At 41.9% G+C, this 72,089-nt stretch overlaps 1 protein-coding gene across 1 annotated transcript; it reads left to right on the top strand.

Annotated features, from left to right (window-relative positions):
- The first annotated feature begins 43,070 nt into the window (after window positions 1–43,070).
- Window positions 43,071–61,622, top strand: tars1 (threonyl-tRNA synthetase 1). The gene is made up of 19 exons (XM_079161932.1): window positions 43,071–43,214; window positions 44,051–44,128; window positions 46,313–46,503; window positions 47,440–47,563; window positions 48,654–48,778; window positions 49,518–49,635; window positions 49,747–49,811; window positions 50,383–50,461; window positions 51,466–51,612; window positions 52,350–52,448; window positions 53,394–53,560; window positions 54,991–55,153; window positions 56,443–56,580; window positions 59,030–59,107; window positions 59,188–59,288; window positions 59,662–59,766; window positions 59,882–59,954; window positions 60,815–60,929; window positions 61,067–61,622. The coding sequence occupies exons 1-19, from the start codon at window positions 43,155–43,157 to the stop codon at window positions 61,213–61,215; spliced, it is 2,175 nt and encodes a 724-aa protein (XP_079018058.1). The 5' UTR covers window positions 43,071–43,154; the 3' UTR covers window positions 61,216–61,622.
- Window positions 61,623–72,089: the final 10,467 nt, after the last annotated feature.

Here is a 72,089-nt window from a genome sequence, read left to right as displayed (position 1 = left end):
TTTGATATGCCTACAGAACCACATTGTTGCTATAGAACTGTTATTTCATCAATTATAACCCGAGAGACGTCACTGTAACCAGAAATGTTTTTTTTTTTTTTTTGTAAAGTCTTTCAAAACACTAAACATTTTGTATGGAGTTTATTCAGGATTTATGGTGATACGAGTCGACAGTAATCCAAATCAGGCACTTGTATTCATGAAATCCTTCAAATGTGTATAATTAAGTGTGATTCTCAACACATTCGTAAAATGTCAAATTGCCTGTTACAGTTACAGTTTTCAGCATATTCATAAATATTAAGGCTCACCTTACAGGTGTGCCAGCTGTCAGTGATACAAGTGCCTATAAACTATATCTTTCTTTTTTAATTAACCATCTTTTTTAATTAACCCTGCGAAAAGGTGGGAAACAGATGTGTGCTGTCAAAAACAAGCTTCATAATGATGATGTTCTGAAGTACAGCGAGACAGTAGACAAAATGCAGCACATACCATGTGGGGAAAAAAATAACTTAAATCAACTAGAGCATAATTGCAAAGCTGCCAGACAGACAAGTCATATTCATTTGAATACTAATTTGTGGCTTTACAAGAGTTGATACAAGGTGAGTTTAAAATCAAAATGAAAAGCAAAGCCAGGCCCACCGCATTGACTTCACTGACTTTTTTTGTTGACGACGCCCAATAATACGGAGCGTTCTTTTGTTTGCTGCATCTTTAAAACGAATTCTCCAGGCCTGCTGTTTTGTTTTCAGATCACATAGCTCCGAGTATACAGCAAAAGTCACCACAATAAATGATGATGGCATCGTTCCTGCAAAAACACGAGGCGCATAGAGCGCAAGAACGCAGGGTGCTCAGCAACGCAAAAGCAGCATGCAGAACAATTTACTTTAATTGAAAACAACAGCAAAAAGCCAGCCTAGGCCCTGATCAAAGAGAACGCACTGCGCTGCCTTTTTGTTGCTCTAACAGAAAGAGCGTTTTTTTTTTTCCAATTCGCTACTTCTTTTTAAATTGTTTTGCAAGGTACCACCAAATGAGAGCTAATGTTAGCTTAACACAAACCATGAACTGTCGGCCAACTACAGTTTAAGTAATGAAAAAAACGTACCCGGAATGTCGTGTTTTATTCTATGAGAAAGTCTATGAGACTGGAGTGATGCAAATTCGCGATGGTGCGAAGCGTTTGACACAAATTTGCGCGATTCTCAACGCTGATAGGCAGACACCCGAGTTAATAAATTTCAATGAATGAATTATCTTTATTCACATTGTGCTTTTTTACAGCAGAACCATCTCTCAGACGCATTGCAAACAAACTAAAACAGGCAACATTGAAAAAGGACAAAAATGTCGGTTCCTGCTTTGTGTGTAACAAAGTAAATCCTCATTTGCTTAACGTTTGGTGAGTAAATGTTCAGTAAATGATCATACCTGACATTTTTCTCTTGGTAGGCCAACCCCAGAAGTTTGCGTCGCTCTCGTTCCCCCAACAAAAAGCCAATGGGATTTTTCTGTCGGATTTTGGATAATTCCATCTGTAAGTTTCACAATGACAGAATGTATGTTTTGGTCGTTCACTTTCTGTAACAAAACATATTTTTTGCACAGCAAGAGGCATACAACAGAAAAGCAGTATGTGCTCCAAGGTCAAGAGACAGAGATACATAATGTGGTTTAGGGAGCAGAAACACTGAAGGGCTTATTGATGATGAGTCATCTTTAAGCCTCTTTTCACCCAGAAGGGTCTGAATTTGAAGAAAGCCAAAAGGATGCATTTAACCTACACCGTCTGTTGCTCGCCATGAGACATGTTGGTCGATCTGTAATGGTTTGGGCATCCATCCAGTGAGAGTCATCGAGTCCAATGTTTGTTCTGCACAATTGCATAGCAACCAGGAAATATGAGGCCATTTTATTGGACCAGATGCACTCTAGGGTGCAAACAGTGGTCCGTAATGATGATATGTTAGTTTAGGTTGAGTTCATTTATTTCATCCGGGATGGGCCAATTTTATGACATAGTTGTTTATTACTAATTTTTCATCAAAACATTGGCTTTTTCTTCATCTCCACCCTGCTATCACTCACTTAAACTGAGCTTGAAACACGAACTTGCTTCATTTACCTCAGGAGTGAGATATTCTGCATAAAATTGTGATTTTAATATAAATGAGAGATTAGCGGATGTCCATGGGGGAGATTAGAAGTAAGGAAAGAGAGCATAACTAATGAAGTTGTTACAGCTATTGCAGCTCTATCTGTTGGAGGAGGCAGAGAGGCTCTTCTTTAGCTGCAGCAGCAAACAGTTTGGAGACTGAGGGGAAAGTGGAGACTCTCGAGTTTTATCTCAGCTACTGAACTCGGGGCTGCAGGTTAAATACGGTTGGCTACTGGGGAACAAGCCCAGCAACGAACGTAGCAGTTAACAGGAGGAGCAGAAGGTCTATTGAGTTTCAAACCTGGAATATCATTTGCCAATGGGCAGATGCACGCTAGTACTGCTTTTCATTTAGCAGAACATTTTTTAACTGGACACTGTCCTGTCTAGTTATACCTAATGGTGATCAGTTACACTGTTCAGCCACTGTGGTCACACAGGCGCTCTCAGTGTGCAGCCAATCAATATCCCATATAGAACTCCCTTGGCCAAATCCTATACTGTTGTCTCTCAGGACTTATTGCTGATGTATTACATTCTAGTTTGTTATGTACTTACTACAGTGATCCACCACTTTGTTTCAGATTAAAATATCTCAATAGCGATTGGATGGATTGCCATTCAATTTGGTTCAGACATTCATGGTACCCAGAGGATGAATCCTACTGACTTTTCCTGAAAAGCCACCATGGAGTTGACGTTTGTAGTTTTGAGTCAAATGTTTCGACAACTATAGGGTACAGAGATTCATGTGCCTCATCAGGATGAATTACATTCAGTTTGACGATCCTCTGACTCGTCATCGAGTGTCATCATCAGTTCAAAATGTGCTATTCATAAACCGATACTTTGGTTGCCTGCAAAACTAACGACATTCCCATCAGCCTTAGAGTTATCTTGTATTTAGTGATTTAGTGCTGATTAGAAGATGTTAGTTTGCTAACCCCTAACATGCTAAACTAAGATGGTAAACATGGTTACCATTATATCTAATTTACATTCGCATTTAACGCAAACCACCGTTCAGGTCCTAAGCACAGCGTCGCAGAGCTGCTAGCATGTCTGTAGCCTTTTAGTCTCGTTTGTAGACCCTATATATGTGGAGATGAAAATTAATTTCAAAATGTAACTTTTGTGGTGTATTTTCCGCCTACACATTAAACAGCATAAGTGTTTGAACTCATGTCCTTTGCATGGAACAGAGATAGGGAGTGTAGGAGGCATGTCCTCTAATTTATGCGCCCGGTGACATGTCCAGATGTTCCTTGTCCTTATTAGGGGCCCATGGCCGAGACATGTTTATCGGGAGTCTTGGAGCGGCCAACATGCTACGCTCCTTGTGAGGTATCGTCTCTAACCTCTGGGGATGGGCATCAGCGGGATATAAGAAGACTGAGAATTCCCCGCACTTTAGAACCTTTTTGATTTGACTGAGGATTCTCCGGCCGTGTTAACCGGCCGTATGACATGTGTTGCTTGCTGTAATAAACTTCATTATACTATCAAGAACAGTGTCCGCGGAGCTTCCTTCGATCATCACTTCAACATCACTGCAGCATGAAATATACTACAAACTTGGCGTCACGAGCAGCTCGGATGTGACCTGCGATTCCTCCATCAACTTCATATACGGTGAGCTCCCTCGATCTGATCAGTCATTGGGGCTGTTGTATGTTGATTGCTTGGTCATACCGTAAAATAAGAACCTCTTTAGGGACATGTGCTGTTGGTTTGATGTTTGAAGTGAAACTCCGTGCTAAATTTGATTTTATTTGCGTAAGGGAATACGCAAATGGGGGGAATGAATATAGAGAAGATAAGAAGTGAAGAAAAGAAGTATGAGAAATAAGGAATGAATTAGAATAGCTTCATTGTAACGATAAGGGTGCTAAATAGTATCGTGCTAGATTAATGAGAGTGGGCCCACACAGTCTTAATGGTACGACATGCATATTAGCCACTGTGTAACGATGGCTTTGACATAGTCAGGAATTAAGTTAGAAAGACAAAATTGGGGAAACCTGGATCCAGGTAATTTGAATAACTAAATGTAAAAAGGGATAAGAGACAGAGTAATGAGAGAGGGATAAGCTTAAAGGAAATGATCATATAGAATTGCCGCAAATCAGACAGGATAGAAGCCCTCAGGGAAGGAGCTGTAGTACGGGCCGACAAAAACCTGGAACAACACCTTATGGTCAGTTTGATAACTGGAGAATGTAGAATAAAAATTCGATTGACTGTTACCACTCTGGCATTGGTTGACGAATGGTGTCTGATGCAGCACATAAGATGGATGCGTCAAGAGTTTCACAAGGGAATAGAGCAGCTGATGAAGCTGCAAAAGCAGTCACGGGAGCAAATAAAGTGGGCAAAGTTCTTCTCGTCACGCATGAAGTGAATTTGGAAGACAAAATTACGCTCAGAGATGTGATTTTAATGCAGGAGGCTGCTCCTGAAATGGACAAACAGTTGTGGCTAGACCGAGGTGCCACCCGAGATTCTACTGGACTTTGGAGAAATCATGAGGGGCTGATACTTTCGCCTCCAGATTTGTTGGGTCTGATGATTCAGGAGGCGCATGGTTTAGCTCACGTGGCAAGGGGGGAAGTTAAGAGAAAGATTGCAAAGGAGTATGGTTTTTGGGCACCATGTTTGCTTGAACAGATTGATTATATCATAGGCAGGTGTACTATCTGTCTGAAAAACAATGTTCGGAGGGGAGTGACGGTTCCTCCTGGTTACATCCCAACTCCAAGGGGTCCGATGCGTGAACTCGTTGTGGACTATGTTGACATGATAAAACCGATTGAAGGAAAAAGATATATGCTGGTCGTTGTGGACAGATTTTCACGATGGCCTGAGGCTTGTCCAACAAAACGAAAAGATGCTCAATCGGTTGCCAAGTTCTTATGCAGAGAGGTCATAAGCAGATGGGGACTTCCAGATCGAATATCCTCAGACAATGGAAAAGAGTTTGTGGATAAGACGGTGAAATTGATTTTGCAAAAATTAGGAATTAAACAGCGTCTTGGTGCAGTCTATCATCCGCAAAGTCAAGGGATGTGCGAAAGAATGAATGGTGTTCTGAAAAATCGTATTGTCAAAATATGCCAGCACACGGGGTTAAATTGGGTTGCAGCGCTTCCATTGGCGTTAATGGTATGTCGCTCGAGTGAGCTCCGCGATTTACATATGACACCTCATGAGTTGGTTACAGGAAGACTGATGCCAACGCCTTGTCTGCGGACAGGTGGAAAGGGCCCAAGCCTGGCCCTTTTAGAAGATGAAATGCAAACGTATGTCACATACATGGCTAATCTACATAAAAGAATATCCAAATATGTGTCTGACAGGCAAACTAAGGAGGAGGTGCAGGAGAAGCTCGATGAGCAAAAAAGGAACACAGTGCAACCTGGAGACAAGGTATTCGTGAAGGTGTTTCGAAGGAAGTGGTATAACGAACGCCGTGAAGGACCATTTGAAGTAGTTCGCAGTACTGGGACCGCGGTCCAGGTTAAAGGGTCTCCAACGTGGTATCATTTATCACATTGTGTCAAAGCGCCAAGTGAAGAGGCGCCACCTGCACAGATCCGAGATGTTGAAGGCTCAAGAGAGCCCGCAGACAATGTGGAAGAACATACACCAGATAGGGAGATGCGTGAAAATCCCCAGGGTCAGAACTCAGAAGAAGAGATTGTCCAGGGTATGGACAATGATGATGTTTCTGTACACATTCCTGATGATGCCAGGAATGACTCTGCAGTTGATGGACAGGAAAGAAGATTTAGAGACATTGTCTTTCAACATGTCCCAGACCCAGCAGGACCGAGTTCAGTGGCCTGCAGAGCGCCAGAGATATCAGAGGGCGGTGACTCCGCTGCAGGACAACTCAGGGATCCAGTTAGACGAAGGAGCCCGAGACCAGTTAGGAGAAGAGTTAAACCAGACCGTTACGAGAACCAGGGTTGAAGCAACCTTGGGGAAGTCAGTTCAGCTTCCATGTCAGTGTACAGAAGGAAATAGTGGTAAAGGGAAACTAAGAGTTCAGTGGGAAGATAGCCATGGTAAGATTCTAGATCTGTCAGAGACATTACCTTTAGGGAAATATGCATTACTTAATGACAAAAGGAGACTGAAGGTCGAGGGAGATTGTAGTCTCTATGTACATAAGCCTCAACATGAAGATCAAGGTGATTTCAGGTGTTCTTTTTACGATCCACGTATTGTGAGTGAGCGGTCCGAGTTAGGATTTAGGGTTCACATAGTGTCTCTAGTGATACTAGGGGGGAATAGGAGTATAGATCTCCAAGATGTTGGGGAAATGAGAGAATTGACAAAGATGACATCAACCGTCCAGACGAAAGCTGAGAAAATGAAAGAGAAATCTACTCTTTCAATGGCAAAGGCTATTGAAGGTATAAATGTATCGCAGGTAACTACAAAGGCGCCTCAGGTGGTTTCTACAATGTCACCTTCTTTGATTACTGTGATCAGAGCTAGGTTAGGAGAAACAGCTTACCTTCCTTGTCAATGTGGGAGGTGGAACGGAGGTGGTATCATGGCTGCGCAATGGGAAAATAGTCGTGGTGAAGATTTGAGGTTGACAGGACCTCGAGATGACATTGCACCCCTTGACCAAAGGAAGTATGTTTGGTCTAATGAGATGAGGTGGGGGAAACTTGGAGATGATTGTTCACTCGCCTTGCGTAACGTTACTTGGGAAGACCAAGGGGAATACAGGTGTACTTATTTAGAACCGAAGTTTAAATTTGTTCCAGTTAGTAATTATTGGATCGGAGGTCGTGTAACTCGTAGAGTGACACTCATGATAAGAGATTTAAGGCCTATTGGAGTTTCCACGGTTACTACAGGGGTTCAGGAACAAGTTACCACAGCAACCACTCTAAGGGTGATTAGTACACAGATGAAGCTTGTTACGTTAGTTCCAGAAACAACTAAGAATGTTCATACAACAACTCAGGCTACTACTCTAGCTAGGACTTCGAAGGGGATTGATACTACAACAGTGACGACATCTTTGGCATCTACGACAGGTGTAAATGTAACACAGACATCTAGTGTGACATCCTGGACATTTAGGGATGTAATTAATGCAACCCAGAAGCTAATGTTAAAAATAGAGCCTAGCGGGAACCGTGGTAATGAGAATGTGGAAGTTAGAGAACAGATGATAGAAGAGAATTATGTAAATTCATCTATGACAGCTCAGAGGATTATTTCAGACGTAGATAATAACTTTGTTGACTCTGATCAGACACCAGAGTACATGACGGATCAATATCATACAGTACGAAAGAGAGACACTAAATGGAGGGCATATGGATTTGATCCTTCAGTGCTACAAATCGCAGACCCTTGGGCAAGGAGGAACTTATGGTTCCAGCAATTAACTCATTCCGTAAGATCGGTTGTGAAAACGGAGGGTCCATGTTTGGTGAAAGTCCTAGCGCCAAGCTCATGGCCTTCAATTTTAGAGACTATACCAGAACCACTAACCACTGTATGCCAAAGTTATGCATTATCCTGGCTCTCGTATCAGCAGCAGTCAGTAGGAGATGCAATGATGTCTTTGTCAGTGTATCTGTTTAGGCCTAAATTTACTTGTTCTTGGTTGACGAAATTACCATATGTAAATTTACTTGATCGGCATGAAGATATCAGAACGGCGGTCCCTGACATAATGGATGTGACATCAGTGGGAGCTACCAGCTGTTTTTGTTCAAATATAACCCATGGTGGGCCAGGAATGTTTATGGGGATGTCAGATTGTGAGAAATATATGATGGATTTGGGTAACATGGAACATAGGAATAGTAATGATTCGTATGAAGCATCTTTTCAGGTACCACAGGACAAAAAGAAGAAAATTTTAAGGGTACATCACCAAAAATTGCCGGGGAATGTGACTATAGGGAATTTTAAGGATATTTGGTGGGTTTGTGGTGATAAGGCATACATATTTCTACCATATGGGTGGACAGGATGCTGTTATATGGCAAAGTTGAAACTTCCATATGAGGTTCTTACTGTCCAGAAGGGAGTGGGGCCAGAGGGGGTCCAATCTGACGTTGAGTCAAGTAGTAGGAAGAAACGTGCGTTGGCACAGTTTCACAATTTGGAATCTTACCATTGGAGAATAAGTATAGGAGAAAAGTGGCTTATAGCACTATTTCCATCGTATGGGGTGACGTTCTTGGCAGATCACATCGACAACATTACCTACACCTTGCAGGGTTTTGCGAACGAAACCATAAAAGGTTTTGAATATTTGTCAAACACTCAGAGAAGCCACAGACTAACGTTGCTAAAACATGACATGGCTCTTGACTATATTTTGGCCCAACAAGGGGGCCTTTGTATGGCGTTGAACTTAACAGGGACGGCTTGCTATACGTTGATTCCTGATAGTACTGATAATATGACTAGTGTCATAGGTGCATTGAAGATCATAAGAGATGCGTTTGGCCGGTCAGAGGATGCAGGATGGTCGTTAAATGCGTGGTTGCGGGATCAATTTGGGGCACTAGGAGCAATGATAGTTCAGGGGATAATAGCGCTCGTTCTGGCATTGTGTGTGATGTTTTGTTTTTGTACGGTGATGTTGACCTTTGCAAAGGCTATGATACTGAGATGGGTTGGAGTGGTGATGCCCAGCGATCAGACTCTGATGCCATTATTACATGGAGCTGACACGGACGTTGACGAGGACGACGCGATAAAAAGCGAATTGGTGGAGGAATATCCATTTTGAATATCTGACACTATTATAATCCTATTATTTACCTCCGGTATATTTCGGGTAGTTTGTAGTGTTGATTTTGTTTTACTCTTTCGAGACTTTGTTTAGTCTCGAGGGGGGGTATAGAAACAAATGAACAATATGATAAAGGGACAATATGATTTATAATTTCACAATTTCATATTTTAATTTCACATTTTACTTATAGAAGTGTTCTTATTCTGTATGGATGTTTTGATTTGCATCTGTTCTGTATGCAAAAGATACTGTTCTCCTTTTCTTTCATTCTAGTACATATGGGGAGAAGACCACTGTAAGGGTGGTGGATGGTCAGGGACTCCGAGGGGCTGAATGGATTCAGACACTTCAAACATGAACATACGAATGGTCTGAAGGACTCTGAACGTGGACTGACGATACAACATCCAGATTCAAGGCGTCATCGATACTACAACTGAGAGTCAAGGCTGCTGAGAAACTGCAGTGTTATACATTCTTATGTCTTATCTTATATGTTACATTAGTCAAATAAAAAATGAATTTTCTTCTTTATGTATTAAATACTTGGGAAATGATTTTTTTCTAAATGTAATGGGACCTCGGATGTTTTCTTTGTTTTCTTCGATGTTTAGGGACAGGGGGATAGGCAGGAAAAGGTCCATCGAAAGGTGCGATGGGTCGACCAGCCTGACTTTGGACATTGTTTTGATTTGCTGAGAGTTCCATATGTATTTGTTTAAGTCATTTCCTTACACAATTCGTTTAAATTCGTCATTTCAGTGATATGGAGTACTATGTATGGTTGCCTTGGCAGAGGGACCGTGAGGGAATTTTCCTGTCTACATTGTTCAAGAAAATTAGCTGCCTGACAGGTTTTTCACTCTCACTTTTATACTCCTTACAGTTGCTTTAATGTAAAAATATGCTGTATGACGGGTTGCTTGTTTGTCATGATTATGCACCTGTATGTTCTCTTCTTTGATTTTTTCGAGACTTTGTGTAAGTCTCGAAGGGGGGATTATGTGGTGTATTTTCCGCCTACACATTAAACAGCATAAGTGTTTGAACTCATGTCCTTTGCATGGAACAGAGATAGGGAGTGTAGGAGGCATGTCCTCTAATTTATGCGCCCGGTGACATGTCCAGATGTTCCTTGTCCTTATTAGGGGCCCATGGCCGAGACATGTTTATCGGGAGTCTTGGAGCGGCCAACATGCTACGCTCCTTGTGAGGTATCGTCTCTAACCTCTGGGGATGGGCATCAGCGGGATATAAGAAGACTGAGAATTCCCCGCACTTTAGAACCTTTTTGATTTGACTGAGGATTCTCCGGCCGTGTTAACCGGCCGTATGACATGTGTTGCTTGCTGTAATAAACTTCATTATACTATCAAGAACAGTGTCCGCGGAGCTTCCTTCGATCATCACTTCAACATCACTGCAGCATGAAATATACTACACTTTTAACACGAAAATATGTTTGAATCTTGATCATAAAAAAACTATAAAGGGCAACCAAAACGTATCAACCACCTAGTTGTGTTGAAGTTGCACTACTTTGTGACTAATGCAAAGGGAACAATGATTTTCTGTACTGTCAGTCTCTTTCAGCTGAAATTGTTTACCAAATTACATCCGCTGATATTAATAATTCAGATGTATTGGGGATTTCCGTTTATTAGAACTGGGAGCAGACTGACTCCACATATAAGACCAGGTCACAATTATTAAAAACATAATTACGTTAGGTTGCACAGGAAATTACACTATGTGTTGAGAAAGTGTGGCACAAATTCTTTTTATGACCTGTATTTATTAGTTTTCTCTCAATATAATCCATGATTAGGTTGGTACACAGGACTTGTAATTAGCCTGTGAGCTATCAACCTCAACTATTAAAAACTGAAATTAGATAAATTGAATACACATCAGAGTCTGCGCACTCATCCATTTTATTTACTCATAAAAAAGGAAGCAGGAATGTTGATTATCCAAATTCCTTGTCTAATGAGCACTTTTATCCTGTTATCCTCAGATAGAAATGAATTGTGTTATCAAAACATTATTGCTGGCAACTGAAAGAACAGTATCTGACTAGTCTGAATCTTTTAAATTCAGCCCACAAACCCCCAAAAACTGTGATTGTGAACCATGACTCATGTGGGTGGTGCTGCACCAAATCAGCCCTGACCTTTTAATTCAAGATGAATGCCTTAGAATATAGAAGGTTAATCAGTAAAACCATTTAGTGGGGTTCTAGACTAAACCTCTTGGAATACTTTGCAATATAAAAGGGTTCTCGTAGAATCCCATGGATGGGTTTCAGATGAAACCCTTGGAATATAAAAAGGCTCACGGTAGAACTCCAAGGACAGGCTCTGGATGAAATCTTTTTGAATAAAGAGTTCTCCGTAGTACCCCTTGTCTGGGTTGCTGTTAGCACCCTGAGATGGTGGGAAGGTTCTGAATAGAACCTCCGTTAAGGATTTTGGGTAGAACCATTATACAACAAAAGTGTTGTCTGTAGAACCTCCCATAGGGGTTCTGGATGATACCTTTCACAGATGGTTCTAGGTAGAACCCTCCTGAAAGAGTTGGTGGAACAAAAAGGGTTCTGCTATGGTGACAAGCTGAAGAACCTTTTATGGTTCTAGTTAGCACCTTCATTTCCAGGAGTATCCCGACAGTCACATTGAATTCAAGCTAAGGCAGGTTTTCAATAAATACCAAATAGAGAGGTATGGAAGGTTGAACAAACTGTCAAAACAAAGCCAATCTGAACAAGTATAGCTTCACTCATCTGATTTGGCTGCACTCTGCTCCTCTTCTGATTCCTGTCAGCACATACTGGACCCAAACACATCAAGCAGACAGCCTGGCAGTCTGATGGGACCAAAAAGGTCATGCTACATTTCAGATGCTGTGTAGAGAGGAACCGGACGAATGTTGGAGCTTGGAGAGTCAATAAAGTCTGTTGTGGGTATATACCATGTGTATCCCCACACAGACATCTGTCATAAAGGAGTAAATGATGGCTGGCTTTTGAAAGTGTGGAAAGCCTCTGGGTTTTGTAGAGTGCTAATGATGCTCGCAGTTCAAGATGCAATAATGTTGCAGCTTCAAAAATAAAAGGGCCCTCGTCCTTCGTTCACTCTCAGATTTGACTGCTACTGGTCAGAGGGAAGGGGGCTTTAATTATCGCTCCTCAATGTCAACACTCTGTTATGAGTGTTTGACGCCAAATCTTTCAGTGTGTTTTAAAGTTTGTCACAGTTTCAAGCAAGTTAACGATTAAGAATGCAACAATAGCCTTCATAAAAATGGTACACAGGAATGGTTTGGGTAAAAAATCTTGTAAAACTGATACAAATGTGAAAGGGGTCGCTCATAGTGATGAACTCAGAGAGAATTATCCCGTGAATCTATAGCTTCCCATCAGCTGTATGGAGCTTTATGTCGAGCTTCAGCTCGTTTAGCTGTCCTGGGGTCTGTACTGCGAAGGATTTGGGGTTAGGAGGTAACTTCGGGGTTAACCGTGCAGGTTTTCAGTTCCACGGCGGAGGTTCACTTTCACCGTCATTTGCACTAAGCCACAAGCTCACAACATGTTGAGAGCTGTTGAGAGGCAATCGAATTGTCCCAATCTCGAATCTTGCACCTTTACATAAATGTACTGAGCAAACACAGGCAATATGCCAATGAATGTGTCCCGCGTTTGCATGACCCAGCACCTGCTCTTAATGCGGGGACTAAAATATTTTGCAAATGTCGCCTTTGGACTTCACAGAATCCTCCATGCCGTGGAGAATTACAGGTTAACTTTGCAAGACTATTACTACTACATATTTGAAGATTTATTTGAAATCTTCTGATCACATTTTTGGAAAAGACATAAAATAGAAAATAAAGTCTCTATAGTAATTGAAGTAATATAATTCTTACATATCTAGACCAGAAGTACAAAGCTCATGAGGTGCTCTAAAGCTACAAAACTGAGTGGATCTCTGAGCTTCTTTCAAAGAATGAACTTTAATGCCAAATGTCTAAAGCAGCTCCCACCTGTGCTGCTCTTTTGCAGTAAGATAATAATGTACCCCACTGATTTCATTTCTATTTTTAAAAGCCTTTTGCTGTTTCCCAAAGGTTCTCCCACTTTATAAATTGCAGGATAGCTAAAAGCACTTTCCCCCTCGTCTGTGGTAGTTATTTATCATGAGACATCTGGTCCCCCTGTTGCCTTCAGGGACTTATGCATTATGCTAAATAGTCAAACGTATAAGCACCACATGTGGGCTCATGCCAGCTGCTGAGTGTTATGAAATTATGAAAATCACTTTAAATTATATGATTCATTTTAACAAACTTTGTACCTGCTGAGGTTGTCGTTCATTAGTAATCAGTGTGCATCTCACATAGTCAGTGAAGTGTGCAGATAATATTAACCCCTTCATGTAAAAGTGTGCCGTTTTTGTAAGAAAACTGTGATCATATCATGTATTATTATTACTTTTTCAATCTTTTAGAGCGGTTGAATTTTCCCATCTGACTATCTATTCTTCTACAGTATATTCAAATCCTGTGAAGTTATTGTGTAGCCGCCATTGTTTTATTATTTTGGCCTGGTGGATGCTGTGACGGTTACAGGAGTAAACAGGCACCTCTGAAGATTAAAGTTAATATGACAATAATGTGTTAATATCATAATATTTTTCTCGTGCTTGTCATCCACAGCCTTCTTTTGGACAGCGAGGTGTGATGTGACCGGTGCCAGAGGTCTGACATTGCCTGCCATACCAGATCAAAACAATGTGGTTAAGCCAAGAAGTTGCGCTGATTCGTTTCTTTGATTTACGAGAAGAAACTGGACAATTTATGGAGCAAAAAGGAAAACCAGTGGCCAATACAGAATGGCTTAAGGACCTTGCATTTATGGTGGATATTACAAACCACTGAGCAAAATGATGCAAGGCCAAAACAAAGTTGTCACACAAGTATTATAAAAGCATATGCGCTTTCCAGATGAGGGAGACACAGCTGTGAAATGGTAACCCTGCTCATTTTCCCCATCTAAGACAAGATTTCTACGGGAGTTTCAGCAATTGTTTCAGGTCTTTGCTGAACTTGAGACAGAATTCACAGTTTTTCGCACGCCATTCACAGTCAAGGCTTCTGATCTGCCCGTTGACATCCAACCGCAGATAATTTTGCAACGTGATTCCGATTTAAAAGAGAAATTAGCCTCTCGGACTTGGACACCATTTTTTTTATCAGTAGCTTTTACCAAGGGTAGCCGAACTCGACAGCCCGAGCCGCAAAATAATTGTACCATTTACCTTTGAGAACAAGATTTTTCTGTAATGAGCATCAATAACACAAAGCTGCGTTCCAGGCACACACACACAACACTCAAATGACATTATGAAATTGGCAACTGCTCAGGATTTGACACCTAATATTGATGCAATTGTGAAGGCTATGAGGTGCCAGGTTTCAGGAGCACGTTAAACAATGAGTAGCCTACTTCATGTGAAATGTTGCTTCAGAGGCTTTTCCACCCTGACCAGAATACAGTTCTCTGAAATAATAATTGATACATATTGTGGTCATATTTAAAAGATACTGAACGTTGTGTAACATTTTGTCTATCAGCAGCTTCAGTTCAAAATAATCTCTATCTGACTTCAGTTCCAAAATACATGTGACTGACGTTTTGATGGATTGTCATAAAATTTGGTACAGTCATTCATGTTGCCCCCAGGATGAAGTAATCCCTTTGGTGGTCTTCTGACTTTTATCTTTAGCCATTAACAAGTCTTCTTTTCGTCAAATACTTTGTTTTATGACCAAAAACCTGCAAAACGAATGACAAAATGCTAATTCCATCAGTCTCAGCTATACTTTGAGTTTAGTCATAATTTGCCAGGCCGCAACTTCTGGTTCGAAAAAGTGAAGCCAATGCGGAAGTGCCTTAAACCTGCACTCTTTCTAATGGCCATCAGGGGGCGACTCCTCTGGTTGTATAAAGGTCTATGAGAAAATGACCCTACTCACTTTATTTATTACCTCAGTAAACATTGTAAACATGAGTTTATGGTCTAAATCGCTAGTTTGAAATCTTCATTACAGCATAATGTTCATTTAGTAAATGATGGTCCAATTTAGAGTAAAATAGACCATAAAGCAGGGTATCTGGGTCTGGGAGTGGACCCTTTCACAGTGTGTTTTCAGTTCGTGAAAGTCAATTGTAACTATTTTAGTCACCTAAAAATGACTTGTTCAGTATTCAGTTGTGCTTCACAATCTCTTGTCATTCCTGGTTTCAAAAACCAAGATGGCATCGGCCAAAATTCAGAACTGGAGACTTCAAAACGGCAGTGCACAAGCCGATGGGTGACGTCACGGTGAAAAGGTCCACCTCTTATGTACAGTTTATGTAATTATTAAATGTGAGCATGCTAACAAAAGCTAAAATAAGATGGTGAACATTATACCTGCTTATTATCAATGTGCGTTGTTGTGAGCATGTTCGGGTGCTGATGTTAGTTTTGAACTCATAGCACTGTTGTGTATCCCATCAGAGTCGCTAGCACGGCCATGAAGTCAGTCTTGCTGGTTTGTTTTCCCAGTTCAGGGTGTATCTTAAACCGTATCCACTAGCAACACAAACTGATGGTGGTGGTAAAATAACAACAGAAGACGTCTCATGCCAATTTGATTGGCATCTGAAGGCACAATTTGATTAATTGTGCCGTTAGATGTACTTTCTTTCCTTCGTTGCTCTCTCATTGTCATTCTGTCAGCCTGAGAATTGGTTCTACTTGGCCAAATACCATTGATTTGAAAGGTTTGGGAGGCAGTGTGATTAACTGCTGGATGTTTGACTATTATGTGATGTACTTTCCTCAAATCTAACACATCAAATTTCTACTTGGTGCTTTTTGTAATGGTGGAGAGACAGGTGGTGATTGGAGTAACTTTACTGTGTGTCTGGTGTGTGCCTGTGTGCTGCTGCTCCCATGATGCTACAAATAACTATGCCTTAACAAGCTCCACAGCCAGCATGCAGTTCCACTCCCGTGGAGAGGGAGACATCCTGATTGGCTCATGCTTGCTATAAGCCCACAGTCTTCCCAATTAGGGGCTTGGAGTATTGAGGTGGGGGACATGGAGCCCGGCAAGTTGGGTCAGTCACTGGATCGAGTCTGGCCAGCTTTCAACAGCTTGTTGGGTTTTTTCATGGAGAAGATGGTGCGTCGTTGTTACACTGGAAATATAGTGTTTTGTAAGGCAAATTCCCTCTTAGTTTTTGACAGTTAGGGATGTAATGTCATCCCGGAAATCCCGGAGCAGATAAACAGTTGAAAGTTGAGAAAAGTGGAAATTTGCCAATGCTGAGCCAGTAGCAACATTTGCTTATGCTGCAATATGGAGCTTTTTGGCATTCAAATCGCAATATACAAAAAAAATTGGGTGGATTCCACATTATCAACCCATGCAGGTCTTGATCTCCTTGTTCACCTGGAATTGGCTCACAGTGATGTTCAGGATGTTTTGTGGCAGAGACATTTGCTGAGGTGGAGACATCTGGTGATGATGAGCAAGTGGAAATGATCTCGGGAAGGCAGCCAGAAAAGAAGGGAAGTTAAGTGGGTGGCAAAGACATAAAAAAATTGAAAACAAAACAAGTTCATTAACAAGCTCATCGAGATGATGCAGCCACTCACTTGACACTATTCATAAGAGGCAGGTGGCAGACGTTGTGTGAACATTTTTACAGGTCTGGGAAGCCAGCCTGCACGCTCCGCTTCTGTTTTTGTTCCAAACCTGCCATTTGCTCATGTGGATACCCAAAACTCGTCTCTTTTGGAGTACATTTATTGTGAGCCAAAGGTTCTCAACCCTCAATTCTAAGTACTTACAGAGACCCCCACTTCACACGAACAAGTCTGGGCAGCTCAAGAGTGACCTGCCCTGCATAGAGCGACCTATTTCTGTTCTGAAGATGACAGGAATCCCAACAAGTCCTCCTTTTGTAACTCCGCTCCTGAATGGCAAAGAAAATGTTATGATCTGGAGTCTCTGTCGTAAGGAGGAGATTTGTCAGTGTCTTCAAAACTGTGAGAGAAAAAAATTCCCTTTTGAAAAGTCGATGTTGAAAAATGGTTTGTTTGGGTTTAGGCTCGAACACAACATGGTAAAATCATATTTGGGGTTAAAATTATGATCATATTAAAGTACGGGAACCTTTGTCACCATGGTTACAATAACAACTACTCGGTTATGTGATTCTGGGAAGAATCAGGTGAAACGATAGGCTAAATCTAACTGTAGAGAAACTGTCATTGTGTAAAGAACACACCAAAATATACATAAAATCGGAGTAAAAGTATTTTTTATGCAATCAGAACAGTTGGATCTGCATTTGTCGTCTTCACAGGGTATGGTGTGAAGGGGCTCCTTTGTATCACCGTATTATGGAGGCTTTCATTCCATGCAACACTTACAGGGTCAGCAGTCCTTTTAAAAAATGGCTTTGATAAATTGAAACAGGCCAGAGACATCGATGTTTTTGTACAGGTCAGCCGACTCTGATTTTGGAAGCAGCATTTTGATCGTTAATGGAGAACATAGCTCATAGAAAAATAGGTGAAATTGTGGTAGTACTTTTAGTATATTGCAGTACTTTTGTGTATATATATATGTTTTTGAGTGATTAAAATAGGTTACATGGTCCATTTTATCAGAATTTCTTCGTTACGTGGGTATATGATATGTCATAAAAAACACTTTTATGCGTTCTCAGAAGTACTTTGTACTACATGTGTACACTCTATCGCCCCCCTCTAGGACCAAATTGGGTCCCATTCGGGGTTAGAGGGTTTTAAATCATTTTTGCCTTTTTTTATCGAGAAAGAGTTCATGTGCTAAATGGATTATGGAAACACCTTCATTTAACTTACATGACTGATCAGCTGTTTCTGCTTTCCCCGTCTTCTTGCCATAGCGTGTGAATGCTTGTCTTCGTCTCCTGACAACATAAAACATGGATAATAGCTGACATGAAAAAACTATTAAAACTTGCAAAATGAAAACTAATTCCACTCTCCATTTTTCTATCATAGATAGGTAAGACGGCCGAGCCAACGTGTTATGTTTCCAGTTAGCATGCAAAGCTTATAGCGGCCAACTTCTGACAAAACTATTCTGTTAGTTTCGCAAATTTGCCTAATTAGCATTACATTTTGCAGCATTTCTAAAGTTCTCCCAAAAGTCTTTTGACAATTGACTGAAACATGGCTACTGCCTGACATGAATCATTGCGTGTAAACTATTAATTCATTTTTGAGAATCAATGCAGTGTCAGAAAAACATATCTCGATACTCAAGTGCATGAATATTTGTTCACACCTCTACTTGGTTGGATCGCGGTCATGGTTGAAAGAAACCAACGTTGACCGTCGATATAGAAATTGAACATCGGCCTGCTATGGCAAAGTTGCAGGAAAAAGGAACAATTCTGACAAAAATGTACACAATTTTATGTAGCAGGAAAAGTTTTCCTTCAGTCTTATGACTATAATACATAGTCATAAGATCTGTATATAGGCCTACAGATTGATCTTATTATTAATATTTTACCTCAGTTTTAGGAACATCACAGCATGTGAGGACTTAAACACCTGCTTTAGAGACTGTCTGAATTAATATGTTCAATAGGGAGACATAAAAAGTTTATTTTTTGGTGACTAGGCAGCAGCACTCCTCACTGTCAGTCAGTTAGGACAGAAAAATATTGTACTGGAGTCATAGAGTGGAAGTGATATAAAAGCATAAGTAATTCTATCAGAATTATTAAACATCAAGACTAATCTTATCTTCTTCTTGTCAAGACAAAATGATAAAAGTCCTGTTTGATCGAGGTTTTTTTAGACGGTTCTGCAGCGTGTTCAACCGTCGCCGCAGCAATGAATAGAAACTGTAGGTTTATAAATATATTTTACTTGAGGGTTGATAAAAATGTGCTTCGACGAGATCTGTTGAAAAACTTTTTTTTCAGTGCGGGGCACTTCGACCAAAAATATATACCATGTAGATGAATAGAAGCAGAGAGTCAGGTGTAACGATTCAGTGTTTCACTTTGATTTACTTTGTGCAGATGCACACGTCAGCATTTTGTGAAGTGAAGCTATCTAAAAAGGTCATACACAGATCCCTCCAATAATATCTATAATCTACCGGCAGATTCATTACCAACCAACCAGTACATCACAGCATGCCGACATTGTGGATTTCAGTCTTTTTAGTGGGGATAGAAAAGGCAGCGAGAATAGAAAATTCCACTTCTTCTGCAGGAGGTAATGAACGCAGGTGCACCCCAGAGGCGCACCCTTTAGTTCACTCCTATATTCACATTTCACTCATGACTGCATTGCAAAATATGATAGGGGGCCGCGGCATTAAATTAGCAAGCAGCAAAAAAAAAAAAAAAACAGATCGAGGGGAATTCAGAATAATGAGTCCCTTTTCGGAGAGGAGAGGAGCTTGTGTGACTCACAGGGTGATGAAGTGAAAAATAAAGTTGATTTCAATGCCGCCAAGATGAAGGAAATCATCTTGTGACTCAAAAGCAGAACAGCAGAAAGAATGCTCCAATTAGTATCAATGGTGATGGTGTAAAGGATTTTTAGGAGTTCAAATGTCCGAAGACCTCAAATGTCTAACAGGCTTTTGCAAACAAGCTCAGCGTTTTAGAAAAAAACACTATCTAACAGGCAATATTTCCATATTCCAGTCTAGTGAGAAAACTAAGCACTGTTGAGGGGGAGGCTTATAGAACAAGGCCATAAAAACAGCACATTAAACAGCTCTGGAACACAGTTGCCATCTGTGGGTGTTCATTTAGGTGCCGTGATGGGGAGATAGTCACAGATGTAAATTCAACAGGGCAACAGACTGGTAGCTCCGCTCTCATCAGGTAGATGCAATCACTGGAAGTGCCTCTCAAACAGAAATGCAAACTATTTCAGCACCAGCAGTAAAAGTTTTCAATTTTGTTGCACCACAAATACTTTTCCATCATGATGAAAATGTGCTGCTTTTCTGTGTTATTTATTGTCTTAAATTGAATGATTTAGGGTTATGGATTGTTGGAAAGGAAAAAACAAGACATTTAAAGACATCATCTTCCCTTCTCAGAGCTTGTGTTTGGTATTTTTATCTTTTTTCTTTCAGGCTGGTCTCATCCAATATTGGTAGCTATACCAAAAGGTAATTCGACGTAATTTGTAGATATCTATATTGATATAAGTCAATGTTTATTTATTTGTCACGTCACTTGTGTAATGTACTTACGACATTTCGGCGCTTATTTGAACCCAAACAACCATCTTTTCCTAAATCTAACCAAGTAGTTTTGTTGCCTAAACCTCACTAGTTTTGTTTCCTTAATCTAAGTAATTATTATATATTTTTCTTTTCCCTTAACCTAGCTAATTATTTCACAATCCTCCTAAACCGAACTCATTATTTCACAATTATTTCCTAAGCCTAACTCAGTAGTTTTGTTGCCTAAACCCAGTGGTGGGCCGTCAGGGCCAGCAAGGCCTTCTCTGCTGGCCTAAACAGAATCACAAAGTTATAGCTATTTTATAATTTAAAAAATGTTCTTAAATACACTACATGTATTATAATTTATAAAAATATTTTTCCCATTATCTTATTCTCTCATTGCACAGCTACTGTCTTCCTCAGTTGCTCTGCTTCCAGCACAGCTTGTTTTAAGCAGAGCTTTTATGTCTCTAGGTAAGAAGAGAGGCCCGAGGCCTGCAGACTCACAATTGAATCCCTTTGCAGTTTAAGTGAATGGGGACGATATTATTGATTGTCATAGACAATGTTGGGCATGTTCCTTCTAGCTGGCCTACAACTACGTCAGCATTACTTGCAGCTCAGTTTTCAGGTGCAGCTCTGCAGTGAGGTGCAGCGTGCGCTTTGATTGGTCAGTGGGCGAGCACGTGACTATTGTGAAACAAAACTTAAAGTAGCCAGCAAAGCTTAGTCGGAGTAGTAAGAGCTCAAATTGAAAGATATGGAAGAAATTATGACATTTTTCACATTTGCATTTGTGTAGGAGAAACAGATTTGTGAGTTGGGATTTAACCGTGGGATTAAACTCTTTGTCAACAAAGAAAAGAGGATGGAGTTTGTATTGAAGTGATCAGCATTTGGTAAGTCAACTGCGTTTGTTTTTTTACATCTAATATCTGAATGGCCCGTGCCCTCGAGTGTGTAGCAGAATGCGTGTTGCTGCTGTTGTTTTCCCGTTAAGCTAGTTTAGCATAGCCTCCCAGAACACGTGCGGTGCCTCAGCTGTTTGTTTTTTTTGTTCCGGTTCAGAGATCACACAGCCCGTTACCTCCTACGTGAGCGCAGAAAACATTAGATTTCCTACAATTTAAGCTGTGGCGCTATCATGAGGTTATTAGGAGATGTTTCAGCTGCAGGACAGCAGTGAAGGCCCCGGTATAAAATGCACGGCCCGCCACTGCCTAAACCTAACTGAGTTGTGTCCAAGTTTATTTTGAAAAGACTGTATGCATGTAACGAGCGGAAAATGACACGTCTCTTGTAGGAAAATGCACAAAATATGGGGTATTTCTAAGGATACATATGCATATTTTGACATCTTATTGACCAAAAGATTGATCAAGTAATAAAAACAATTAATCAACAGATTAAAGGGTAATGAAAGTTGTATAGTTTTTTACGTTAATGGTTAAAATGATATATTGATACATCAATTAAATAGTATATTTATATATTGTATCTATTGTTTGCATGTATAACTGTATGTCACTGCTATCAATATATCAACATTGTCCATAATACAGGACCTACAAAGTGATACATATCCTAATATATATATTGAGTATATAGTATAATGTCAGTATATATCGAGGTTGTTCTTAATTATCTTGCAAATGCTTTGGAAAATGAAAATATGATGGGAACATGCAATGATACATTTACAAAGTAGGAGTTAAAGTCAGCTCATGGGGGATGACTTTGCTGATTGAATATATCAAACGCTGTTTGAGCAGATTTTTAATGTGTTCCTCGCCTAAGGTGCCGGGTTGATTGTAAAACCCTGTCAGCCTCGCTCATGTAACGCTCCATGTCGTAATTTTTTTTGCACTGAGCTTAGATAGTCTTAGCCGCTTCTGCAGCCCCTGCACCAGAACAAGCAGCTCCAGATAATGTACAAATCCTAAAATGAGAAGCAGTTTCACAGCACTACACATGTACAACTAGCAAGCGTGATCAATAATGTCAAAGCCTGTGTGCTTGTGCCGAGAAGCATTACATTGATGTGGCCAGTCAAAAAAAGCAGCTCCCGCAGTGTTATTTGTGCAGCATTTTTATCTTGTGTTTGCTAGATAACCTCATCGGACACGAATCACTCTCTGAGCCACAGTGGATTTTCACATCAGAAGCGAGCATATATTGCTGTTATGAAAAGAGAGGCATTGCATGCTTCACTGGGGACGCCATTACGTAAGGGTGATTGAGTCAAATCAAGCTATTGTGGCTCTGCAGCCTGTCATAAACAAATCGGTAGAAGCCAATCATCCTCTTCGGGAAGCGCTCTTTAAAATTGCTGCTCCAGAAGTCAGCGACTGAACCAGCATTTTTCGGAGGCATAATAACTTTAGGCTTGACACATTAAAAGTCAGACAGGAAAATATCACAGAGTTTTCATAATGGCAGCATAATTACATACATTTCCGTTTAATACGGCAGATTGTCCAATCGTGAGAGTCCACAGTCTCTAATCTGCTTTATGGGTCTGGAGTCAGATATCAGCTGCAGAAACTACTTATTTATGTTAAGACGGTGCTCCCATTCTGATGGAGGACATGAATCGGCAGGTCCAGATCAAAATCACAAGATATTTAATAACTACAGAAGCCAAAACAACTGCAAACTGAAATACACCATGAATGATAAAACAAACATAATATTCCATGAAATATGAGACCCCGTTCAGGCCACCCAGCGAACTAGTGTGTTCACTAAATGGCCCCAAGGAAGTCTGCCTCTCTCCTGGGATTCACAGCTCTTTGTCCCCCCAAAGTTACATCCCTGAGCCCATCGATCAGCTCCCACGACTGGCTCATCCAATAAGCCCCTCCTGGGCCATGCCTTTGGTTCTGTTCTTCACACCTAGGCCAGCCAGCTTCGTTCCAACCCCCGCTGGCAGACACCTCCTTACATTCTTGGGGCCAGTTCCTTTGTTTGGTTCGCCAAACCCCCGCTTCCAGTACCCTCCTCAGCCTTCAGCATGAAATTACCTCTGATGATGAAATGACCACACTTCTTGGTTTAAACTCTTACAAGTAAACACACTGTAACATATAATATCCAGCACTAGGAATGCTCTAAAACTTAAATTCCTCACACTGGACTTATCATTCATGTATGTAATGCATAACTAATGAACTAACGCCAAGGTAATGTCTGTGCAGTAATATGTAAATGTTTGCATCTGAAGACCAGTTTGATAATGAGAAAAGGAAAGAACGATAGCTTCATATTTCTAGGAGAAATGTACTGTTCTGCTTTCAGAGAGGCTGAGAACATGAACGGGTCTGAAATGAACTCTTATGTAACTGGAATCCAGCTAATTTGGTTGCATATCAATTAATGCGTGAAGGAACTGTGAAATAACACTCTGTAATTTATGATATATTAAGATTGAACGAATCACATGAATTCAAAGTGATTTGATCATTTGTTATTGGTGAGCAACAGGAATTCAGATACATCCTGCTTAAAATCATGCATTGAATTATCACGAGTCATGCACTAGGTAAGCATTACTTAAGTATATGCTTCTTCCTTTATCTTTATAATCTCAACTAGGGGGATCATGCGATCGGTCGCATGTGTGCGTGTGTGCATGCATTTATCCGTGACTGTGCAGCTCTTTGTCCATCCACGGCTAATTTCGCATTCTGCTGCAGCAAACTTCATTGTATATTTGGGTACCCAGTTATGGCTGCATGCTCAAGGACCTCACACTTTCTCAAAACACCTTTTACTGCCTGTTTTATACTGCCATCGCCTGCTTACTCCTCATGAACTACTCCTAACCAGCCCCCGGCTGCTACTGATAAAACAGCTGAGCGCGCTCACTTTGTTTTTTTAGACGGTGTGTTTGGCTAACCGCTTACAGCTAACTGAATTACCAGCACACACATTGCTGAGTACATCGCCGCCACTAAGCCGCTGCTACGTGGGCAGACAGCTTGGTGAATAAAAAACAATTTCCTCAGCATTGTGTGAAGTGTCTTATGCGACGACTTCGAGCCGATCGGCTGCATACATCAGGGTTAGCCAGTTGTGGGTTGTATTCATCCAATCATACATTACAGCAGCGGTCGTTGCAGACACACCTGGCGGAGATCTGCACTCTACTGAGCGCGCACTTATCTACTTAAATAGTGTTGCCTTGGTCACAAGCCAAAGTATTGGACCTGCTGGTGGCACTGCACGAATACTCTATATGCGCTACACTGCTATCCCTGGAACCATGCTGCCAGCATCACTCAAAACCATATTTCTATGCAGGTTGCAACCAATATCAAGCCTTTATCTTGTTTTATTGCTTATTTAACAACTATCTGTCCATCAAACAAATGGACAGTTAATCCTCTAACAATCACAGGAGAGCATTTACAAATGCAGTCTAAGACACACGACTCCCCTCACAGCCTGAACTGAGCAGTCTCAGTAATATGCAACATTTCTGATATTTATAGCTCTCGTGAAAGTCTTGAGGGGATACAATAGGTTTATATAGTGTCGGAAAAAAAGTTAGGTTACTTGTGGACAGTATAGGACCTGCTTCTGCGGAGCATAACTGACTTTTTAAACCATCTCGAGGGGAAAGAAGTGCGTGCATGAGTGGGAGTGATGGGACTTTCTAGGTCAAGGAAAGCGAATCCCAGGAAGGCTTTTACTTAGAGCAACACGATTTGCTTATCTTGAGTTGCCAAAGCCATAATCACATTGTCACTCTGCAAGGCTGCACTATTTATAGGCTTTTCTATTTATATAAACAGCAAATTACCACGAAAAGTAATCATCCTCCAAAGTCATAAAGGAAGCCGGGCCATGAACCTCGTTGCCGTCCTCCTTTGGAGACGGCTTACTGTTAAGGGGATTTCAAACATCACTTTGACTGCTAGATGTGTTGTTAAAAAAAGAAATTTACAGACACATCTCCAAGTTTTGAGTGGCTGCATGTGGAAGTAGGTGACATAGTGGCTCAGTTGTTACAGCATTTGCATATTTTACCACATTTGTGCGCTTATCTTTTGGATGTTGTCCAAACACATGCGGGTCGTTCTGGATTGGAAACGTTATTTTGTCCATAAATGTGAGTGAGAGTGACTGTCAATCTGTGTCAGCCCTGTTATTAAGTCCTGCCCGGTGCATGTTGGGAAACAAGCCCCTGCAAACAAACAAGACAATGAATAATTTACCGTATGGAAAGGTTTACCACAGTCATGCCACTCGTATTAGCTAAATGCCATCACAGCCATTCTTCATTTTCCTCTGTCTGTTTCACTTGTCATTTTGTATTGTTATGAAATGCCAAAATGTCTGCAGGATTTTTGCATTAATTTACTCGCTCACTCAGTCTTAAAATGATTATGAATTCCATTACACCTCCTAAGCCCTTTTTTATTGGTAGACAGCATGCACATATTCCACTTCAGTGTTTTCTGTTTTTTTTGAGACTCCTAGTTAACTAGTCTGCGGCAAACAATTGCAGATGAATAACAGCATCTATATGCTATTGCAGTGCAGTATACAGAAGTGTACATCTCAACATTATACAGAAAATAGCCAAAAAGTAATTTTGCTTTATGCACTTCATGTTGAATGTTAAACGACACAGGTCTCATTCTTATAACCTTGGATTGACGTTTGTTGAAATTACGAAGTAGCTAGGGGAACAGAGGCTAGCCAAGGACGTCACGTCACCATCATTTTATTTTGAAGCTATTACGAAGAATTTTCATTTCGTGTTGATTTTGTCGGTCACTGTGGACAAAAACTGCAGTGTTTCGCTATAGCGTTGCCTAGCTATAAGGCCTGAGCGGAGCAGCGGGGCGAATCTCTGCTCTTAGGCCAGAGGAGGAGCCGCTGCTTCTGGGCGTGGACATCTCCACCGGGCAGCTCCGACTGCAGGTCGAAGGCGGCAGATGTGGGTCTGTCCGCCGCTGGTCGCTGCCGGAGGCCCCACTGGAGTCTGAGCTGAAGGAGTCTCTGGTGAACCTGCATTATTTCGTCTGATTTAAGGCGGAATCCGACCCGGTGGCAACGCCAATCTTCTTGCTGATGGTCTCGTTTACTTATGTAGCTCATACAGACCTGGCCATAAGGGGGGGAAAAAGGGAAAAGGAGCCGCTAAGGAGGGCTTATAAGTGTGTTCATCCTGAATATCCTTATAGTTCAAAGTTCCTTAATGTAACTTTAAACTAGCTGACTGCCTCAGACAATCACAGCCTCGTTTCCAGCGGTGAATCTTGGACGGGGTTCAACACAAACTTAATACATTTAGCGTTACGTATAGATGTTTGAAACAAAAGAGTTTCTTTCTGAGCTTATTGGGAATTCAAGGCTCTATTACAGTGAATCAAACAGCTCTTCCCCCATTTTAAGCTGCCACATCAGTTTGAGTTTTCTGGAGTCCCAACAAGATATTGCACAGCACTTAACAAGTGCTCCTCCAATGCCCTGCTGTAGACTTGAATGGACAGCCTGTAACCTTACGTTTCATTGGATTCTGTCAGGCATTAAGCTAAATGACTTCTACCCTCCCCCCCCAACACTGTAATAGTGTTTAAGGACCTCTGTTCGCCAAAGGTCAGTATCTGTCAAAGACATTGGCAGTTAAATTAGAAATACGCCAGTCTTACTCTCGCTGGACCGCTTGTGGTGGCGGGCGGTCCCATCAGGTCTATTAGCCAAAGTGCAAGGACAGAGCTTGTTCCTCAAAAGCGCGTTTGAGTTTGTAATAGTATTTCCTCTTCATACATCAGGGACAAAGACTCTGACCTTGTCTCAAATCGGCGGAAACTCAACAGTTACAGAGAACTTATAGGTAGAAAATGTTTTGTGTTATCTCCATCAGGTAGAACCGGAAGGAAATGTAATTATTCTTTGCTTTGTGTCTGATATTGCAGGGAGAATGTCGTGGTCCTTTGGGCAGTGCACTCCACAGGTCCTAAAAAAAAGAAAGAAATGAGAAATGGAGGGCCACATTTTCTATTTAGGCAAGTAATGATGATGTGTCACCGGCTCCAGGAGAAGGCCGAAGTAGAGGGTAGAGGAGAAGGTGAGACTCAAGGGTTGGTTTGGAGGCAGGGGGGGGTTGTAGAGTGGCTAAATGCAATTTCCCAACCAGTGATTTTAACATTGAGAGAATAAAAAGGATTTCCAGCACCATTTCTGCACTGCCAATGGAGGTGAGTACTTGCAAAGTGGATAAAAGGAGTCAGACATTGAGAACTCTCCATTTTTGGTTACAATTCTTTTTTTGCCTAAATCCAATCCCAATTGTTCCAAAATTTGGTTTACGAAGTATTCCACCTATTGAGCATCGCTCGCTTATAACATTGTTGAACTCTTGGTGGACAGTTTGAGAAAGAAAAATAGACAAAAAAAATAGATGCAGTTGAACCAGAGATATATTACTCTATTTTAATCTTATTCCAGGTTTGTTTAACCAGGCGGCAACCTCCGGTTCTGAAGAGTGAAGCCACTGCAGAAGTGTCTTAAACTTGCATTCTCTTTAATGGCCATCAGGGGGCGACTCCTCTAGTTGCAAAAATAAGTGAGATTGTATAGAAGTCTATGAGAAAATGAGTCTACTTCTCTCTTGATTTATTACCTCAGTAAACATTGTGAACATGAGTTTATGGTTTCATTCTCTAGTTTCAAGTCTTCTTCAATACAACATGATGTTCATTTAGAGTCAAATAGACCATGAAGCAGGGGATGCTTTAGGGCGGGGCAACCTTGCGATTGACTGGTCGCTACCAGAGCCGTATACGGCGTCTCTACGTCACTCCTCCGCAGTCCAAATATGGTCACTTCCTTTCACTGGTTGCAAAAAGTCAAGATGGCGATGGCCAAATCAACAAACTCGAGGCTCTAGATTGGCTGTCCACAAACCAATGGGTCACATCACGACGACTACGTCCACTTCCTATATACAGTCTATGGTTTTAACCAGTAGACCGGGGTGCCCCGTAAAGAAAATGCTGTGTGGCCAATTTTAAGCCAATTTAGATAGAAGCAGCTACGGAATAAATGCAATGTACAACACCTTCCCAACCCAAAGATAATCTGAAAACGTTCTGTTAAGAATCACCAAACTGCACACCTCTGTAATCCTACTGCACCGAGACTTTCAAACCGACTCAGGCTGAACTTGCAGAGCTGCGTCGTTCAAAGACGGTCTTTGATCTGGAGCGGCTGTCGAACTCCTTATCAGACAATGGTGTGACAAGAGCGGAAAAGCTCTGAGGTAATCTTTGTTATTCTGCTAGAAGTAGTGTTGCCCACAGGGAGAGGATTCCCAGACTGTTTAATCAGCCATATTAATCATACATTATTTATTACAATTACAAGAGCTGCTCTGTGTGCAGCAGTGTAGCCTTGGCCCTCGAAGGTGACGCCATTAAAAACAGCGTGTGAATAGATTAAACTGAGCTTTTGGCACTTCTCAAAGAACAACAATTGTATCGTTCAGGACCGAGTGAAAAGACATCTTTCTATCAGTCCTACACGATGTCAGTGCAGAGGCGAAACAGAACTACACACACACACACACACGTTACCGCTGTGGTGTGCATCGCAAAAAGTGTCAGAAGTGCCACGAGAGCCTGCACTCCTCGGCAGTGTCGGCGCCAGGTTGGAGCATTGAAGTCGATCATCTCCGTCAAAATAAGGCACAGTGGGGGAACGTGGTAATTCACAGGGTGAAACGATTGAAAAGTGCAAGGCCTCCGTCATCTCCGTCAGTCGCTCGGGTTCACCACCATACTTTTCTTTCCTAGAGGCAGCAGCGTCTGCCTTGCCAAACACAAGGCATTGCAGAGAGCTCGCCATTACAGGTATTTCTCCAGGCCATCCATCATCGTGACACGGCGTGCGCTGAGGTATGCTTAGGTGAGGCTGATTAAAGCCAAGGATGCCTCCCAACCAACTCCGAAAACGAAAATGAGAGGGAAAGGGAGGACTGGGGCCCCCGTGCTCCATCCATCTCCCCGCTGCTTTATTCATGTGCTATCTGGTTCACTGGCTTCTGCTTCGTGTTCCCACTCCATTACCTGAATTCTACAGCAGGTGCTGGTGATGTGTTATTACATGTTCTGCAGCGCCTTCCTTGACCTGCTTTGTGTGCGTGCGTGTGTGTGTGTTTGTATGATTGGGCATGAATAGGTTCAGCCATCTCACAAAATCTACCTTTCAAATAATAAGTCATGATAAGTAAGGGGATATCATTATATAACAATGTTAAATATTAAACTTCTCTGTGGATCTGAGGCTTGCATTATCTTTCTTTATGTTACCCCTACTATGCTTTATTCTAGGTATTTGTTTCAAGTTTAAGTAAAAAAAAAAGCAAATATACTGTTCCAAGTATAAGACCTGTTCTTCAATTTTTACTCAAAATCACAAAATTATAAGCATCACAATATACGTTGAGTGCCAAACTCATGCAGATTGGTCCATTCCACAATATAATCTATTATGAGATTTTAACTATGGTTGCATCAATTTTGACATCCTTTTAATGTTGATGGTCGGTTTAATTGTGATTACTTTATATACTGCTGAGCTGATCAAAAAGGTTTTAACTTATCTTAACATATACTTTATTTTTCAATTTTTTCAATTTGATTTTGTATTCATGGAATCTGCACATTAACTAGTAACGTAGGCCATCCAATCAGTAGATAGTGGAGTAAAAATTACAGTATTTGCCTCTGACTTGGAGAGTAGAAGTTTTAAGTAGCAGAAAGTGGAAATACCTCAAAACTATACCTGATTTTATTTAAGTTAATTAATACATTTTTATTTTCCTAGTAGTAGTAGTAGTCGTAGTAGTAAATGTATTATTAGTATTATAATAATAAAAGAAACAAGTTTCTGCTGATTTTTCCCAAATGAAAAAACTCAATAATCTTTCATTTTAAGCTTAACTGACTTAAAGCCATCATGTGCTGCGGTTGCTGAGGACCAATGAAGGGTTCAACTAGAGGCTTACAGATTTAAAATGTTTACCATGTGCTCCAGGACTAGACTTATCGGTGCTTTAAAAGTCATCAGTGAAAATGTAAAAATCAATTCTGAACGGTTAATCCGTGAGGAGATGCCTGAATTGAAATGGTGTGATTTTTGACTGCTTTTACCAATAAGGATTTGAGGTGCTGCATTCAGAGCAAGGTGGAAATGTGAGAGATGTGTGACTTGGTTGTAAAATAGAGAGCTACAGCAGTGAAGCATAAAGGCTTTATTTAGGAAATCTGCAATTACTTCCCCCCCCAAATAATGAAATCTATCAAAATTAAACAATGTTTTCAAAGGTAAGGCTGCAGCGCTGTACTTCACTCCGTGTGTTGTTAATGATCCATAAATATTAATGATCCATAAAGTAAAAACAGTTTGGACTTTTATTTTACGACATATATCTTGTGATATCCAGTTATATGTATTTTCTTTTTATGTGTGCATTTAATGTGTGATAATTTAACTGAAAAACACGTTGAAAGGACAAGGACACTTAGCTTTTTGTCTTTAATAACTGTAACAGTATAATAAACATTTGTTCATCATGGTGACATGAATTTTCCATGCCACCTTAAAGGCGCCACATTACAGATTCAGAGCATATCTCTATCTATGATTGATCCCACTGCTCGTCTTGGCAAGACACTCCCTGTGTAGCTGGTTGAGGCAGAGACGATTGGTTAAAGGTTCGGCATTGGCCTCATGTAGTTAGGGTCAGGACAGCCCACTGGTCAGGGCACCGAACAAATCAGGTTACCAGTGCCTCATCGAGCTCCAGCTCCTGGCCAATCCTAGCGCTTCAATGCGGGTCTTGCCAAGAAAAGCAGTGGGATTCAGAATAATGCCTGAGATGGCGGCTAACGAACTAAAAGGTGCTAACGGTGCAAACACACGTGGGTGCTCTCCTTCCTTGAAGACGCTTTTGTAATTCAAGCACCTTTAAAATCTAATCACAATACTGTATTATTGTACATTGTATTTTTCTTTATTTTTCAGTTTGATTTGTTTTGATTGAGGCATTTTAAATCTTCCACAGTTAAAGGGGTATGGATAGCTGTGGATCAGTGTAACAAAGACGGCGAGAACATCATCACTCAAAAACTAACATTAAATTGCTTTTCATATCTCTGTGACACAGCCGCAACAATAAAAGCTTTTTGCATTTTATTTTGTAAGGCCAAGGTCGGGCGAGTAAAGGAACAGCACTGGGTCTAACACTGAACCCTGAGGAACTCCACGAGGTACTGCATGCTGAAAAAGGAGTTTCCTACAGCTAGTGGGAACAGTTTAGTGTTTTCCTTTGATGTCAGCCCACAAATCTAAAGCAGCCTATTAAAATTGTGTGTTGTCAAATGGCGCATTAAAGATATAACTGGATTAAAATTGAACTTTTAACCTCAATCTGCTGCCAAAATACAATCGTTGGCTGTAGCCAGTATATACACGGCTGTTTTTGTATGTGTTGCTCTAAAATATAGATGGAATATTGGCGTTAAACCAAATACCTCATATAAGACTTGATTTGTCTCCAGGTTTATTTTTGAAGATGGAATAAAAAAAAGGGGGGGGGGTTTACCCATTGTAAAATATGAGGCGTGGAATTTCAGGGGGGCAGGTGATTGACACCGTACAAATTGCAGATTCTATCAGACATGAGAGAGATGATCCCAAGAATAAATGCCCCATTCCTTGATGCAGGCAGGTCAGCCGGAGTGATTAACCTTTTTGGCGCAGGATAAATGTAAATACCCTTGAATAAATGCGCTGATTGGATGTGGGCATCGGGAGCGTGGTGATTTCATAAGCCTCTTCACCAACATCATCAAGCATCTTTAAATAATAAATAACACTTTTGCTCTGTGTTTTTGCGGCTTTTGTCAAATAGAAAATGAAATATTCCGTGTAAGACTGTATTTCTGGATCTTGTTGGATGCTTTTCAATTTGTAAAATGAAACGAGAAACCTGTGAGATTAATACGGTTTACCTGTGTGGATCAGTGAGGCTTTCTTATTCAGCACTCGCCAAAGATGTGGGAGTGACTCAGAGAAGGTCGGTGCGAAGTCGAGGTCGATTCACTTTTTTTTCCTCTGTTTTTTTATGCTTCTAATGAGCTGCTTCATCTCAAGGGGCTTATCCTGCTACTGGAGTGAATAAAGCTCACGTAATGTATGTTTGGAATTCAAAATGAGTTTAATTTCCTTTCCCGGTGGTGAAATGTAGTACCCTTTGTTCGGGGATCGATTTTGATCTGAATTTTCCAGCCAAGGGGACAAAATATTCAGTAGACTCAGAGGGAAGTACCTCTAATTCTGTCAGCTCTTATATTAAAAGGCACTGCATACAAAGCGGCCTCTGACCTGTGATGGTTGTATGAATGGACAGGTCGGTGAGTCTGAGCTTGTGCAGTGTGCAGTTATGAATGTCAAAATGAACGTTAAAGACACTATTACAGTACCAACGGAGCATTTATTTGGGTAATGTGGAGATCCGACTTTTTCAGGCCCCAATACCGATAGCGATACCCGGGCTTCAGTACCGGCCCATACCGAGTATCCATCCAATACCAATAAGCTGTCTGCCTCACTGTAATAGAATAATAAAATAAAATAATGTTATTTATAAATGATAAATAAATAATAAAAACACTTAGGCATTACAATGCAGAAACATTTTTTATAAATTCTAAAAACTATAAATTCCATCCAGAAGGTATTTTGTATATAAAAATAGTCCTGGATTGAAAAAATCAGCCCCATTTTCACCGATACCCGATCCAGCCATTTGAGTCAGTATCAACCCAATATTACACACACTACCGTTCAAAAGTTTGGGGTCACTTAGAAATGTCCTTATTTCTCAAAGAAAAGCACTGTTTCTTTCAATGAAGATAACATTAAATTAATCAGAAATACACTCTATACATTGTTAATGTGGTTAATGACTATTCTAGGTGGAAACATCTGGTTTTTAATGAAATATCTACATCGGTGTATAGAGGCCCATTTCCAGCAACTATCACTCCAGTGTTCTAATCGCCTTAGAAGACTAATTGATGATTAGAAAACCCTTGTGCAAACATGTTAGCACAGCTGAAAACAGTTATGCTGGTGAGAGAAGCTATAAAACTGGCCTTCCTTTGAGCTAGTTGAGTATCAGGAGCATCACATTTGTGGGTTGGATTATACTCTCAACATGGCCAGAAAAAGAGAACTTTCATGTGAAACTCGCCGTCTATTCTTCTTCTTAGAAATGAAGCTATTCCATGAGAGACATTGCGAAGAAACTGAAAATTGACACAAAATTGTCTGGGTGACCCCAAACCTTTGAACGGTAGTGTATGTGGTATCAATATTGGTATTGCTATCGATATTTGTGCACAGCTAGTAATTGGTATGTTTTTTTTTCAAGTCAAAACAAAAGCATATCACAATGGAGATTCTTGGCTTCCTTCAGGGGAGGCGTCCTCACATTAACAAATGTGTAATGTGATTTTTATTTTATTGTTTCAGGTTGGGGGGGTGTTTTAAGCACATCAGGATTCTTTTGGCGAGTAGCAGAGGACATAAAGTGTAATCCTCTAATGGCAGCCGGGCCCGGCTTGACTCACACATTACTGTGAAGGGTTGTAGCTACAGCAGATCCTGTTAGTTTCAATTTTCGTACTGCTGCTGAGCACAGCAGACTGAACAGAATGATAAGGGACCGGAATCAAGCCTTCCATCCCCCCCACTGCACCCCAAACCAACCCGTCCATGTCGCTGTTTTCTCGAACTAACTAACCTCGACCAGCTGATCTGCCATCGCCCCTGGCTGAGGGAAGAACTTTCAGCCTTCAGAAGGGGCACTTGGTGGTACAGCACAGTAAACAGGAAACACAATGTAGACACAGCTCAAACGCAGAACAGCGGGGACGACAATAATTCCGTAATCCTGATCCAGCCAATAAACGTTCCTCAGGGTGTGAGGAACATGTGATTTAAATTTCATACATCGACAGATTGTCATTTCTTACTAAGATTCAAGCAGGGGTTGAAAAAAAAAAAAAGGCAACCTTTTCCCTTTCTGCTTCTGCTTTACCTTCTCCCCAGGCAGCACAGAGGGTTAGGAAAAAAAGTCAGCCTCAGTAAAGCCTTCCCTTGGTGTATTTGACATTATGTGGCGATGCAGAGATGGCAGTCTAAGCAGCATAATCTGGACCCCTGACCATCCGCCCGGATTGTGACCTGTGCTTGTGCTTTGAAGAAATATGGCACACAGAAATGTTACTGCAATTTCAATGCCGGAGAGTATGATTTATTTATACGTTTTTTTTTTAGTCACATGTAGACTGGCACACCTTATTTCCCCCATTTTGTGGTGCATAAATGCATGCAACAGAATGTAACGTATAGCACTATGCTCCGGAACTCGGTGCCGCGTCACTATTAAGCGGGGAAACATTTTCATGTGAGTGATTCACCTTGAATAAAAACAAGTGGAGCTCATTTCTGAACAACATATTTTTGTGCTTTGCCCCCCCCCATTGTTTATTGCACTTCATTTGACTGCTGTCAAGGCCGCTTCATGTGCGCATCAGCGTTTGATTTTCTTTGACTCAAAGGGAGCACCTCTGTCTGAACCAGAAACTCTGCAGGAAGCTCGGCAGAGGAAGGCAAACGACCCAGAAACAGACCTGCTCGCCGCATGCGTGTGATTTGCGCGCTTGCGTGCGTCGTGGAGACGGAGTGAGAGACAACGGGTTGATGTAGATCAGAAGAGCCATTTCCGAGTGCGTTATTTGTATTCATACAGTAGGCTACGCTGAGTGAGGTGGATTATTCTTGAGGAAAGTGGGATAGTCACAGTCATCACAATGTGTTTGTTGAGAACAATGCACTATTGTTTGGATATTTTGAATATAAGTAATTGTTCTATAACAACCTATTAATAAAAAATGGAAATATAAATGATGAATTGATGTTAATAATGTAGAATTCCAACAATATGTTAAACAGTTGGCTGCTACATTAATCCCTACTTTGGATACATGGAGTCACTAAATTATCATGACACTTTTCACAATGTCCTTCTTTGCTAATTCTGTATATTTTAATGTATGGATGCAATACTGCTTTGCTGCCAACTGTCATATCTCAGATTACTGAACTAACAAGACACAAGAACAGGACCATGATATGATCAGGTAACTGTTTCTATGGATTTCTATTATCTCCGCAGGGAGGATCATAGGTGTGTGTGTGTGTGCGTGCGTGGGTTCGTTTGTGAGTGTGCATCTATGTGTCTGTCCACGGCTAATCTCGCATTCTGCTGCACCAAACTGCATAGTATTTTTGGTTTTGCCCGGTTTTGTCTGCATGCTCATGGTCCTCTCGTGACTGCGGTCACTCACACTTTGTCAAAACACTTTTCATTGCCTGTTTTATGCATGGCTGCCTGCCTCACTCACGATTCTTAACAGGGCCCCACAGCTGAGTGCAAATTCCGATCCCCTTGCGCTACTCTGCAGCCAGAGACACGGTGCAGGGTCAAACAGTTTTGGACGGCGTGTTTGGCTAGTGGCTAACAGCTAACGGGACTACCAGTGCACACACTTCTGTGCAATCGCCGGCACTCAGCCGCTGCTACGCGGGAAGACGCAGCTTGGTGAGTTTAATTTTTGTTTTTAGCACCGTTGTATGTTGTGTCTTATACGACAACATCGAGCCGATTGCCCGCCTATGTTGCCTCCCAGCCCATCGGTGTCTAGACGGGGGGGTTGGCCAATTGTGGGTTTTATTAATTTAACCATCACACAATACAGCGGTAGCCTGTGCAGACACACCTGATATAGATCCGTATTCTACTGAGTACACTTTACTAGTTTGGTAATTCAATTCAATTCAATTTATTTTGTATAGCCCAAAATCACAAATCACACATTTGCCTCAGAGGGCTTACTGATGGTAACTGATCACTATAAACATAAGCCAGTTCTAAGTCTTTAGTCCGGCCTGAAAATATTAGAAATAGAATATGTGATTTGTCTAATAATCTAATAATTCTAAAGACTAATTTGGTCTTGTGAGAAATTCAAGACAAATAAGAAACACCTAGAGAATCTGACTTGATGCTGCCTCTAAAGTCCCTAAAGGGACAAAACGAGGCTGTGCAATTAGTACAGAGTTGATTGAGACAAAGGGACTAAATAATTAAAAAGCTTTGATAAAATGTGCGGCCTAAAAAGTCATATTTATAAAGGTTAAAAATGTTCATTGTGATAATGCACACATCATGAGCAACAATAAACGCTTTTGGCAACAATAAAGAGAACGACAATATATAGAATTAATATCAGATTTCACACTCCAGACTGAGCTGTGCAGAGTCCAAAGACTGTGTGTGTGTAGGTAAAGAGGTAAAGAGACAGCGCTCTGGAAGATGGGACCACCTCACAAAGGATTTTGCAGCAGATGGTTGTCTGCCCGGTCAGGGTGAGCGGTGGTTCTCCCTGCCCTCGTCTCTGACCCGGTGTCATCCTCTTCCTGTACGGGGGGGGGGCTGCTGAAGGCCAGTGAGCTTACTCATACTGGACCATGTCCTTGAAGCAGAAACCCAGCAGGCCTTTTCAGACCTGTGAGAACCCTCTCCCTCACAGACCCTGTGTCATTACATCGGGCTCAGTTGTGAGGTTTTCGATGACGTTAAGATCTAATATAGGCTCCGAGCTCCTGCTCTCTTAGTCAGCCTTGTCGAGACTGTATGTCTGAATTCTCCAGATTGTGCATCTTTTTATCACATCACAGATTCAAGGCTTTGTTTCGGGGATGCTGGCCTTAGCGAGGCTGTTTTAAATTGGGCCCACCCTAAGCCGGAGCATTTATGAATTCTCTAATGAAGATGGTATTCCACAATATTGTTTCAGAGAAGCATTTCACGGGACACGGACAGTACAGCGGAGACTGATGTTCCACACACCCTGCATTGGGAGAAAGAAAGGATTTACCACAGAGGGATCAAATATTTATAATGCGTTTGGAACAAATCCCATCATGTAATCGCCTCTGCAATTTCCTTTGAATGCGGAGCAGAGGGGGAAAAAAGAAGCGCTGCTCTCCCCAGAGATGCCTGTATGGACAAACGGACAAAATATCAGAACTTCTGTGAGGGAGGCGACGGTGTCGGCCGCTGAGCTGTGGGGGAGTGCCAAATGCAGGGGGAAAAGATAAGTGTTGGAGACTCAGGCAGGTTTCTCTACTGACACCTAATGGTTAAAGCGATGTGAGGTATTCAAAATATCCAGACATGACGCATACTTCTCAATCCTCAACATCAAGGGCTGCCCGAATAAATCCACTCTTACAGGCCATTTCTTTTTTCACCTCCTGGCTATAAATAACCAGCAGCCCCTTTTCGCTTTTTTCCTCACACCTTTTGTGCACTGCTTTATTTATGGAAGGAAACCCGAGAAGTCGTATTTTACCAATTGCTAGTGCTCATTATTTAATCAGTAACTTGTCAAAATCTCTTTGCTTTGCGCCCTTAACCCCCCCCCCCCCCCCCCCCCCCCCCCCCCCCATCTTGCTACTTTTAGAACGTGAGATTAAATAAAGTATGACATTATAAACATTTTAAACATACATTTGATAAATGACTACCTTATGTAACACATGTATAATCCACAATTAAGCATGCAAAATACATTCTTAAATATAATAATGCTGCAGTTCTATTGCACGTTCCAACCTTACACACCAACAACCCCGGGAGTATGAGCCCAAAAAGATAGAACATGGCGCCTGACTTTTCAAGTCCTCAAAGGTTAATTATTCAAGAATTCCGCTCTTCTCTCTCAAGAAGCTCAAGCGCAGCAGGATAGCGCAGTGTGTGCTGCAGCTTCTTCCTTATTCCCTCGGAGAGTGTCAGAAGTTTAAAACCCACTGTTCGTCTGTAATTGAAATGCACACGTTGTCTGAAGTCTGGCGCCTTCAAGCAAAAGGAAGATGGCACAAAAACACGGCACAAGCATAACCTTGTTATGATGCTCCCTCTCTGTGAGCATCGGCAATGTGGTTCTAATCAGCAACAACGCTAATCTTTTCTGTTTTATTTTCATTATGCATGCACTGTGAGTGTGAATTATGTGTGTAAATTAGTTGGTTCGTCTGATTAAAGATTAGAAAACATACCGGTACTCTATAATGAATGTGTTGGACATGTGAACAACAACAGAGCAAGTTTAATTAATTAGTACAGTTTGAAAAAAAACATAATATTCAAAGCAGTTAAGATTCACATATTATCTAAAAAAGAAAAGATGCATTAGAATAAAAAAAGAAATCGGGGCAAACGGGAAACAGACAAAAACTCCACCAAATTTCTTCATCATCTTTTATTTTGCATTCGAGACATTCTCCCAAAGCTGATCTTTTCTCATCCTTAACAAAAAAAAAATATTTTGACATGAGGAAAAGCGAAATTGTAGCACAGACTGAGGTATTAAACGGACCATTGGCAACAACAGAACAGCTCACTGAAATGTTTAGGCCCCAAACGGCACTTTCATTTCCAATCCAAAATCAACAAAACCAACACAGCACAATTTGTATTCATATTGTATTCATTGTACATACCTTCTACCCTTCATTGCATCCTTTATGAGACAACTAAAGTTTTCACACCAGGTCATGTAGATCAGTGGTTCTCAACCTTTTTTCAGTGATGTACCTCCTGTGAAATATTCTTTCAGCCAAGAACCCCCTAACCAACGCAAAGCACTTTATGTTGAAATAAAGATGTAATACAGCGCCGTGCCATCAGTGTCTGATTTATTAAACTGTCAGCACTGAAGATTGCATTGTTGCATTGAACTGAGTGCTTTTGCATTTACATTTTAGTGAGAAACTTGTGCTTCACTGAGGATCTTTGTCAGTCTTGTTGGCAGGGAGGCAACTGCTGTGATCGAGCTCTTCTCCAGACACAGTCTGTTTCTTTGCTTTGTTTTGATCACAGTCATTGCAGAGAAGGAGGCCTCGCATAAATAGGTGGAGGGTTAGGGTAGTAGCCGCTCCAAAGCTTTCTGTCCCAGGTCAGGGTGCTCCTGCTTCACACACACACAAAACTGTGTGAGTGTGGAAGTGGCAAACTTCATCCAGAGGCCACGGTCAGATGACACTTCCAGCAGTTTGTCCTGATAAGTGACGGGTAGCTCGCTTCCGTTTGCTTCGGACAAGAGAAATGGGTTTCTCACCCAATCCAGCTGTGCAGACTTCTCCTCCATTGTCAGGAAAGTAGGAATGAAAATCTTGAATCAAGTTGGTCAAATGTCCCACTATGACCGACTTGAATGGAGCTCTGTCCACATCCTCACAGGTGGCGTGTGCCAGGTTGGATCAAACCATCCTGGTATGGGGGAGACTCTGGGTTTTTAGGATAATGAAATTGAACAGCCTACTGAATATAAAATTCAGTTTATGAACTTACACTTATATTTTATTGAATATTTATTAAATAACTATTTTTAAAGGATTTCTGAATGGATGCTAATTGTATATATATATATTTAAGCTCATGTACCCCCTGGAGTGCCTTCACGTACCCCCAGGGGTTCACGTACCCCCATTTGAGAACCACTGATGTCGATGACCATTTGAGCGTTCAACACCATCAGCTAAGCAAGTGAAGAGATTTCAAAATGTGCCTCTTTCTGGTCCATTGTAGTTTTACTGGAAACAGCGAAAACAGTATTGAACAACATAACATATTTTTCTCGTCCCACCCCCATCTTCATGCGTCACAATCCTGCCCTGAACACACGCATTCAAGTTTTTTTAACCCCTGTTTTGTGCAGAAGGAAATAGAAAACACATCAAGTAATCAGCACATTTCTTTTCCAAAAGCTGTATGTACCACAGAAAATGTGGCAATGTCAACCAAATGTGCTTTTGTTTTGAATTAGAAGATTATTACAACCAAATTAACAGTAGTTGTAGAGCAAACCAGCAACCCGAGTTAGAAAAGCCATTTGTTCGACAAACGGAATAACATTTTTGGAAGAAACAACTTCCGATGCCAAATCCCCACAGCGCTCGATATCAGACAGTCAGCTGCAGCAGAAGTTGACGTCCGCCAGCAGCAGCCTAACTGAGCAGTTTTGGAAGAGCAGCAAGCACGGATTAAAAACCTGCAGGTCTGTGCTGGATGCCAACACACTGACGATGGGAACAATTCAGAGGCAGTTTATATGAAAACTCAACACGTTCTCATCCAAACTTGTCACATAGAACCCTTTGGCACCACTTTCTAAAGCACTGGGTCGCAGGAAACACGTGGTTAACGTGAATTCAAACACTTGCTTTGGTTTAGGCAACAAAAACACTTAGTTAGGTTCAGGAAAAAAATCATGGTTGGGCTTAAAATAACTACATTAACTATGTAAAACACAAACAACGTAACATCAGTACGGAAAACACATCACAAACATCATTAACGTAACGTTAGGACACAAACACCGGTCTTGAACACTGGTCTCCTGATTGAAAGTCCTGTGTTTGTGAAACACATCCACTTTGTCTTTTTTTCAGTCATCATACGATGACGTCACACTCCCGGAGCATTTCCACTGATTGTCTAATAACAAAGGATGGGTTTACACTGTATACTTGAAAGCCTGTTGCGTCTCATACAAAAATGCCTTATGGGAAAGAGATCAGGCTGGAAAAGTAGAACGGCTCTCGGAGAGCGCAGACAGTGCTCAACTCTCAGTTCACTGTTTTCGAGTTCCAACTTTATGGGGCGCTCGCTTGATTCCACAAGATGAATGCAGCACAAATACTCTATCTCGCATGTTCATGCAAGCAGACAAACCGAGCTGAAAACACAACCTCCTTGACGAAGGTAACTATCTGTTGTTAGAGCAAACAAACGGATGTGTTTACTTGTTGAAATGCGATCGTGCACTGAATCTTTTAGTGGTACGGAGTGGCGGACAGTACCGGTCTACTTTCACCCCTGCATTACAATTTGAAGGAACAAAAAAGTATTAGCATCAATATGTAGCCCAGGCTACTTAAAGTATAGGCTACCCATGATTTAGAATGACATATAGCGCGAATATATGCACAACTGCATATATTCCAAAAGAGTAGCGTAGTACAGTTGTATCACATTAGCTTGGTTATCAGTAAACTGTGGTGGATGGTGCCGACCGCTAATGTTTCAACAAGGTTATTCGGGGACTAAATAAATGCTGCTTGTGAATGTTTGCTCCTCCACTCAATCCTATGAAAGTTGCTCAGTGGTGCACGAACCAAACAAACGTTGAGATAAACTTTTGGGGATCTTCTGGGAATCTTCTGCATCAATTGGCCCATAGAACAAGTGCACTAGTGCTTCCTTTAACCCCGCCTCCTAGCCCTCGGTCCAGCCTCCTTCTCGGGCTCATTCGCATTAAAAATAACTCTGGTCTAATAACTATTAGAGCATTTTACAACTCATAGGCTTTTTAGGTGTTCGCACTGGGAAGTTGATTTACATAAAAAGAGTATCCACTGAATTACAGACGTGTCTTTCCCAATGTAAATCTATGGGGAAAGTATTTTTGGGCCCCATCACGTGGTTCGGCCACGATGTAAACTTAGCTTTAAATCCGGCGCTCTTTCTGGGGGTCTGTCGGTTACACGGCAACTACGGAACAGTGCCAGGAGTCGTTGCTACTAGCAACACAACATTCAACTGAAACAAACTGCCCGTGGCGGTACAGTGGGCGTCAAGCCCTCCATTTTATTCTGCAAATATTCCCTTTCTTCTCTTTCCACTTGATATTTGATCATATAGGCTATTCAAAAGACTCTAACTCTAAAACCTGCTGACAAAACTGTAGCTGTGAGCCTCAAAGGCAGTTGGATGGTGCATGCAAAAGATCCTCTGCCGAACTGAAGGAAGTCTTACTTCAGACCATGTGGAAGAGAGGATTTCACTCAGCGCTGATTTAACAATGCCTCCACACCTCTGTCTAGTCCCTGCTGGGCAACACATCTGAAATACTTTGGGGGATTTAATTCAGAAACATAAAGTGATTAAATAAAGAAACGTAAGGCTGGCTTGCTTCATATTTCCAAACAGTTCCATTTCAGAGTATACCTGTACTGTCAGGAACCATGTTGTGCAAGAGCACTACGAACCAAGAAATGAAAGAGAGTCCAGATATCGATAGATAAAAGTCCCCTGCTTACCCTCTTTCCTTCACACAGAAAATCTGTCAAGTGTGCACAGACAACTTGGGAAAAGTGCACTTTCTGAAGAAACTGTTTGCTTCCAAAAAGGTCTCCCGGTCCTCATATATATTAAAGTATATACTATTATACCAACGAAAATAAAGAAACAAATAACAAATAAAGAAATAAAAAGAATGTGTGGAGAAGACATTGGAAAGTTCAAAGAAAGTTGACAGAAAAATTAACTGTTAACTCAACATGAAATTCCAAATACCAGATATTGAAACATGTTTACAGAATATTATTTATTTCTATTTATTATTGGCAGATGGTGATGATTCTTCATGACTCCAGTATTTCTTGCCCTTATTATAAACACTGAGCACCCTTCACAATTTCCATGGCATATTTTTGATGTCCAAAGACTAATGAACACAGGTTTAATTAATTGACTTCATAAAACAGGTTTAGGAGGTAATGTAATTAGGAAACCGGCTGATGTTGTACTCTGTCAGACGAAGCCCCGCCTACTGCGATATTGCATCAGAATCGCAATATCCGGGCAACGTCATCAGCCCTCACCCAGCGACTCTGCCTGTTTACAGCACTTCCAAGATTAGCAGAAGGTATCTCTTAAAGTGAGTTAACTTTTCACTTGTTATGGCTGACCAGGCTGTCGTGGAGAAAATGAGCGAATTGAAGCTGAAAGAGAAAAAAAAGGTAATGCTTGCGTTTTGTAACCGGCTACATTCAAGTCATATCAGCGAGCTAATAGCTAGCCTAGCCTGTAGTCAGTGTCATGCTGTCATTTAACCACAAGCAATGCGGTGCTAACCTGGTAGCTAGCTAGATAATGTTATTTTGGCTTCACCCAAAAGGAAGCTCAGTTTCATCTTTTGTTTTAATCTGTTTTATCAGCCACATTGCAATTGAGCGAGCCTGGTTGGCGAGTTTGGTTTGGCTGATGTAACTTAGGTGTCGCAGGTATAGTTCTGGAGAATGTCTCACGCCAAACCCTACTCTTCATTCTGAGCATTCTTCTCGGTAGGTTTACACCCATGCTAGGCCAATACTTAACTTGCGTTAATCACTTATGTTCCCTTTTTTAATCTGGACTCACCCAATGAACTAATCTGATTGACTAAACTCTCTCCTCTTAAAAACGGGTCTGTAAGTTATTACTCCCACATATTTCTTATAATAACCCTATTATGTGTTACAATTTAGTGTCGACCTTATATTTATACTTTTTTAATTGGATCACTTGTGTGAGATCTTGCACATGATCTAACTGCTCTGTATTGTAGGCTATGTAACTACCAAAAAGGAAGGGCTCTTTACAATCACACATTTTCTTATAGTATATATAATGTGTTTGTGTCTAATGTTATCTGTTTATGCTACTATTGTTATATCAAGCATAGTGTAGTTGTGCATCTCTCCCATCTTTTTGTAAACTGTAGTTTCTGATAACTATGAAACTGTGTCTAAAGTTGTCTTTCATCAACTTAATTCTTGATAAAAGTTCTTTTAACATTTTCCATCATTTTGGACAGGGGGGAGGTGAAAGCGTTAAAGATGGAGGAAAGAAGAAAGCTAAAAGTGCTGTGGGGGATTCTGGGAGCAGATCTGAGGTGAGTTGCTAACTTAAATGAAGCATCAGAAGTGTGTAGATGCTAATGTCTTGTTTACAAGAACTGTAGGCCTAATCATAGATATCATTGCATGCTCACATATATAAGCAGCCACCCATTGGCTTCATGGTTGTTGAGCTAGCTTTTTGATCAAATACTAGTATCGTCAAAACATTTAATGTGGTAGAACACTGACCTTTTAAAGCATTGCACCTGGAAATCTGTGCAAACAATGTCATCACGTCGAGATAGACCAAGCACGGATACAAGTTTGAGTTTCTGAATGGAAAATATCTCAGCAATCTAAAACACAAACCGTAAATGTGAGGTATCATTATATAATTTCACAAAGTTGAAGATGAGGCCAGCTGAACAGATAAAAAGATGGTGGGTAGACAAAGAAAATACTTCATTTCACAAAAAGATTCATCTCAACTGCCTAAAATGCCTTGTGGATCATAGTTTGATGTGCAGTTGACATAGACTTTCAAGTAGCAGTGAAGTTAGGGCTGGTATTAATCTTCTTCAGAAACCTGTTTTTTATTATTTGTTGAAAGTCTAATTACGTCCTGAGAGCAATCAATGAATCAAAAGCCCTGACACCAGAAATAACCTGCCATCTGTTACCACTCCGACGGCCCGCCGTCAGAGTGTTTAGTGTACCTCTGTGTAATGTACAGAACTGCTATGTAAAAGGTAGGTACTAATGCGATATTTTTTTAGAAAGCTAAGATTCTTGTAATTCAATTTATGCAAACCAGTTCAAGATACCATCACAACAGCAGGTACACTCAACGCCTCTGTCAGACCACCAACCCAAAAACAAGCAGTTGAAATATCACCAATTATGCGTCATAGTATTTCCCCCATCCATAAAAGTCAGACAAAAACGGTCTTGTTAGATTGTCAAAGGTCCAGACTATCGAATCCAGTAAAATACTGAGTCCAAAACACATTATTACGTCCATAAATACCCACGGACATTTTGAATTAGCCGGCAGATATGCTAACTAGCGATCTATTTTCCAACGTAACTCCCGTTCGCATGTAAACAGAGGCGCTTTACGAAATTACCAAAAATAACGATATGCAGATTCAGGGGGTGGACTTAGAGGCAGACCATGGAAGTGACTGTTGAAACCGCGAGTCAGGTCTCTATGTCCGTGCATTAAGTGCAAAGTGTGGTCATTGAGAATTCTGAAGGATTTGTGAAAGTAAATAACGGTTAATTAACCTTGTAGATAATTAAATATTGACATAATTAAGCTTTAGATTGGATTATGAATACACATTTCTACACAGCCTAGGTGTGTGACCATGGGTCACCAAATGGGTTTTCATGGAAAGCGCCTAGACATGCTCTCAGTAAAGCACGTAAAATATTCATTTTCTGTGGTATTGTTATCCAATTTGAACTTGGCCTAGGTAAGGCTTCATGCTGCGGTCCCATTGTGTTTTCCAGCTAACATGTCCAGCTATAGTCATCTTCAGGCATCTGTTAGCAAGAAAATATCCATGCGGAAATAAAAACCTTCTATTTCAGTGTGTTCCAACATCTATTACTCAATGCCAGCAGCACTTACAGTGATTCTGACTGTTGGGGAAGAAACTTCAGTGTTACCTTTCAAAAGAGACCAAAACCATGCATGTACTCCAAATGGTTCAAGAACAGCTTTCAATGTATGCCTTGGATAGGCGTTCTAGGCAAATCTTACTGGAGTGGTAACAGGTTAATCATTTCATTCGACCTGAATGAAATGATTTGACGGGGTGCCTACCTACAAGCTTGTGCATTCTGTCCGCGCACTCATTGTCCTTCACCGTACTCTTCCGCTAGCTTAACAGCTGTGAGTGCTAACAGTAGCCATGTTCCTTGTTTATGTTCATAATGATGATTGTGGGGGCGTGGCTTTGGAGGGAGGCGCGACGGGACGGGCTGTCAGTGTTTTCACAACTTGTGCTATTAGCTATTTTCATTGGAAAAGAGTTAGCAAAACTGGGCTGGGTTTTTCGATATGGATAATTAATAAAAATCTAGTTTACTCTTGCTAGTTTCTCAAGATTACTAACCCTAGCTTTAAGAGTTACGCATATTAGTACCCAATGAAATGTATATACAGTGACAGCATTTTCCACTGTTCTCCATTTACTCACACCTTCTTTTTTTTTTTTTTTTCCGTTTAGCTAACGCCAGCACCCCAGTACATCGATGAGCGCCTCACGCTCTACGCTCAGCTGAAAGCGGAGCACGACGCGCTGATGGCGGAGAGGGCTGCGAAGAACAGCCGAGCCATCAAGGTGACTCTGCCCGACGGAAAGGTGGTGGACGTGGAGTCCTGGAAGACCACGCCATACCAGGTGGCCAGTGGAATCAGGTCAGTGTGATTATGGGATCGCTGTAGCTGTTGTTGCCGCCCCCCCCCTCGCTTTTATGTAGCACAGAAAAATTAAAGAAAACCTCAAGGGTGTTACATGAATTTAATTCCCAATGACTAGCTGTCAAGTTTATTTGTGCAGCCCGTAATCATCGCTACAGTCTCCAAAGGCTTCACAATGCCCACATTATGAAAACAGTCATTTGACACCCGTCAACCTCAGACCGTCCACAAAGACATAAGAAATGCTGTGGAAACTTTTGGATAGTCTGAGAATGATCTCCCCACCAACATGGTCCAATATACAACCTGTGCCAAGACTGTGTTAACAAGAGATTAAATGTCTGACTGCACAGTAAACGCAGGGGAATTCAAGCAGCTCCATCACCATCATTATAAGACGGGATGCTGCTTTACTTTACATCACTTAAAAGCATCGACTCCAGACGCGCCTCTGTAATGTCTCTGTGAGGACAGTGCACTGTGCTCACTGGTTTTTAACCTTCTGTGACCCTTTGCCTCCTCTGCCTCCTCCTACGGTACCTTGTAAGACCAGTCAAGCTACGTCTATCATAGGTCTGGTGGTGACCGTACATGATGGCAAAACGCCGCTGATTGTGTCGGTATATCATTTATTGCCTGTCATTCTACCGTAGTTGTTTTGTGGAATTTTTCAAATCTTGTTCATAAATACTCTTAACTTCATTCAAATACAGAGCAGTTACTATCTCAGGTTTCTCTTAATCATTTCTAAAAATAATTCCAATCTAATGCCATGTTCTAATATTTTAGCTGTAGGGGATGTTACAGAAGATGTTTTTGACCCATTTATCTGTTCAACTTGTTCTTGCCATTACGATGCCAAACTATCGTGGCCGTTTTTGTGCATCTGCACATTCATCTGATGTGGAATATCGTCCTGTTTTTTTCGTCCAGTCAAGGCCTCGCCGACAGCACGGTGATTGCTAAGGTGAACAACGGCGTGTGGGACCTGGACAGACCGTTGGAGGAAGACTGCAGCCTTCAGTTGCTCAAGTTTGATGATGAGGAGGCTCAAGCTGTAAGTCAACCTCTTCCCTGGTCTGAATCAGTGCTTCTTAGGGATGCACGATATACATGAATCTGATATCTAAACGGTCAATAATGAGTAACTTATATTATTGTTTTGATCATTATATTTAAGCCAATAAATAGAGCTGATGAAGCAGGCTAAATTGATTGTGTGCTCGTCGTCAGTAACGCAGTGAATTACACGACACGCCAGATTTAGCTTTATAGAAAATATGTATCTGCAGTCCCTGGGCAAGAAGATCTTAAAACATTCCAGTACACTACAAACAATTAAGAGCAAACTAGTTTACAAAGTTCACAAATAGAACATCACACACAGCACACACCTCTGGCTGATGCACTGCTCTGCAGAATAGCACTCATTGTTTCAGTAGTAAATGCTCAACGTGCTGCCTGCCACTGTTTTAACTCTGCAATGTCAGTTGATATATTTTAATTGCTCTCTGATGGTACTATCTTGGAGGCTATGTTATGTTGAGTACAGTTACACACAAAATACAAGATTTTTAGATTAGATCAAAATATTAATTTCTTTTTTGTCAAGGGAAAGTCTGTTAAATTCACTGAACACTGCCAAAAATCCAAAGACGTGTGGTTACTCCACGGCACACAGCATCTTGCAGAGTTCATTCAGCCTTATTAGTATGTAGTTAGGGCCGGCAAGGTCAAAGTGATGAATGAGGCGTTTACAATCAATAGTAAAGCTCCGAGCTCTGTGATTTACTAAGTGTCTGAGACACAGAGACACGGAGAGGAGACGTGAGAACGTAAAACACTGCTGCAATCACGTCTTGTCATAAAAGTGTCAGCGACTGGTCCCTGGGAGAATAACGAGACTTGTTCCTAAATTAAAAGCCCAATTTCAGCTTCGTTGTCGATACAATGTGCTGAATGTTTTCACCTGAAGAAGAGGTCAGTCGAAGTGAGTGAATCCAAAGTCTCATAGGTCTGCACAGACCCGAAGGTCAACAATCTTAATTTCCCGGCGCAGTCATACTTTGTATTCTTGTTACGGACGGACTGCATTGCTAGTTTGACTAATCTGGGTGATATATATATGTATTTTTTGTATGTTTTAGGTTTACTGGCACTCCAGCGCCCACATCTTGGGAGAAGCCATGGAGAGGGTGTACGGAGGCTGCCTCTGCTACGGCCCCCCCATCGAGAGCGGCTTCTACTACGACATGTTCCTGGAGAGCAGCGAGTGAGCCACGCCGGCTTTTTGTTCAGATTCCTCTGTATAGTTAGTTTTGTTAGCCAGCTTTCTGTGTTATTGTGTGTGTGTGTGTGTCAAGTTTAATGACCGTCGGTTTGATTCAGCATCTGAAACCGGTATCAAAACAGGTTTTATTGTAACGGCACGAATGCGGTCGAGCCAGATTTTTCTCGGGTGTGGATTTGAGATCACGTCTTCCCATATTTGCCCACAGGATTGGAAAACCTAAAATCTATTCATAACACAGAACTAGAGATTACTTCTGGGAAGCTTTGAGAGCGTGTTGAGACACCCTCTGAACATTTTCAACACTTCCTCTCCGTAAACAACTTTTACACTTGACCTTTCCCTGAAACGGATGCATTTCTCCCGCTTCAGGCTGCAGGAGAGCGTGAGGAGTGCTGTCTAATTAATTCTACAATCTCCTTAATGAAGTCAATTTATGCTAATGGATTCTCGGAGACGAAGGATATTTTGACATTGCGCAAGCCCTGAAGCCAAGGACCTTTAACTGTTTGCCCGTGCGCCGCTGAGGTTATCAGTTTCTGCAAGTCAAAGAATTACATTGGTGAACAAAAGGTCCGACCGCGCAGCTTATTGTTTGTGCACACCCATGATGCCCTCTAAATACACTGGCAGCCTAAATTTAGCATTGAGTGCACTTTGCATATGAATGTTGGACTCAGGAAGGTCGTCACTGGATGTGATGTACCGTGTTTTCTGACAGGGGCGTATCGAGCAACGACTATCCGTGTCTGGAGACCTTGTGCAAGAAAATTATCAAGGAGAAGCAGCCGTTCGAGAGGTTGGAGATAAAGAAGGAAACTCTGTTGGAAATGTTCAAGGTATTTGAAAACCCAAACAAAATCCCCCCCCCCCAAAAAAAAACAACCCACCTACAATGAAAAACATCAAAGGAGTAACTGAACTGTAAAACCACGTCTTCTTCTTTACAGTACAACAAGTTCAAGTGCCGCATTCTGAATGAGAAGGTCACCACTCCCACCACCACCGTGTACAGGTGAGTCCTGGCGCCCTGCATGTCGAAGTTTTCATTTTTCTGTTGGTATTCTATATTTTTGCAGCAAACAACAAATCCCATTAAATTACCAAAACCACAAATTCATTGACGCTACTGACGAGTGTGATAGGCCTCAACCATTACCATGAACATGGGCACTGTATTATATTATGATTCAATCCCGTCATGATGTAATAAAAAAACCACTAACGCACCAAATTTGCGACTGAAAATAGCCCCCAACAAACGTTTTACTTCTATTTGGGCAATGTTTGTCAAAAACGAGTTCCCAGCTGTACGAAGAGAATGATCGAACCTTGTTAAAGCATTAAATCATGTGTTTGTGACTTGTTTTTAAGATTTACGTCTTCAGTATTGTCACAAACGGGTTCGGGGAAAGGTAAAGTGCTGAGGGAGTAAAGTGTCTTTGGTTTTGCTCTTTTTTTATAGGATTTGATAACAAAGACGGAAATATAGTATTCAGAGAGTATTGCTAGCTTTATCCTAAACACAACGTGTGTCCTCTGTATTTTAATAAATGCTCAACACTTCTAAATGTTCTGCATTTCAGGTGTGGTCCCCTAATTGACTTGTGTCGCGGGCCCCATGTGAGACATACAGGAAAAATCAAGGCCCTGAAGATCCACAAGGTGAGCAGTTTGTTTTCCCGCCATGCGTCAAGTACAGCAAACCTGCTGTTAGTGTGAAAGAGGATTTCTTGTTGATTTAACCAGGAAGCATTTCAAGTACTGTAGTCTGTGCCCCGAAGGTCTGCCGGTAGGCACGATTGTACGGAGACCCCGAGAGCTCAACGCCATAAAGAAACATTCACCAATTTCCCAACTAATGTGCGTCATTTAGAAAGAGTGCTGGAAGAAGCAGCAAATTCCGTTCTCAAATTTGACACTTTAAAGTTGATTTGAATATTTATCAGTTAGGCTACTTTCCAAAATCCACATGAGCCACTCTTCACATCGGCATAAAATAAATCCACAGCACTTATTTAAAAAAAAAAAAAAGGAAGTTGCATCACTTTTAAAGCTGGTTTGCCTGCTACTCCGTTTGTTTCCACCTTCCAAAACGGTGGTGAAGAACGCCAGGAGCTGAGATCTGGTGTGTTAACTGCATGGCAAATTGATCAGAGGAGAAATTGCCTCTTTCTAAGTTAACATATGGCCCGTTGCTGACGATCAATGTAGCAGATAAAAGACCGATTTTGAATGAAGTCTGGCAGCAGTGAGCAGTCCACATACAACACACCGGGGCTACATTACTTCCAGCAAACGTCACTTGGAACAATGAGTGCAAAACAGCATCAGCGTCTGTTTTTAACCCAATATTATTTGGACTATTTGGACTTTGGACTAAAAACACTGAATCCCTCATCACATTAGCATATCATCATACCGCCAATGTTATCTTCCCTTCTCTCCTCCGCTCTGTGTGTTTGTCCAGAGGCTAAGCCCCGCCTCTGGGTAAAGCGGGAGAGCAGAGAATATATCGATGATCGTGTGAAATTTTAGCAGCGGCGCTCATAAATCTGCAGCGACAGTATAGGCACCGCCATGTTTTATTCTCCAGGGATTCGATGGACCCAAAAGACTGATGAAAGCTCACATATTCCTGTTTTGTGTTTGCCGTCTGGCTCTGCTAGAATTCGTCTACGTACTGGGAGGGTAAGGCGGACATGGAAACCCTCCAGAGGATCTACGGAATCTCCTTCCCTGACCCCAAAATGCTGAAGGAGTGGGAGAAGATTCAGGAGGAAGCCAAGAACAGAGATCACCGCAAACTGGGCCGGGTATGAGCTGAAAAGTGAAGAAGCTTTCGCTGAGAAAAAAGGAGTTTGTCTCCGTAGTGATTGTGAAACGGTCTCCTCCAGGTTCCGCTCGTACAAAGGGAGGTTATGAAATACGGGTGGAATGCTTCTAAAGCATAAGAGTCAGGGGTTGTGTGTCTGATGTAACCAAGTCACCGCACCTTCTCAACAGACGTGATAGTCAAACTCTGAACAGTCTGAAAACATTGCACTCCTGATAGTAACAAAAACCTTCGTGGACAACAAGTACATTTTTTTTTTTTTTTTTTTTTTTTTACTGTTTTTACATTTCAGGTAAATGCCTCAGAAAATATCAGTTGTTAGAAATCTGTCCAGTCACATATTAATCTAGAGAGAAATACTGTGAATAGCGATATAAAATAATACCCATTCTGGGCTTTGAGTGATGGTAAAATGAACCCATGTTGTAGAGCTGCATTCAATCAGAATGACTCACTCTTCGTTCCTAAAAGTAATCTGTGACTCTATTGTTGAACGGGAATTCACAGTTCAGGGTATGTGTGTGTTGTTGCCATTCATTCAGTATAATGATAATAATAATAATAATATGTGTGGAAAAGTGATCCGAGCAGGAGACGGCACAGTGCAGTGCTGTTGCATTATTTCATATTAAAAACCAGTTGGGCCTGAGTGGTGGCTCTTTCCTTTTGTTTTCCGTCACGCTAACAAAGCTTTATTTCTTTTTTTGTTAAATTCAGGAGCAGGACTTGTTCTTCTTCCACGACCTGAGTCCAGGGAGCTGCTTCTTCTTGCCTAAGGGGGCCTTCATCTACAACACCCTGATCGAGTTCATCAGAGTAAGACAAACTGTGTGACCCACGGCAGGTAATCGCTGTGAGCTCACTCTGAACTTCAAGACACAAGAAAGGAGAGTTTAAATTGGCAGGGAGGCCTGGGGAAAAGGGAAGAACCCATTTTGACCTTTAGTCGACCCGTTCGATATTAGTGGTTTTATACAACACAAGACATATCGCTGCAGTTTTACATCACTTTAAGTGCTGTATTTCTTTTATATTTCATGTCATGATCTTTAAACTGATGAGTTCAGGGCTAATGAATCAAGTCTTGCATGTAAAATGTCATAGGTTCACTTCCCAATCATACACATGTGCACATGCAATCAAAGTCCTATCCGGACCTTCTCCTCCGACATCTTAAAATAGACGTGATTGACAGCAGTGAAAAACATCTCAAAATTCACCTCAGCCACAAAATCGATCAGACTGTCTTGCACATTGAAATCAATTTCCCTTTGATGTGATGAGGAGTAATGCGATGTGTTTATGAAACAGATCAGCCTGCACAGGCAACAAACCACTTCCAGATGTGTGAAGCGTTTAATGACTGCAGGGATTTGAAATATATTAGCCGATCTCATTTTCTTATCACCATCAGCCTTTTTCTTGTATTTAAAAATTGATATCAGACAAAAAGGCCAACTCAAGGTGCATTAAAGCACTATAAACATGACTAGCTTTTCCTTTCAGTTCACCCCAGATCCCTTTTCATCATGTGAACTGTGAATATGCAGCTGTTAAAGCTTTCTCAGAGGAAGTCAGCTTGTTCAAAAGCCCAGCGTCCGCTCGCTGAGTTCCGTATGTTCCAGAAGATGTGCTCTATTCATCAGTTACCAGCTGTTTGTAGTTGTGAGCATGGTGAAGCAGAGTTGCTTGAGATGCTAGTAACTCCGTCTCAGTGGAAACGTGTCGGTGAGATAAACCTTGCTTTCCGTCTTTTGGCAGAGCGAGTACAGGAAGAGGGGTTTCCAGGAGGTGGTGACGCCCAACATCTACAACAGCAAGCTGTGGCAGACCTCCGGCCACTGGCAGCACTACAGCGAGAACATGTTCTCCTTCGAGGTCGAGAAGGAGACCTTCGCCCTCAAACCCATGAACTGCCCGGGACATTGGTGAGGCCTCCTCTTCCTCTCGCTCTCCGAGCTGTTTTTAAAAGTACGCTTTTTTATTTGCAGCGATGAACTAGACAAGAATGAACGAGAAGTGTAGAGGAAAAGTACGACCACCTCTGTAGCACCAGGGCCACACGGCCTGAAGTGAGCAGTGCGCGTGCGTAGCGGGACCTCCTGCTGACAGCTTACAGCAGTAAAACAAAGTGCCTTAAATCGGCAGTGTGTTTTTAAATACAAAGAAATAACCAGAGAGTCCTGTGATCTGCCGATAGTTTCCTTACTGCTTACTTAAATGTAGTTTAGATGAGAAACATGAATACGGTTGTTTTAAAGGAGATGTTTTCATAGCAATATATAACAGATATTAACGTCCTTACACTAGCTCTAAGGAGCTTGTAATATATAATTAAAACTTCTAATGACGAGATTTATGTTATCAAGAAAAATACAATCTTTTATTTCCTAATCATTTTGAATTGTGTGTATTTATACAAATCACAGCTATAGATGATTTAAGCAAAGTAGAAGGAAATGATGATAAATAAATATTTTTCGATCACTAGCTACAGGCCTGTTAGAAGTGTTCTGGTTAATAATCGTGAATACCATGAAACCACCGTGATATATTGACAATAATCTTGATATCGAAATGTCATATTGTGACATCACTAACTGCATTAAACCTTTTGGTAACGATTGCCTTTTCAGTCCACTAGAGGGAGTTTTCTAAAGCCGACAGGACTGGACTATATAGACTGGTAACAGTTCAGGTTGTCGGGTGCGTGATGCAACATTAATGACTAACTAATGACATTAATAATGCAACTACCTCAAGTTTGAACCCACTCACTCACAACAATGTTCTTATATGCGACTGTTTTGGTGTCAGTCTGGCCCCCGTTCAGCTCGGTGCATTATTCAGTTAACCACAGTGCCGTGGCAAACGGGGACAACCTCCCAGCACTCTGTTACCACACTTAAATAGATTCATACGGGGTTTGGCTTTATGAAATAGCTTCATATTTCAGCACTACAACCGATCGTGGCACCGCTCCGCTCCTCTTGTAATGGACTGATGCTCTGGCCATGTTTTCAGTTGTTGAATGACCCAGTTCAGTTTCCTGCTGAATGCTGCATTGCAGTGTAAAGAGCCAGACTGCAGCTCTTTGTATTCAAACCTTTTATCTCCTTTTTTTTTTTACTGTTCCAATCTTTGTGCCGTCCGCGCTGGCAGCCCCTCTGGAGATAATACAGAAACGGGAGAATGCAAACGCATTCTGTCAAAGTGTCGGATGTTAAATCAAACTTTAAAGGCAGTATTGAAGCAGCAGAGCAAATTTCAGTCATTGTGATAACTCAAGGTCGAAGTAGACAGTTTGTGCTTTGTGTGGTTTTCTTTCTTTTCACAATGCCGGTCTGTTTGGCTGCAGTCTGATGTTCGATCACCGGCCGCGCTCCTGGAGAGAGTTGCCCATTCGCATGGCCGACTTCGGCGTCCTGCACAGGAACGAGCTGTCGGGGGCCCTGACGGGCCTGACCCGGGTCCGCCGCTTCCAGCAGGACGACGCTCACATCTTCTGCACCATGGACCAGGTGAGCGCTGCACTGACGCACCGGCATTACTCGGCTCAAGTTCACACATTTTTGGTGTCACACGAGTGTGATGGCAAAGAACTGCCTGATGGCAGTGGATTTGACTTAATGGTAGGGTTGTAACAATACCTGTGTTAGTATCGTTCCGTTCGGTATGCGACATCCTTTCACAACGTCCTGTGACCCAAGCAGCTGTTTATGTCTACTGCCCGCACACGCCCAGCTTTAACCCGGAACGTGTTGGCTTGTGCAAAGCTATAACATGCTAGTTCATTTAGCCGGGTTAGCGGGGTCAGTCGAGCTCAATGGACCACGACTTGTGTCAAACGGTATGCTGACACTGTTAAACTGAAGTCTGGTGCATCAATGGAGACACTTTAAGCATTCCGTTCACGACGTTTGTGGCTAACGTTGCGCTGCCCTATAACATTTTTTTAGAAGCTATAATAAGCATACAAAACACACTATTATCCAGTAAATCAAACTACCCCAGATTTATTTCCAACATAAAAAGACTTCAAAGCAAGTGAAACAATGTTGAGAAGAAAATGGAGCACCCAGTGGGAGACGATCCCAGTTTCCTGACGAGTGGAGAAGAATCTGTGGCCGTTTGAAGAAGCCTGTTAGTGAAGGCTCTCTGTAAATCAGTGTCTGGCTGGTACAGTTCATTGAATACATTCAGGTGGTGTAGCCGGTGGCCAGTCTATCACGCTCTCAGGTTAAGTGGGGGGGGGGCTCTCCAGGACCCCACAACTTGCAGCCAGGAGCCCCCACCCCCCTCTCTCTTTATCAGCAGTAGATTGCATTAGTTTTTTTTTTATTGCGCTTTGTACACAAATAAAAAGTGTTTGACTGCAGCAGCTGCTGGAAAGTACTGCTTGTGCCGTTACCGTCATTTGTGATTTACCAAATTGAAAGCAAACTGCAGGAGGAGAGTCTTTGCTCTCTCGTTTATAATCATTTCATGCAGACGGTAGCTCACGGTTTGTTGTCAGTGTCTTCTGTGTTTTTATGTTCCCGTTGTACCGCTTGTGTTTTCACATCTAAGCTGCTTGCCTAAAACTTGTGGAAGTGCATGATTGCCCTACTGGGACTCACCGCAGTAGAAGTGAATTTCTCAACTACAACTACTGGAAATATTCGATCATGACATTAAATCTCCAATAAGATTAGCAGTTTCTCCTATTCTTCTAATTGCATCATGTAATTTCATTCTTTGTTAATACCTGACCAAACAACATAATCGGTGAATGATGCTAATTATCTCACATTTTGTTTTTCACCCCCAGATTGAGGAGGAGATCAGGGGCTGCCTGGACTTCCTGCGCACTGTGTACGAGGTCTTCGGGTTCACTTTCAAACTCAACCTCTCCACCCGGCCGGAGAAGTTTCTGGGGGAGCCGGAGGTCTGGAACCAAGCAGAGAAGGTAATCACGAGGCCTCACAGAGAACTAAGATGCTCATCTGTAACATTACCAAGATGCTGTCGCCACTTCACAGGCAGCAAATGGAAGTTTGATTTGTGGACGGAGAGAACATTTATATTTTAATTGATTTTTATTCGGCGGAGCTGCTATCAATTGCGAAGCAGAAAACGCTGGTTCCATCTCCGGAGACTGTACATCAGTGCAGTCACTGTCCGCCTCTGCTTCCAAATGGTATTTGCCTCTCTGTGGATCAGCTCTGAGTTTCAGGTAGTGTTCAAACAAAGTAATAACAAGAGCCAGTGAGTTAAAGCGAGTGATAATGAGTCTTTATTGCTGTGTTGTTTTCTATATTAGATGAAACTCAGTGTGTTGCTCTCTTGGGACAACTTCCCGTCCAACAGCTGAATCTGTAAAATCATTAATTGACAAGTATATGAAGCGACCGGTTTATTAGAGTGACGAGCCTGAAGGAAGAGACTGTTCAGAGACACAGCGAAACAATTAACAATAATAATGTTATTTATATGGAACTTTTTTAATCTTTATGTCCAGATTAAAATATTTACATTTACAAAAGTCAGACTCGTGTATGACATATTAAAATGGAGATCATCCAGCAGCACTGAGCCTATAAATAAACAGATGGAGTTCATATAATAAAGAATGATGTGGAAAGGAGAAATAAGCTCATATGAAGAAGGTGAAATTTAAGTAAAGAAAATAACCACATTATATTAAACTAGCAGAGCAAATATCAGAATGGATCGCATATAAAACGGAGAGATTGCCAATAAAAGAACAAACTGTTGAGTTCAAAACAAGCACAATTTCATGTAATGACAATAAAGTTAAAATGAAACACCATAGAACATTAATACAAAGATGAAATAGGAAGTGATGCTAACCATGTGTCGTATCCCCTTTATTGATTATTATATATTTTTTATCATATTGATTACATTACTTTTTTTGTGACAACACAGAAAATGCTCCATCTTGTATTCGGTCTCAGGGTCCAACAAATCACATACACACAGAGGACTGTCTGCACATTCCCACTTTGATAGATGACAATAAGTGGTCACATGTGAGCCAGATATCGTGCAGGAACTAACTGCTACGTACGAACTAACTGCTACATACGAACGACCTGCTACGTACGAACGACCTGCTACGTACGAACTAACTGCTACGTACGAACTAACTGCTACGTACGAACTAACTGCTACGTACGAACGACCTGCTACGTACGAACGACCTTCTACGTACGAACGACCTTCTACGTACGAACGAACTGCTACGTACGAACGACCTGCTACGTACGAACGACCTGCTACGTACGAACGACCTGCTACGTACGAACGACCTGCTACGTACGAACGACCTGCTACGTACTAACGAACTGCTACGTACGAACGAACTGCTACGTACGAACGACCTGCTACGTACGAACGACCTGCCACGTACGAACGACCTGCCACGTACGAACGAACTGCCACGTACTAACGAACTGCCACGTACTAACAAACTGCTACGTACGTAGTAACTGCTACGTACTAACGAACTGCTACGTACGTAGTAACTGCTACGTACGAACGACCTGCTACGTACGAACGACCTGCCACGTACGAACGACCTGCCACGTACGAACGAACTGCCACGTACTAACGAACTGCCACGTACTAACAAACTGCTACGTACGTAGTAACTGCTACGTACTAACGAACTGCTACGTACTAACGAACTGCTACGTACGAACTAACTGCTACGTACGTAGTAACTGCTACGTACTAACGAACTGCTACGTACGAACTAACTGCTACGTACGTAGTAACTGCTACGTACTAACACTTAAGGAGATCTCTTAGTTTCCCTCTCTGGTTAACCGTCATTGTGTAAAGTCCTCAGTGATCGATCCTAACTGCAGGAACATTACTGATGATAGAAGTTATTTTTAACATGTCGTTTTATGAACAATCAATCTAGTGTTTAAATATTAAACGCTGTAGTGTGCTGATGGGCAGAATAGAGCAGAGACACCGTGCTGCTGCAGACTCTGCATGTTTATCTGGAGCTGTGGATCATTCTGGGAACTTGTAAGTGCTACAGCTGTTCGGTTGACCTATCGGGGCTCTTCTCTCTGAGGAAAAGCATTTCCTATATTCAGCACTGACTTATTATGATTAATGTTTGCGTGCACAAAGGTGGAAAATGATACACACACACACACAGAGAAAACAACGTGACAAGAACAAAGCTCGCTGCGTGTTTCCCTCACCTCATTAACTCCCTCAAGCAACCGTCAAATATTATTGAGAGGTTAACATTTCTCAGTTCAGTGATTAGTTCCAGATGAAGCAAATGTCAGGTCTGAATACACGGCTTTGCTGAAACACCGCCGTTGATATTGTAACAAAGCAGTAAACTGTCTGTTTCCTTCTTTTAACAGCAACTGGAGAACAGCTTGATAGCCTTCGGGGAGAAATGGGTCCTCAACCCCGGTGACGGAGCGTTTTACGGGCCGAAGGTGAGCCGCGGTAACGCTGCACTTTGAACTGTTGAGACGGCAGGAGGGGCGCCGCTGATCGTTGTCGTTTCCTTCCGCAGATCGACATCGAGATCAAGGACGCCATCGGCCGCTACCATCAGTGCGCCACGATCCAGCTCGACTTCCAGCTCCCGATCCGCTTCAACCTCTCCTTTGTCAGGTAGCTCGTCCGCTGCGTCCACGGAACGGGGGAGAGAGAAGCAGAATATTATTCGTGATGTTGCAAATGCACTACGCTTATTGAATTAAATATATTGTAATAAAGTGAACATCATCGAAGAGAGAAGTTTCATATAGGAATCAGTCACTGTTATTGCCTTCTGGAGAACATTGAGTGCTGATGTGAAAGCAGGAAATAGGATTGGCTTGAATGGAACTATATGTTGTGCATTTATGGTGAAGTAGCAGCACTGCCCCAGAGGCTTTTAATCTTTTAAGCTGTTTATTTTGTTTACTGTTATAAAAAAACAACAATGAATCCTAAAAAGGAGATTATACAAACGATCTCTGTTGTTCTTCTTATAATTTTGTAGCCAAGATGGCGACGACAAGAAGCGACCGGTGATCATCCACAGGGCCATCCTGGGATCAGTAGAGAGGATGATCGCTATTCTGACTGAGAACTACGGAGGCAAATGGTTCGTAAACAATCCGTTGTGAAACATAAAGGGTTTGTTTCAGTGCTCCTCCTGAGTACTGCCACTGATTTCCAGATCATTAACATGCTAACCAGCCCAACGTGTTGCGTTTCAGGCCGCTGTGGCTCTCTCCTCAGCAGGTGATGGTCGTACCCGTGGGACCGACCTGTGAAGAATACGCTCAGAAGGTAACCACCGACCACAGCTGCTTTTTGTTCATATTCTCACCTCAAACATTAGATTAGATTCATCTTTATGGTCAATGCGCACAGAACGGAATGCAGGTTAGCGTCTAACCAGAGCGCTGTACTGATGTACATGCTGTACACAGTGGTAATATGCTCCATGTATACAGTATCAGCAGTGTGTAGTGAACATGTGCAGCACAAACTAGAGTTCATGTTTCTAAAAGGTTTCATTTCTGTTGATGGCGTTGTACTCAAAGTGATTGCTGAGCTCTCACACGGAGCTGCTTTGTTAATTTTAGGTCCAAAAGATGTTTTTCCAGAAGACCGTACAGGTTGTGATCGAGCTCTAGATGGATTTCTTTTTCATTTTATTTTCACCTTTTGTTTTTTGCTTCAAACCCATTTGACTACTCTGTTGGCTTGTTTACAACCTTCCTGACTGCTTTAATATAAATGTCATTTATATTCATATTAGGCAGAAAATGTTAACGATCCACAGTTAATAGCCAGTACTTTGTTCTACAAATATTTCAGAATAAAAGCCTCGTGTTAGCATGGCGAGATTCTTTCCATGGAAAGATGCCAGGAGCTTTTATTTTGAAACAGGAAGTGTTGAGTTAAAAATACCTTCTTTTTTTCCCCATGTCTGTGGCATGTTCTACAGTGATGTTGATGATATGATAAATATACTGGCAGAAGAATATTCTTCACCACGGGAAAAATAGGGGAGACCTTGAATCGCTGGAGGAGACGCAACTGAGCGTGTGCAGTGCGGCCATAAAAACTAGTCCACATTTGAAAACCATAGAATTTTCTAAAATGAACTTAACTGTTATCCATCTCTCCGGTTAATGCGGCAGGTCCAGCAGGAGTTCCACAACAACGGCTTCATGACCGACGTGGATCTGGACCACAGCTGCACTCTGAACAAGAAGATCAGGAACGCACAGCTGGCGCAGTACAACTTCATCCTGGGTCAGTGGCAACACACCGTCCCGTCACTCTGTTCCCTCTCTTTACCTCACCGTATCTCTTCCTCGCTGTCCACGGAGATATTGATTTGTTTTTGTTTTTTTCTTGTTCTCTTCGCATGTTTCTCTGCTTGTGAAAAGTGGTGGGAGAGAAGGAGAAGACCAGCAACACCGTGAACGTTCGCACCCGGGACAACAAAGTCCACGGCGAGCGCACCGTGGAGGAGTGCGTGGAGCGTCTGAAGCAACTCAAGACCTGCAAGAGTCGCAACGCTGAGGAGGACTTCTGAGCTCTCGGTCTGTCGCTACAGTACCGCCGATCTGGCAACTTTTAAAACGGGCCATGTTGTTGAAATGAGTTTGTTGGTGGGGGATGGAACTACTTTCACAGTTGTGCCTCCTTTTGTTCTCATGGAAATCACATTATTTTACATTTGATTATTGTCTGTTTATTTTCTTCTGGTGTCGTCCTGAGTCGCCATGCTTTTGGTTACCACGTCTCTGTTCTCCATGGAATGAAGAATAATTGTTCTTGAATACAACCACTGTAATGAGGTCTTTGAACAGCTGATGGATGAACTGATTAAAACGGGGGAAATGGTTTTGCTACACCGTCTTTAACAGTTTGTATCATGAAATTCTTTCTTCAGGGAATTGTACGAGTTACAACTTTGATAATTAAACGGTCTATTCTTAATTTGTGTGTGTTGCTTTTTATTTAAGATTCAACTTTTTAAGTGTGTCCATCAGTGAACTCTGTCAGGATGTGGAGGGGAAAAAGGCGTTAATACGAGCATTAAAACACAAGATAATTACAGCGTCTAGTACAATATACGCTTATAGTTCTTCAGCACTGAAATGTGTTTTTCAAGTCACTACTCATTTTACTAGTTCAACTCTGAATCACTTGATAGTCTGAGGATGGAACCAGTTCATTTTCCACAAGAGAGAGGTGGAGGTTTGGAGAGATGAGCGTCAGAAAGGTAGCAGTGGATCCTTATCAGCTATAGCGCATCATCACTTAGGATGGAAACCGGCGATGTGCTGGAGGGTGAAACACCTCGTTATTAAAATGTTTGCTGAAGTCAGAGACCATCAACTTTAACTGCACCGTCGCACCAAGGTAGGAGTTCTATTTTACATTCCACTACTCTGTGGTTCATACATTTAAAACTGCCTTTTCAAGTAAAAGTGTTAATTAGCAGGCTGGACGTAACATGCAAAAGAAATCACAAATAACTGCAAATTACTGCTAATGCTGCACTTTCACAGCATTTCTTGACTTTTCCCTCCGATCAGCTCATCATTCCTGCTCCAACCAAACATACCTGACCTCAGGTCAGTATTCACGCCACTAGTGGGTGCTGTTTATGCGTACTTAAGCTGCACAAGTGAGAGCAGTGTGTTTCTTCAGTTTTAACGTGAAAATGGCCAAAGATACTTTTGAGGTTTTGAGTCACTCTTAAGTACTCGACGGGTATACGGTTTTGGAAACTCCTGCCCTGACGCAGGCTGTAAGACGTACTGCTGACTGTTTTCCGTTTTATTTAGAAATTACCTATTTAAATCCCGCAAACCTCTCCTGGTAATTTACTGTAAGTAGGAACATTAGCACTAAGGGTTAAAGTTGGAGTGAAATATGTACTTGCATTAGCAGGAGGGGCCGCTGGGCGCCCAGCTCTGAATGCATCTGAGTGAACACATTGATTGTGGCTCCTCTAGGTTGCAAGTAATTAAAAACAAGTTAGAGGCCGTCAGTTATTTTGGCCAGTTTGAACTTTTCACCACCAAATGAAATGTGTTTGCAGGTTTGGTTCCTGGTGTCGGTCTATATGTCATGCTGACTGAGACGCGGCTCTGTGGCATGTTTAAAGAGACTTATTCAAAGTTATGGGTTGGATGTAAAGTGTCTGATAGCAAATGCACTTCAAAACTAACAAAAAGCCTCTTACTAATTACATTGATAGTAAATGCTTAATATTTAGGTTTGGTGGAGAGTTTAATTTGCCAGAACAGAGAAATCCAATATATATGTTGATTTAAGGGCACCTTGATATCAATTCTGACCACAAGGTGGAACAGCTGAACCAGGTTCTTTAGTTTTAGGGGGGCGGTGAAAAGTAGTGGGGCTAATGTCAGTGGAGTGTGGGAGAGAAAAACATTTTGATAAGAGGTTAATGAAAAAGTCAATGGAGTACAGAGAGTCAACAGACAGCCAGAGCTCTCTGGGGAAGCCGCCTCCCTCTCGCCCCGCTGGATCCTTCCTGCACACTTCACTGACAGCCTGGGCATGAAGGGTCACAACGCTTCAGTGAACTGAGCAAACGTTTCTTTTCTCTCTCTCTCCACACACACATGCCTTTTTGAGGTATCATCGATTAACATGTTAAACTGCTGAGGCGCTTTACTGGGATAAGTCGTGGTGTGAATGAGCTCTCTCTTTATCATGAAAAGGCTTCGTCCATAGTTTTGAGTGTTTTCTTGTCGTCATACCAGGCTTTTTGTGCTATGTGATTTGTTCTTAAGTACTTTCAAAAATCACATTTCCAAATGTAATTATTAATAAAGTAGAGATTAACTACATCCCTGACTAACCAGCTTCTGCTTCATGATGTTACACAAAGGTCTCGTTACGTTACATAACCTAGCTAATGGGTAAATGCTAGTTTTTGGATAAATTGCTTTAGGACAATGGGTCTGTTTCTGAATATAAGAGCGAGGTGTAATGTTTTGACCAGGCGGTAACCTCTGGGTTACTTTTTTCAAACCTATAACTTTGTCTACTTTTTTCGACCCTACTCTTAACTTACAACACCGGCTTTTTTTCGACATACTATACTGTGGGTACATCCCAAGTCTCTTAATTGCATCCACGTTTCCCTCACTTGCGTCTTAGTCCCTCCCACCAGGGACGCTTCGAGAGCTGCAAGGAAACCATGCGAGGAGAGAGGAAACAAGAAAGAAAGTGTTATTAGAGAAATGAGACGTCCTTTCCTTATGAAGCGTCAAGTGAAGCGACGTCTGGTTCTGATGACTGCGGCCGACGATCACAGCTGTTAGTCGGCTTTAAGAGCTGGAGAGACTTTTGATGTTTGTGTGCTTAAATGTGAACGACACTAATGAAACTGAAGACGCAGTTATCGTTGCTGCCGGAGTAGAGTAGAGGTGTTTCCTTTCTGGAGCCTGTTACCTGTTGAACAAACTGCTTTCTGTATTTACACCGTGTTCCTTGTCCCGTTATAAGCACAGGATCGATTTCTACTGGCAGAATGCGTTTGTCATATTATTCTTTGTTTGCGTCTGTATTTATTGATATTCTGATTGTGAAGTCATTATTAAATAACCCAGAATATGATTGTGGTTTCTTTTGAACCCGGGAAGTTTGTATTCGCCTAAATGTTTCAGGGAAGCTTAAAATGATGAAACTCATTTCAAACCCGACGCTCAGGATGATCAACCTCACATGACTGAATGGAAACGACTATAAACGAAGAAATATGTGTTCCTTGCTGACAGACAGACTCTCTGACTTTAATTGTATCCATAAAAAAAAAAGTTATTGGGTGAAATAACTTATGAAAAGACCAATCTTTCTAATAAATGAAAAAAGTCCTTTTGTGGTCCTTTTGTTTTTCAAACCTAAAATTAACATATTTTAACCAGATGGTGAATCAGAAAACAAATAAAATATAGAACTTGGGAATAATACACTTGAGTTTCATCTGAGATCTGTCTTCACTCTGGTTTGAAAGTTCAGTGATGTTGAGAAATATCACATCAGTCCGATCGGCAGCGTCGAAATCTAATTACTGATGAACAGCGAGGGGGAGAGCTGGCCGTTAAAAGACTTCTGTGAAGGCAGTTCCTCGTGTATCCTCGCTCATGGCTCCTCAGAGATCTTTCCTAGCTCCTACCTCCTCAGAGCACAAATAAGAGCTTTGGGACGCCCTTCAAGATGGTGGACCAGCACAGCTTCCGCTTCAGGCGAGGATCGAGGAAATGGAAAAATAAGAGACTTGGGACGTACCATGTGAGCTATTTTTTTCTTTTTGTTCAACAAACTATACCATGCGATTTTTCAAAAATAATATACTATAACTTTTTTGGACATACTCTACTATGACTTTTTTCGACATGTACACCTGCAGTTCGCCTACAGCGCCAACAGGTCTAGAGACGACGTAGTCAACATGGCCCTTCACTTCATCCTCCAGCATCTGGACTCCTCAGGATCCTGTTTGTGGCCTTCACCTCTGCCTTTAACACCATCGTCCCGTCTCTGCTGCAGGACAAGCTCTTCCAGCTGCACGTGCCCGACTCCACCTGCAAGTGGATCACAGACTTCCTGTCTGACAGGAAGCAGCACGTGAAGATGGGGAAACATGCCTCAGACTCTTGGACCATCAGCACCGGTTTCCCCCCCCAAGACTGTGTTCTTTCCCCTCTGTTCTGCTCCCTGTACACCAACAGCTGCACCTCCAGGCACCAGTCCATCAAGCTCCTGAAGTTGAATACTACAACGAGTCAAGTCCCCCTCAGCCCAGAAGAAAACACTGTGACTCTGTGCACACAGTTGAATTCAGTTTTCATTGCATACAGGCATACAGGCAGAACAGGCAGACAGGCATACAGGCAGAAACTCAAGCTCTGTAAACCTGTGGTGAGGAAATTCAAGAAATGGACTAGTGAGGCTCTGGAGGATCTTCGGGCGTGCTTGGACCGTACAGACTGGGATGTGTTCAGGACTGCTACCAACAGTCTGGATGACTACACAGAGGCTGTGACTTCATACATCAGCTTCTGTGAGGACAGCTGTGTTCCATCAAGCACCAGGGTGAGTTATAACAACGACAAACCCTGGTTCACAGCGGAACTCAGACAGCTAAGGCTGCACAAGGATCAGGCATTTAAGAGTGGGAACAAGGACTTGTATAAAGAGTCAAAGTACAGGTTTAGCAAGGCGGTGAGAGATGCTAAACGACTGTACTCTGAGAAACTTCAACACCAGCTCTCAGCAAACGACTCTGCTTCTGTCTGGAGAGGCCTCAGACAGATCACCAATTACAAGCCAAAGGCCTCACACTCCATGAATGACCTCCGCCTGGCAGACGAGTTGAACGAGTTCTACTGTCGCTTTGATGGACAACGGGGCAACCCTGACTCCATCCCCCACAGCCCCGTCAACCAGCCCCAGACCACCAGGTCCCCCTCCCGCAGCCCGGCAGGGGCCCATGCCTCTGTATCACCCATCCAAGTGTCCCCCCAACCCCCAGTGACGACTCTCTCTATTCTGGAGAGGGACGTCAACAGGCTTTTTAAAAAACAGAACCCCCGCAAAGCAGCCGGCCCGGACTCTGTCTCACCCTCCACCCTGAAGCATTGTGCTGATCAGCTGTCTCCGGTGTTTACAGACATCTTCAACACCTCCCTGGAGACATGCCACGTTCCAGCCTGCTTCAAGGCCTCCACCATCATCCCCGTCCCCAAAAAACCAAGGACCACAGGACCTAATGACTACAGGCCCGTCGCCCTGACCTCTGTGGTCATGAAGTCCTTTGAGCGCCTTGTCCTGTCCCACCTAAAAACCCTCACCGACCCACTCCTGGACCCCCTGCAGTTCGCCTACAGAGCCAACAGGTCTGTAGACGACGCAGTCAACTTGGCCCTTCATTTCATCCTCCAGCATCTGGACTCCCCAGGAACCTACGCCAGGATCCTTTTTGTGGACTTCAGCTCTGCCTTCAATACCATCATCCCGTCTTTGCTGCATGACAAGCTCTCCCAGCTGCACGTGCCCGACTCCACCTGCAAGTGGATCACAGACTTCCTGTCTGACAGAAAGCAGCACGTCAAGCTGGGAAAACACGTCTCAGCCTCCCGGACCATCAGCACCGGTTCCCCCCAAGGCTGCGTTCTTTCCCCTCTGCTCTTCTCCCTGTACACCAACAGCTGCACCTCCAGTCACCAGTCCGTCAAGCTCCTTAAGTTCGCGGATGACACCACCCTCATTGGACTCATCTCTGGTGGGGATGAGTCCGCCTACAGGTGGGAGACTGATCATCTGGTGAACTGGTGCGGTCTGAACAACTTGGAGCTCAACGCTCTAAAGACAGTGGAGATGGTTGTGGATTTCCGGAAGAACGCAGCCCCACCAGCCCCTATCACCCTGTGTGACTCCCCCGTCGACGCGGTGGAGTCCTTCCGCTTCCTGGGCTCCATCATATCCCAGGACCTCAAGTGGTAGCTGAACATCAGCTCCATCACCAAGAAGGCTCAGCAGAGGATGTACTTCCGGAGGCAGCTGAAGAAATTCAACCTGCCAAAGACAATGATGGTGCTCTTCTACACAGCCATCGAGTCCATCCTCTGCTCCTCCATCACGGTCTGGTACGCTGCAGCCACAGCCAAGGACAAGGGCAGGCTGCAGCGCATCATCCACTCTGCTGAGAGGGTGATTGGCTGCAATCTGTCGTCCCTCCACGACTTGTTCACTTCAAGGACCCTGAAGCGAGCAAGAAAGATTGTAGCCGACCCCTCTCACCCTGGACAAAAACTGTTTGTGCCACTTCCATCTGGCAGGAGGCTGAGGTCCATCAGGACCAAGACCTCCCGACACATGAACAGCTTCTTCCCTTCCGCAGTCGGGCTCATTAACAGAGCCCGGGACCCACACCGACTGTCATCCCCAGGAAAAATTCCTACCGGTCACTCCCCTGCATCCCTTCGATCCGTATTTCACTCGACACTTTTACACTACACATCTTACTTGTTTATAGTTCTGTTATCTGTTATCTGTTCGTTGTTTACAGTCCTGTTATCGGTTCGTTTGTGCACTTTATTTTATATTTTATTTTATATTTCACTTTATTTTATATTTCATCCTTATTCTGTTTCACTTTATTTTATATCTTACTTTATTTTATATCCCAATATTAATATTATTTTGTTTCTACTTGCACTGATTGTTGTTGTTGATTGTTAAATGTTAAGCACCTTCCCGTCATGTCAAATTCCTTGTATGTTCAACATACCATGGCAATAAACGGTTCTGATTGATGGAACAGAATTCCTAAAATATTAGCAATTATATGTTAATATTTCTGAGTGAGCAGGAGTCGCTTTAAAACGTAGTTTTGAAAGTGAATTATTTGAATAGGCTGCGTAGAGTGAACGTGTTTTAACTGCATTTCAGTGACTACGTTTAACTTCACTCCATTCGTTGAAGGAGCTGAAATAAACAACCTGAACGCTGTTGAGCCAAGATCCTAATTGATGACAAACATTCAAAATCCACTGTACTTTAACCTTTAAGTCACCAAAACCATTATTACTGGATCTGATTGGGAGTTCACAATCATGTCTCTGAGGTCTATTAATCTAGAGATATTGTTTTTAACCTTCACCTATATTTGTCCTCCTCAGTCAGCACCAGTGTTTTGTCCCCGTCAGATTAAAACTGAACAAATATATTCTAAATGTAATGTTGTCTAACGCAGTCAGATTCCACCACTTTATCACAGTCTGGTAAATGACGACTTAACACTGAATACAAGACTCCAAGGTCCATATATAGTTTACATGCATTAATATCTCTAAATCCACTGGATTCAAATGGATGCCCTGCCTTTTATTTACCTGTTGCCATGGTGGCTAATGCCCCCCCATTCACCACACAAGAGCTTAACTCAGGGTGAACAAACTCAAGACTTAATTGAACAGTCTGGAGCTTCTAGATCATTGGCATCTCCAGATAACTCACACAGGACTGTATGCAATCCCTCCTCCCTCAGGGTTTGTTGATGTATAACTGATGTGAGTATCTGTCTGACCATCCTCGTGATGCGCCGCCATGTGAGGGTCGACGCGGCAAGAGAGCAAGAGAGCAGTGATCACTAGACCGCCCCGTGCACTTCTTATAATCAGGCCTTCAGGTTTGAACCAATGCATTGGATAAACTTTAAAAACAAAGCGTGCGCATCACTTTAAAATGACCATGTATTGTTGGTTGCGCTACATACCGGTCTACTCACTGTGTCCGTTGGTCCGCGAAGAGTATAGCTCTCGTGCTCAGCGGCGATGGTCATTACAATCCAAAGCCAGACGCAGAAATCCAACAAAGTCCAAATGATCAGTTGTTGAATCCAGGCCATGAATGACGATCCACACCGAGGTCCAGAAGACCCGTCTTTTAACTGTAGTGACTTTTAACAAGCATTGTTTTATCTTCATTCAGCGGCCAAATGAGTCAAAGTGCACCAGCAACACGTCACACAACATGACTGTGGACATGTTAGCTTTCCGTCCCACACGCCTGACTCTCATCACCAGGCGCTCACCTGTAGCCTCTGGATCAATGCGCCACCGTGTGTTCAATCTTGTTCTTTTAGAGCAAATAAAACAAACAGAAAAACATTATGGCTCCAACGCAAGTATTTTTTACCAATTTAATAACTGTAAATTTAAATTAGTGCGATTTTTTAGTTATTGATTCGGCACCAGTCACTAGTTTGACACACTATACTGTAGCTTTTTATTATTATTTAGTGTGTATATATATGATTTCTTATTTAAAAAAGGAAATAAAAGAAATGTCAGGAAAATAATATGATTTTATGTCTCCACAACAATAAGCAAGGGCACCGCAGGGAATTGAACCCAATCCCAATAAACCAGGAGTACCTGGTTCAGACGTCATAGTAATACACTATGACGTCTTTTGTTTGGAAATTCTTCATATTATACTATAATATGATTTTTTTTACTACACTATGACATTTTAATTTTTTTTAATATATCTATATTATGTCTTTTTATGACAAAATATCACTAACAGAGACATAATGGCACAATAATAGGAATGATCAAAAGCATCACTCATGAATATTTTAAAATGAAGTTTATAAATGCGACTGATTACAATATTACACACAAGGCTTTAAAGTAATGGATCATTGAAATGGCGAGCAACCTAAATAACAGCGTACCTTATGTTTGATTTCCACCTTATCATTCCTCCTGCAGCTTTGGTTTTTTTGTGCATAGTCATCGTTTATACATCTGGTCCCTGGTTTCCTACGTCACCTTTTATCAAAGTTCAAAGTTTATTGTGTGTGTGTTATAGATGAATAGATTGTGTTTCTACCGTAGCTCTCATATATTACTGATCTAATAAACTTTGCATTGGGTTGCTGCAACCAACAGCCTGTTAGCTTAGCTTAGCAGTTTTTATGCTAAGCTAACCGGCTTCCGTTTTTTTACTTTATGTTATAAAAACAGTTATGAGAGTGGTGTCAAACTTCTCATCTAATTCTCAAGAAAGCCAATGAAGTGTACTTCCCAAAATGTCAAACTTTCTCTTTAAAGCGCGCCGCGTACGCTGACATTTCGCAGCCCATCTGGCTTTTTTCTTTCTCAGCAATAAAACTTTGTTGTCCTTGTTTTTTGTGTTTCTTTCCCTCTGTCACCACGACGACTGACGGTAGTCCTTGCCGTTGTGTATTTGGTCTGTATGATGTATGTCAAAAGTTTTTTTCCCCGGCCCTGACAGCCAAAAGCTAAAAAGCCTCCTCTGTGACACACTCGTGTTCCTGCCTATCCTCTCCGCCCTTTCATCCTCCAGTTGTGTTGCTTCTGGATTGCAGAGATGCATATTTCAATGCTAGCCAAACAATTTTCTCGTACAGAATTTTTTTTCTTCTCTCTGTCTCTGCAGCAACTCCTCTCCCACACACACACACACACACACACACACACACACGTACACAACCTCCTCCTGCACCATTACAGCTCTGCATAAATGCAACACACCCCCAAATTATGGTCAGCCGCTTGTGAAGTTAGTTTTGCTTGGGAAACCCAAGCTGCCATCTTTAATATCATAATGTCACCAAATTACATGGTTCTAATCGGGAACTGTTTGATCACACTGCTGGCATCTGGAGAGCTTGCATGTGACCTGAACAGTTTTGTTTTTTCTCATCTCCAAAGTATGACCTCTGCTTCTGACCCGGCATTAATTAAGTAAACCACTTAACACCAAGGAGAGGCCTTCACCGCCAGTCGCACCCTGCACGTAGACGCACAACACCAACAACTCACTGTGAGAATCTGTGACGTCGGTCTGGAGCATCTGCGAACCGAGCAGCAGTACAGTAGCATAGTTAAGAGTGATGATCAGAACCAGAACTACAGGGAACAGATATGTGGCAGTAGTTGACTACTTTTACTCAGTTTGTGTAGCAGAAGTCTGGTCTGAATTCATAACTACGCCAACTCAAATCATCAGACAGAAATGTCTGTCGTACCGTTTTTTTTTATGTGAACCGTTGCTATTTCGACGGCTGTCGCTAGCTAACTTCCACACGAACTAAACCGACTTAAGGTAAGTCACGTACTCACAGGAGAGGTAATGCAGTAACGACTAAAACGAGCAGTGGAGTAGCATAGTGCAGTGCAGTAGAAGTAACGTTGTGTAGCGTAGAGAGCCAACGTAAACGAGTCAACTTTAACAACTTACTTCATCCATACACTCTTGTCACAGCGTAGGGAAGCACATTGCTATTGCCAGATGAGTGACAACTTTGTTCCGCTCATTTTCTGTAACCATTGTAGCATTAACGCACGGTGTGCAATTAGCAAGCTAGCTCGCTTGCTAATTGCCCACCGCGCCGGAGATGGACAAGCTACTTTTTTCTTTTGTACATTTGTACTACTCTTTTTCTAAGGTTAATTCATTACTTACAGCTAATTATTTCAACGGTTAACCATTATATTCAGCTAATTATTCCACCTATTTATCAATTAATTTTAGCAAACTATTTCTCCTGTACATCCATACATTTTCACTTATCATTTCAATGTTTCATTAATTACTTTTAGCTAACGTTAATAACTGTTTAGCCATTATCGCTATTTAACCGTTAAAGTATTACTTTTAGCTAACTATTTGAACAATGTATGCAAACATTTTTAGCTAACGCTCTGGACTCCTCTGCTCGCTTACTAGATTCCATTAAACCTTGATGTTGTAACCGACACACTGGAAAGTGCCTTGTGGATATTTTTTAATAAAATCATAATTTTGTTCAGCTACTCCAAAATCTTTCCACTCACCCCTCTGACGACTGCAGGAGTAAATCCTCGGCTATAAGTTTGGAATCACTTA

This window comes from Pholis gunnellus (assembly GCF_910591455.1).
Source record: "Pholis gunnellus genome assembly, chromosome: 6".
Classification (NCBI taxonomy): Eukaryota; Metazoa; Chordata; class Actinopteri; order Perciformes; family Pholidae; genus Pholis; species Pholis gunnellus.
This window is presented reverse-complemented; position numbering and strand designations above follow the sequence as displayed.

Bases quoted from the DNA above. Each gene is read 5' to 3' on its own strand.
- tars1 (XM_079161932.1), top strand. From the start codon at position 43,155: ATGGCTGACCAGGCTGTCGTGGAGAAAATGAGCGAATTGAAGCTGAAA. The intron at 52,449-53,393 runs GTAAGACAAACT...GTCTTTTGGCAG, and splicing joins CCCTGATCGAGTTCATCAGA to AGCGAGTACAGGAAGAGGGG. The intron at 55,154-56,442 runs GTGAGCGCTGCA...TTTCACCCCCAG, and splicing joins TCTTCTGCACCATGGACCAG to ATTGAGGAGGAGATCAGGGG.